At 36.4% G+C, this 72,089-nt stretch overlaps 1 long non-coding RNA gene and 1 other non-coding gene across 2 annotated transcripts; one reads left to right on the top strand and one right to left on the bottom strand.

Moving 5' to 3' along the window:
- The first annotated feature begins 15,968 nt into the window (after positions 1 to 15,968).
- On the top strand, positions 15,969 to 41,339 carry LOC125343947. Its single transcript, XR_007209389.1, has 3 exons — positions 15,969 to 16,015; positions 34,883 to 34,885; positions 41,232 to 41,339. It is a non-coding gene; the product is annotated as an uncharacterized LOC125343947 (long non-coding RNA).
- Positions 41,340 to 59,107: 17,768 nt separating this feature from the next.
- On the bottom strand, positions 59,108 to 59,214 carry LOC125344363. The gene has a single exon (XR_007209498.1). It is a non-coding gene; the product is annotated as a U6 spliceosomal RNA (small nuclear RNA).
- Positions 59,215 to 72,089: the final 12,875 nt, after the last annotated feature.

Genomic DNA, 72,089 nt, shown 5'->3' with positions numbered 1-72,089 from the left:
TTTTGATGTCCCTCTTCCCTTCTCTAGTTGAGATAAATCCATATACAATACCCAGGGTAACACAATAAAACAGTGACAACAGGGGCTAAACAACAGGGAAGAAAACCACAAGAAAAAAGAAGTAATTTCAAATAGTCCATTAAAAATAACAACAAAAATGAAAAAGCACTTCTTTCCATAACTTGGAGTTTATTTCACTTAGCATCATCTTATATGATCATATGTACATAGTAATTGAGATATTCACAACTCTTATATATGTGAATTTTTGCACAAGGTCAGCCACTATTTGCTTTGAGTTGAAACGTGAAGTTTAACATGTGAAAATGCATAATACATGAGCTAGTTTTATTTCTCCAACTCAACTTAGGCTGTCACTTTGTGTTCTAGTATGTTTAATTGCCACTGGTGTTGAGTTTGTCTAAATGAGCCAAATGATTGAAGAGAAGTTCTAAGCTGGACAAATGAAAACAGGACCTCAGATCAAAGTAGCAAAGTTGCTTCACATTCTCAGAAAAATCTTTCATTGTTGATATATTTTGCTTTTAAGTTACAAACTCATAGTAATAATGTTGTAATTATAAACATTTCAAAGACAGTTAAAGAATAGTTCCTAAACTGTGTTTAGCATTTCAGTGTTCTGTTGGATAGGAGGACATTCTATTCCTTAGTCCTTGAAAGTAGTTTCCTATTTTTATACAGAAAAATGTTCTCCACATTATTTCAATAAGGCCCACCTCCCCCCCCCCTTTTTTTTTGCCAGTCCTGGGGCTTGAATTCAGGGCCTCAGCACTGTCCCTGGCTTCTTTTTGCTCAAGGCTAACACTCTACCTCTTGAGCCATAGCTCCACTTCTGGTTTTTATTGTTTATGAAAAGTATCTAATAAACATCAGAAATACTGCTCAGATTTAGTGATGATTTGGAAAATGCATATTAAAACAACAATGAAATATCACTTTTTTGTCTTTGGGCAAATGTTTGGAAAAATAACCTTACTTCTTAATGGTAGTGTGAGTTATTGTCCAAACAGTGTAAATTTATACATATATATTTATATATAAATATCGATTCAACTTACAAATTGGACTCAGTAATCTCACTTTGAATAATCTACCAAAAGAAAACAGGAGCATTAGAACATGAAGGAATACAAAACAGAATGTTTATTGTAGGATTATTTGTGATGACAAGAATGGGAAATCGCTATTTTGAGTCATCACTAGTAGAACTATAAATTCTTGTCTGCTGTTAGCACATTGTGCAACTATTTAAATGAAGGAGACGTACTGCTACTGACCTACAGCAGGGTTTCTCAACCGTGGCACTATTGACATTTGGAGCAGGATAATTCTCTAATGGCTGGAAGAATGGCTGTTCTGTGCATTGTAGGATATTAAATAGCACTGCAAATCTCTACCCATTAAATGACAATACATTCCCCCTCCCCCAGTGTATCCAGACAAAAATATCTCCAGATATTGTGAAATGTGGTAGTGCAAAAATCTCCCAGTTGGCAACCACTAACTTAGGAGGACATTCTGAAATAATTTGGAATGAGATGAAAAAGTTTTGGAGCAATGTATCCATAATAAACATAGTATATAAAATAAATGATTGCAAGTAACTGCTCTCTCTATATATTTGTGATCTGAGGAAGTGAAATCATTGCTAGTTGTTGCTTTTTCGGCAACCATAGTGGGATGAAGTTTGGATAGAGTGAATTAACAACTTATTTATATTTGTTTTCTTTATTCTACTACTTAGAACATGCCAGAATTACATTTGTGAATAAGCACAATTTAAGGGAGAAAAAATAATTTTGTCTTTTAATAACAAAAAAGAACCTGGGGTACTCAAGTGTTACACCAGCTAAAAGAAACTACTTAAGATTTCAAAGCTTAAAATGAATACATTCATAATAATGAGATAATAAAAACACTCATCATAATTGTTATTAGACTTTTATCATTTAATGCTCATGAGAATGCTGTTATTACATTAAACTCAAGTTTCTCATAAGACTCCATTAAAAAGCATATAAAAATAATTTTGGTGAAAATTAACTGGGATGCAAACAAAAATCTAGAGTAAATTATGTAATTAACAAAGCACAGATTAATTGATAAAATGTTGGTTCCTTATTTAGAATACATTCACTTAATCAACAAAATATAGTAATGTAGATGTTTTTGAGAAAAGACACCATCATTACAATGTTGAGAACATATATCTTCACGATTATGTGAGATCACAAGTATAGCTTTTAAATATTAGTGTGGCAGAACAGAAGGGATGTGAGTGCATAGCATGATTTCACAAGTTGTATTGAAAAGAAATCATTTCATATATAGAATTAAGATGGAAGGAATCTCACTAAAATATAGGATGGGATGAATAAAAAGAACAATAGAGGGAGTAATTATGATTAAAATATGACATGTATATGTGAAATGCCATATGAAATCCTTTTGTACAATATATGCTAAAATATTTATGAAAAATCTAAAACTTTGAGAATGAAACAAATTCTGTTGGAGTGTGAGTACCAGCAAGGGTGGAGGGGTGAATATTGTCAAAGTACTCTACATGAACTTATGTAAATGATATGAAAACAATTGGAATTATTTTAAGAAGGGGAGGAGAAGCCAAGCTCAGTAATAGCGAGAATGAAGTTGATGGGTTGCACGGTATGCATGCTTGCTAAGATCTCTAATTCATGCTACTAAAATACCTTAACTTTTTTAAAAATTAAACTTCTTTCTTTATTGTCAAAGTGTGGTACAGAGGGTTTACAGGTTCGTAAGTAAGGCAGTGAGTACATTTCTTGTTCAACTTGTTACTTCCTCCCTCATTCCCCATCCCCCTTACTCTCTTTCCCTGAGTTGTGCAGTTGATTTACACCAAATGGGTTTGTAGGTAATGCTTTTGAAATGGTTTTTTTGTCCTTTGTCTCTCAACTTTTAAAAAAGTCATATGCCAGTAATCCTAGCTATTCAGGAGGCTGCCATCTGAGAATCATGATTCAAACCCAGACTCGGCAGGAAAGTCTATGAAACTCATCTTTAATTTACCACCAAAGAAAGCTTTAAGTGGAGCTCAACAAAAAAGAAAAAAGAGCTAAGAAACAACTTGGGCCCCTTGATATTTAAAACAGAAACTTCAAGTCCTTTATTCTGCACAAAGAAAATGAAACAAATTCTTAGGATTACCAATAATGCTGACAATTGTTAACATTTTAGTTAATAATTAATAATTTAGGGGGCTGGAAATATGGCCTAGTGGTAAAGTGCTCGCCTCGTATTCCTGAAACCGTGGGTTTGATTCTTCAGCACCATATATATAGAAAAAAGCCGGAAGTGGCGCTGTGGCTCAAGAGGTAGAGTCCTGGCCTTGAGCAGAAAGAAGCCAGGGACAGTGCTCAGGCCCTGAGTCCACGCTCCAGGACTGGCAACAAAAACATAACAAATAAACAATTTAGTCAAGTCTCCATCACTACTATTAATACCTGAGGGAACTGACATGAAGTTTGATTTCACCACTCTGGACAGCTGTGTGAATCTTCCTGAAAAAGCTAAACATAGATCTTCCGTTCGGCCCATCCATACCACTCCTGGGCATCTACCCTGGGCATCATGAGCCAGGATATCACAAGGACAATAAAACATCCATGTTCATTGCTGTACTATGCTCAATAGCCAAGTTGAAGAAATAGCCCAGATGCCCTATAATCTATGAGTGGATCCAAAAATGTGGTAACACACACAATGTAATTTTACACAGCTATTAAAAAGAATAATATGCCATTTGCAGGGAACTGGATGGACCTAGAACAAATTATGTTAAGTGAGTTAAGCCAAGCTCAGAGAAACAAACAGAGCATGTTTTCTCTCATATGCAGAAGCTAGATTTAAGATACACTGTAACATAATGAAGTATACACATAGATAGGCATTCATACAAAGTGAGACCAAAGTAACTCTTAAGAGAGGAACAGAAAGGCACAATGCACATGTGCATCTGATCATACAAAATATTACCTATCAAAATGAACTCCAGCAAATGGAAATAACAGGATTTTTTTCTTTTTTGCTTCTTTTCTTTCTGCTTGAAGGCGTAGAAGTGGAGGGACCAAGGGTGACCAAATACAACACTGTTGAAAATGAACTATACATCTTATGGGTAGGGATAGAAGGGGAAAACTGGGAGAGAGGGAGGGAACGTGTGAAACTGTACAAAAAGAAATGTACCCTAAACCCTAAGAAAGGTGGAGGAAGATGGCAGATGAGCAGCTGGGGACTGAGCTCTCCCCAAGAACCCAGCCAGCAAATGTGTTGGATTCATGGATTTAAATGTGCCTTCTCAGCAAAGCCATCTATAGCGTCCACTATCTCACCATGTTTTGTCATATTTTTTACATTTTTTTGCCAGTCCTGGGCCTTGGACTCAGGGCCTGAGCACTGTCCCTGGCTTCTTTTTGCTCACGGCTAGCACTCTACCACTTGAGCCACAGCACCACTTCTGGGTTTTTCTATATATGTGGTGCTGAGGAATCGAACCCAGGGCTTCATGTATGGGGGGGGGGGCAAGCACTTTACCACTAGGCCATATTCCCAGCCCTAGAAGGGTCCATCTTTCAAAAGGACAAAGGAATCTGAGCAGTGAAAGTCAGCTCCACCCAGAAGGTCTCCCAACTCAGGTGGGAGGAACTTCTCCTAGGGCAAGGAGTGTTCATCCTCAGGTAAACAAAGTCAGAGGCAGCCTCACCCCTCTGCAAATCTGCCACATTACCTGTTGCAGCCACTTTACCTGCGGCAGGAGTTTAAAAGAGAAAAACATTAGACCTGAAAAGTGAAGAGTGGCTACAGGCACGTCCAAAAGAATGTCTCAGAAGGTACCCCTCCTGGAAAAGCCAATGGCCTCAGACAGGCCACAACACCATCCACACTCAAGCTCCCTGTCAGTTACTCCAAGCTACCAAAAACAGTCAGCTCCCTTCAGTGAGAAACACAAAGCAGACTTCTCTAGCAATAAATTAGCCTGGTTGGAGCATCACAGAGACCCCACTTCGGTACAACAGACCTTCTTCCTGCCAGTGCAAACAAAATGACTTAAGAAACCAACCAAGCCACAGGAAAACTGACCACTGCAAGGAAATCAGAGGCTCCATCAAAAGACTGGACAATGGACACAGGGGAGATGCAAGAAGACCCAACTAACTTTTTTGAAGACTTATTTTTTCTAATTATAGTTTTTTTCATTATTTATATTTTGTTTCCCTTACTCCCTCCCCTTTTTCTCTTGTCTTTTTTAACCTTTCTTCTTTTTCCACTTCATCCCTAGATGCATATCCAACATCATTTATTAGGCCTCCTCCTTCATTAGGTAGAGACAAAATTCAGACTCCCATTATTAAACCCTCTATTTCTCAAGCTCAGTACTCTCAAATTTGGTATTATTCCTTTATACCTAATATACTTAACTTTTTAAATCTTTTTCCTTTTTTCTCATTTTTCCTTTTTCATTCTTTTTTCTTTCTCTGAATTTAAATTTCAATTATCATCCTTTTGTTACTGTCATTCCCTTCATTTATCTACTCTTACTTTCTCCTCCTAGTTTTCCTTATACCTAATAATTTCTGATCCTGTACTCCTTCTTGCATCTTCATAGCCCATTGATCCTTAGGTGTTGGATATCTACCTAGACTGTAGTTGTATTAATTTTGATTGTGTCAAAGGGGCACTGAGTAATCCTTACAGTCCAGGTTGATTTAAGCCAAAGGAAAAATTTGTTCACTGGTTAAAACTGTATATAATCCAACTCCTGAATCACAGTACCCCTTTCTGAACAAACAAAATCAGAGATAGGGGAATAGCTACCTCACATATTGAACCTGTGAGATGGGTGTAATTACAGGGCTCAGGATTGGTTTTTGTCTTAAAATTGTCTTCTGTGGTGGAATTTGATCTGTTTTTATATCCAAATAAGGAGAGAGTGAACTTACTTATCTATCATTGTGAAACTCTAATGTTTGTGAAACTACAAGGCTCTGGGCTGGGTTGGTTTGTGTCTTTTTAATTAATTAATTAATTTCACTTTTTTTTTTGGCCAGTCCTGGGGCTTGGACTCAGGGCCTGAGCACTGTCCCTGGCTTTCTTTTTGCTCAAGGCTAGCACTCTGCCACTTGAGCCACAGCGCCCCTTCTGGCCGTTTTCTGTACATGTGGTGCTGGGGAATCGAACCTAGGGCTTTATGTATGGGAGGCAAGCTCTCTTGCCACTAGGCCATAACCCCAGCTAATTAATTAATTTATTTATTGTCAAAGTGATGTACTAAATTAATAATATCCATACAAGATCTAAAAGAAAGCTACAGCAGACAGATGGAAGCCATAAAAAATGGCCAATCATAAGGAAGTGAGATTAAAATAAAAGAGATCAGATTAGATGATATAGAGGATCGAATCTCTGGAATTGGAGATAGTCTATGGTTTAGGGAGAAAGAACAACAAATTATTCAAAACTAAGGAATAAAACAACAACACAGATCACTTTAAGAGCTCCAAGATACAAGCAGAAATCCTATTTTAAGGCTAATAGGTATGAAGGAGAACCTAGAGAAGGAAGTTAATGAAATAGGGAATTTGTTTAACCAAATACTAACAGAGAACTTCGCAAATATCCAGAAAGATAGGCCCATCCAAATACTTTAGAACTTAGCTTTGAGAACCCCAAACAGACCAGGCCAGAATGGGACAGCACATTGACACATTATCATCCACCAGAAATCAATACAGACCAAGGAAAGAAAGGAACCTTGAAGCTGCCAGGCAGAAGACAACAATCACTATAAAGGAAAACCAATCAGAATTACTGCCGATTTCTCAGCAGAGACCCTGAAAGCAACAAGAGCCTGGAATGAGGAACGCCACACCCTAATGAAAGTAACTACCAACCAAGGTACTGTACTCAGATAAGCTATCATTCCTAGCCGAGGGTCAAATAAAAACCTTCCACAAGCAAGGAAAAATTGAAGCAATATAATCTCAAACAAACCAGCATTACAGAAAATTCTCAGATGTTCTACACATTGAAAAACATCAAGAATACGATAATGGCAGAAAAAAGGATTCTAAATAGTTTGTAAAAATCAAGACTTCTGTGGCACCAATATTAATTCACTAGAACATGATTGATTTTTAACTACTAGGAGGATATTGATAAACTATCTGGAACTATCATTGTTAAGAGGAGTAAGATTTAAGGGGTAACTTTAAGATGCATTCTACTCACTAACATGTTTAATTGAAATCTCCTTGCATAGTTGCTTAAGGATTATAAAGAAAAGAATTGTTCTAATCATTTAGGAAGTTTTCTATTAACCTTTTCCTGAGGTCATCAGCCCAGGAAGACAGAGGTACCCCGCTCAACCTAGTAAGCAGAATATGGTAATGCATACTTCTGGTCCCAGGTATATTTGAGGTTGTAGGTAGAAGAATCATTGTTTGAGGGTGACGTAAGGCAAAAATATGAAGTCCTATTAAAATATTTTTCCCCAAAAGGCTGGAGACATGACTGAATTGGAAGACAGAGCATCTGCATAGTAAGCATGAGGCCCCAAGTTTAAATAGTAATGCCACCAGAAAATGTATGAAATCAGAACTGACATTTTTCATTCTGAATAGAAGAGTAGATGTTATGAAGACGTTACTTTTCCTGAAATTCACTTATATTTTGTATTCACTGAAATTCTAAAATGATTTATAAAAAGATGGAACACATAAGCCAGATATCCACACTTAAAATTTTACTATGGACTACTTAAAATGTATGTAAAATAGATTTAATAGGTTACCTTCCAATCAACTATGATGACTGGGAATTCAAGGCTAAGCATTTTGTTTTTGAACTATTACTCATTCTTGTCTCTACCAATGGCAAATAAAATCATATTATAGCACATCAAATGTGACATTTTGCTTTCATGGTTTGAGAAATGTTACATTTATCATAAAGATTAAAAGATTTAATTATTGAAGAAATATAACACAATAGAAATAAATAAGGAGCACTGACATGTCCCATTTTAAAAGCATTCTAAGAAGATATATTTTTAAATATAGAATTTGCTTCATTATTTACAGAAGGCCACAGGAATATCATCATAAACCCAATAAATGAAACATTAACACACTAAAAATGAATCTTTATTTCCCAACATGCAACTAGGCACCATTCATGAAAATTAAAGACGGCTATTAATTAGAACATCAAACAAAAGAAATCTATTGACCTATAATAAGTCTGTGAGTGCTACATGACAATAGGAATTTGGAAAATTATCGTAGCAGATGCTATTTCTTTTAATATAGAGTAACATGCAGGAAATAGACCTGGCATAAAATATGTTGTCTGGTAAGTACTTCAGCTGAAAAGCATAAAAAATAAAAAGCATAGATGTTTATATGAATGCTTTTAGCATTCTTCAGAACTATTTAAGGGAGTAGAAATGAAGCATTATGAACAGGATAAATATATGATTATTCAATTTATCCTTTACTTTTTTTGCACTTAAAAGATTAAGAGGAAGGAACATCACTTTTTTTTTTTAACAAAAAAAGCACATTGTAAACCAGAAGTCACACTAAGCCACTATTGGGCTGTACATGTGTGACATCATGAATGACATTTAAGCTATATTAAGGACCTACTTTGATAATCTGAAATAATAAAAATACATGGGTGATTTCTTTGGCAGTACATAGACTAAAAAACATTGGAAGGATACAGACATTAGTATAGCTTCTGCTCAATGACACACAAATTGTTTCAATAGAAACAATAGAAATCAAGTGTTTCAATAGAAAAAGAATACAGCAATAGCAGTAATAGAAACACAACTTTTCCTGAGTGACAACAATATCTGTTGACTTTATGAGCATCCTGTCCTTGAGCAGTCATAAACACACATAGGCTTCAAGCATATCCTAGATTTGTTATAGGCATCAAAGGAGCCAAAACATTTCAAAGTATTTTGGCAAACTGCAATATCAGAGCAATATAGGCCATTTATATGAAAGAACTTTAACTTCATGCTCAACAACATATTTACTCATAATATGCTAATTTCTTGCTTCAATTTTGAAATCTAGTGGCCAATAAAGCAGGAAATAGCATCTTCCAGGAAATTTTGTTCGTTAAGCATAAATTCTAATTTATGATTTCATGAGCAACATTTTTCAGTGAATTTTAGGCAATCTTGAACAAACTGGTCAAAAGTTTTACACTTTATTTTAGACCTCACATCTGAACAAAAAAGATTTCAGAATCCTATTGCCAGCTCTGTAATAGTCAAGACAGGAGCTTCTTCCTCAATATGTAGTTTGGGAATTACCAATAGAGGCATCCTCTGATAATGTGTTTGAAATCTAGAATCTGGGGATCTATCCCAGATCCTCTTAGAATTAGAATTTGTGTTTTAGAAATAAGATCTTCAAATGATTTGCAATTATGTAAGTTTTAGAATCAGAGATGTAGATATGCTAAAATTCTACTATTCTCTTAGAAACATAAGATCATGACATAAACCATGAAAAAACTTTCTCAATACAGAGGTAGGTCAAAATTCAAGGAGAAATTATCAGAGATATAAAATGGAGATGAAGCTGTGGAAAGCAGAACTACTGTTAATTCTTAAGAACACTCTTAGAAGGCAGCGATTGGGAAGATCTAAACTCCTATATCTACAGCTACTCAGGAAGGAGACACAGGAGGACTAGTGTTTGAGATTTGTCTAGGCAAAAGTTAATGGGAGAGACACTTACCAAAGCCACAGGAAGATGGGATATAAAACATGAATAAAATTTTCATTTTTTATTCCTCCCTTCCCCTGGTGGCTAACTAGACTGAAAGAGCATAGATCATGACAAAAACTGCCATCAAAAATTAAAATAAAAACTTATTTCAAAATGAAAAACAGTTAATGGGAGCCTTTCTCAGAAAACAAGTTGGGCTTAATTTCACAATCTTGTGGTCCCAACTTCTTGGGAGCTGGAGCTAGGAAGATCTAGGTTCAATACCTGTTCAGGCAAAGTTACAACTCGATTTCAAAGGTAAGCTAAGAAAGAAAATAAAATTCAGTGGCAGAAAACTTGCATAGCATGCACAAGCTTCGGAGTTAAAACCACACTACTGCTCAAAATTAAATTTAAAGTGTATTTTTTTAAAATCTTTAGTGTCAAACTGATGTACAGAGGTTACAGTTTCATACGTTAGGCATTGGATACATTTCTTCTACTATTTGTTACCTCCTCCTTCATTCGCCCTCCCCCTCCCCCTTCCCCTCTCCCCCCATGAGTTGTTCAGTTGATTTACACCAGTTTTGCAAATATTGCTTTTATAGTCGTTTGTCTTTTTCTCCTGTGTCTCTCGATTTTGATATTCCCTTTCACTTTCCTAGTTCTAGTACCAGTATACACGGTTTTCCAATGTACTCAGATAAGATACAGTGATAGTGCAGGTACAACCACAGGAAGGGGATACAAGAGGATCATCAACAACAGAACTTTCAACGTGCCATATGTAACTGTAGCCTCTATTATTGATGATATTCCTTTATCACCTTCCTGTGGTTGTACCTACACTATCTCTGTATCTTATCTGAGTATATTGGAAACCGTGTATACTGGTAGTAGAACCAGGAAGTTGGAAGGGAATACCAAAATTGAGAGACACAGGGTAAAAAAAGACAAACAACTACAAAAGCAATACTTACAATCTGTTTGGTGAAAATGAACTGAACAACTCATGGGGGGGAGGGGGAAGAGAAATAGGGAGGGGGAAATGAGGGACAAGGTAACAAACAGTACAAGAAATGTATCCAATGCCTAATGTATGAAACTGTAACCTCTCTGTAATTCAGTTTGATAATAAAAATATATATATATATAAAAAGAAGCTACGGTTTCACATGGCATGTTGAAAGTAATTCCATCTCATCGCAGTAAGAATGTCCTATATCAAGAAAACTAACAATAACAAAAGTTGGACGAGTTGTGTCCAAAAGGGAACCCTACTTCACTGTTGGTGGGAATGTAAATTAGTTCAGCCACTCTGGAAAGTGGTATGAAGATTCCTCAGAAGGCTAAACACAGAGCTCCCCTATGACCTAGCAGCCCCACTTTTGGGCATCTACCCAAAAGACCACAAACAAGAACACACTGAACCCAACAGCACAACAATGTTCATCGCAGCACAATTTGTCATAGCTAAAATATGGAACCACCCAGATGCCCCTCAGTAGATGAATGGATCAGGAAAATGTGGTACATATACACAATGGACTTTTATGCCTCTATGAGAAAGAATGACATTGCCCCATTCATAAGGAAATGGAAGGACTTGGAAAAAATTATACTAAGTGACGTGAGCCAGACCCAAAGAAACATGGATTCTATGGTCTCCCTCATGGGGAATAATTAGCACAAGTTTAGGCTAGTCACAGCAGAGGATCACAAGAGCCCAATAGCTGTACTCTTATGAACACATAAGATGATGCTAAGTGAAAAGAGTGTATTTTTTTTCAAAGAAGGACTGGGGGAATAGCTCAAGTGGTAAGGCCCTGAATTTAATAGCTCAAAAAAGAAAAATTGATCTCCCAAAGTCATCCAAATAAACATTTTAATGGTGAAATATTTGTTATTTTGAAAATGAGAAAATAATAAAACACCATACTACATCATAAATAATCAGAGGAATGCAAATGAACACCACAAGGTGAAAGAGTTTACTTTTAATTCATTGGCAATAACATAATAGTATAGGGCAAATGATGCCTCATGTTGCCCAAGTTGCAAATGCCCATATCATCACACACTGCTAGTAGAAGTTGAGCTAACTGGGTTTAGTTCACTGATTTCTTCCATATTACAGCCCCAGGAAAAAACCTCAAAACTACAACAGGAACAAGTGTGGAAAATATTAAGCCTCCTGGGCACAGGTAGAAACTTTTGAGTAAAGATCTAGGAGCACAGCAAATCAAAGAAAGATTTGATAAATGGGACTCCATCAAACTAAAATGTTTCTGCATGGCAAAGGACATAGTCAACAAGATAAAAAGACAGCCTACAGTAGGGGAGAAAAGTTTTTGCCAGCTATACTTCACACAATGGCCTCCTATCTAGAGTATACAGAGAACTTGAAAAATTACCACACAAAAGGCAGAAATCCAATTAATACGTGGGATAACGAGCTAGAGTCATCTCAGAAGAAATAAAAATGGCCAATATACACAGAAATCCTCAGCATCACTGGCCATAAAGAAAATACAAATAAAAACAAGACTGATATTCTACCTCACCTAAGAATAGCTATTACCAATTAAAAAACAATAACATCAATAAGAGATGGTGGCAAGGATGTGGGCAAAGAGGAACTTTAATATGCTATTGGTAGGAATGTAAGCTTGTTCAACCACTCTAGAAAGAAGTACGGATGGACCTCAAAAATCTACCACAGAACTATCATGTGATGCAGCAATTATACTCCTGGACATTTAACCAAAAGATCACAATAAAGTTTTATTTTTAAATGCATCTCAGTATTACATATAGTAAGAAAAAAGTAAGCAAGCAAGTGACCGCTAAACAGGAATCAGGGTGATTACCCCTAGCATAGGGAAGTCAAGGTATGACCTGGCAGAAGCAGCTATATGGACATAAATTTGTGTGTACTTGTGTGCTTATACAAATGCTGTTGTTAACATCTTAGCTTTTATTTTTATTGATAGGCTTCCTTTTGTTTTTTTTGTTATTAAAAACCAATTAGATAAAAGCAAGCTAAGCAGGATAGGGTCCAGACACAATGGATTATACCTTCTATCATGGATACAGGGATAAAGATCAGGAGAGGGCTGGGGGTATGGCCTAGTGGCAAGAGTGCCTGCCTCATATATATGAGGCCCTGGGTTCGATTCCCCAGCACCACATATGCAGAAAATGGCCAGAAGTGGCGCTGTGGCTCAAGTGGCAGAGTGCTAGCCTTGAGCAAAAAGAAGCCAAGGACAGTGCTCAGGCCCTGAGTCCAAGGCCCAGGACTGGCCAAAAAAAAAAAAAAATCAGGAGATTATAGCTCAAAGTTCAAAAACATCTTGGCATAAATTGTGAGGTGTCCATCTCAATCAATAAGATGCCACATTGCATGTACCTGTGATCTCAGCTATGCTGATGAAGTGGGTAGAAGGAATACTATTCAAGGCAAAGCTCAGCAGAAAATTGAGATCCTACCTGAAAAACCACAATCAGAAAAGGACTAGGGATGTGGCTTGAATAGTAGAGCATCTGCCTAACAAGTGTGAGGCCATGAGTTCAAGCTGAAGCACGACTACCAAATTATAAATGCAGGCTAAGTATGGACATAGGTTGAAAGCTTGTCACACACAAGTAATTATAACAAATCTAATTATGTTCAACACAAGAACAAAAAGCCACATTACAGTTTACTATAATAAAGACTATTCACATTAAAAAATGTTTACTTAGATGACAATATAAAGTGTTTTGTGAGGATTACTCAATCCATATAATAAATGTCAGCAATACATCTTAGTTCTAACGATAGAGCTGTAATAAAGATTGCAAAAGCATTTCTGAAATCCCAGCTACATTGAGAACCTGAGGGAAGAGGGTCAGAAACTTTAGCCTGGGCCACTTGTCAAAACTCTGTATCAGGTAGAGCACCCTCCTACCCTCCACAAAGCTGCTTTCATGCCTTGTTCTGTGGGTACCTTGTCTATGCAGTCTTGTCTGTTGGGCCTGAACCTAAACATTGTGTCTGTTAGTGTTAGTACATTTGAGTTCTGTGGATGCCACATCTAAGCATTTGGGGTCTATTGGGTCTGCATCTATGCAGTTGGGGTCTGTGGTTGCTCAGGAGGCAAGGGTGCTGTATCTATGCTGTATCTATTGTGTGTGTGGGTTCAGTAGTGTGGGTGTCTACATGGTTGGGTTCTGTTTCAGTCTCAGAAGAAATCTATCTTGATAATGGAGTTCTGTAATGTAACTACATTGCAGAGTAGGTGACTTTTTCCTCTCTATGTCATTAATGAACACAGAACAACAGTAAATTTTTAAGAAGATTCATCATATGACCCAAGCTGGCCTCAGAGTTACAGTTATGTTTCAGGCTGCCAAGTGCTGGGGTTACAGGCATGTGTCACAACAATTAGCTGAAGTAACTCATTAAACCAGTAACCATTTCCTGGTATTGATCTTGTATCACACTTACATAAGTATTAATAATCAGGGAAATAGGGTGAAATGAGTCTTTGTACTTCAGATTTGTAATAGCAAATTCCTGTAAATCGAAAACCCTATTAGAAACCATTAAACTTAAACTTGTAAATAATAACATTTTCAGAAATGTGAGTGAAAGACTAAACACGGGCCACCAGGAAATAAAGATTTTAGCTCAGCAGATTCCTTATCTCACTCTTGGAAAAGGAATAGTGAAAGATACATTAAGTGGAGGCAAGTATCATCACTCCTCCTTACAACTCTGAGCCCCTATATTACTTAGGGTATTCACTGTATAATATTACAGATTTATTCTCTACTGAGAGTCTGGGTTAGTCAGTAACACTATTGATAAGGAGTTTATGCCTATAAAAAAGAAAGGGGAATGGGCCACATTGAGTGCTTAATAAATGTAATCCCAGCTAGTTGGGAACTGGGGAGTTCTAGGCCCACAAGGGAAAAGAGCAAGCCATGTGTGAAAGTTCACACCTATAATCCCATCCACATAGGAATCAAAGTTAGGAATTTAGCAGTTGGAGTATAAGGTGCAAGAATCTATCTGAAAAAAACTATAAGAAAACAACATAGGGATGTGACCTTAGTGGTAGTGTATTTACATAGTTAGGTACCGGGTCCAAAATGTACACCTCAAACTCCTTACCTACTCAAAAAAGAAATTAAATAAATTTATCATCCTATCTTTCCCTTTCTGGCACTCAGGGTCATATGTAAACTCAGGGTGCTCAGGGTCATATGTAAACAAATCCCCAGTTAGAATACTTTAATTATTAAGATTTCATTCACATTGAGAAATGGTGCTTTAAAATTTGTAGAAAGGGCTATTCAATGGTTGTAACACAGTAATGTTTTTAAAAAATATTTTTAGAGTACATACTCATATAGTTCTTATATATTCACAGCAAGTGTTCAAGAGCTGCTTTTGAAAAAGGAAAAAGGAGGTTCATGGGTGAGATTACTAAGAGAGTGAAAAAAGTGGCCTAACAATATTTCTATAAAACATAATAAAAACAGACATATTTTAAAAGGTTTATGTGCCTTTTTGAACATGAAAAGTATTTTTTTCAGTAATATGGATGAGATGCAGTTTAACAGTGGTTAAAATGAAGTGTGGAGCATTTGTACAAGATTTGAATTTCTCATTACAAAACTATGCTTCACTTCACAGAAAGTCTGAGAAAATATATTTGGGCTAATTTAAAAAGTCAATGGAAAAATAAAATTCCAAGTAATTATTCACTGTATTAGAAAAGTTACATGATTTCTAGTAGTCTCTGTACTGAGACAGCTAACTAGTATGTCCACCACCAATAACACCATTTCTAAAAGTACTGCCAAACTTATGACGTAGACATTAATAATTCCACCTTAACGTAGAGCTCCCCTATGACCCAGCAGCCCCACTTTTGGGCATTTACCGAAAAGATTACAAGCAAGACCACACTAAAGCCACCATCACAATTATGTTCATCACAGCACAATTTGTCATTGCTAAAATATGGAACCAACCCAGAAGCCCCTCAGTAGATGAGTGGATCAAGATCAAGAAAAGGTGGCATATATACACAACGGAATTCTATGCCTCTATCAGAAAGAATAAAATTGCCCCATTCGTAAAGAAATGGAAGGACTTGGAAAGAATCACACTAAGTGAAGTGAACCAGATACAAAGAAACAGACTCTATGGTCTCCTTCATTGGTAATAATTAGTACATGGCCTGGATAGTCCTAGCAGAAGATCACAATAGCTGAATAGCTATGCCCTTATGAACACATAAGATGATGCTAAGCAAAATGAACTTCAAGTTATGGAAACAAGTGGTATATCATTGTTATTATTTTTAACATGCCACGTGAAACTGTACTCTCTTTTTTCCTACTTCTTTTCTGTGGTTTTACCACTGATGTCACTTTAACTGATTTGAGTACCATAGATATTGTATATACATATATTGGAACTAGGGAAGGGAAAGGGAATAAATGCCAAAACCAAGAGACAAAGGACAAAAAGACAAAACAATGCAACAGCAACATTTACAAACTATATGGTGTAAACCAATTGTACAACTCATGGGGGACGAGGGTAATGGGGAGGGGGGAAAAGGGGGGAGGTAACAAGTTGGATAAGAAATGTACTCACTGCATTACATATGAAACTGTAACCCCTCTGTACTTCACTTTGACAATAAAGAAAAACATTGCCAGAAGATGAAAAATGCTAGTCTGAGCCATAAGTACAAGGTCCTTAATTAACAAACTCAAAAAATAAAAACAATAAGGTCAAGACCATTTGAGAGTTAAAAATAAAGAAGGTAGTTTCTTCTCAGAACTAAAAAAAAAAATTATACCATTCTCTTCTCAAGGTGCCTCATTAGAGTCAATTGCTTCAATAATCATCAGTATTTGCCTCCAGTCATTTAGGTAATACATTTCAGTATGGAGTAAAATAACCAGTGTTGGATATTTTATTTAATATTTACAATCCTCTAAAGCAAAAAAATACACTTAATCTCCAATTAGTAAAAAAAATCCTAAGATAGTTCCCGATGATCAGTTCCTGCTTAAAAAACACTGTTCCCCTCTACTTTCCTTCTTCTAACTGGAACAATAATACAATTCTGAGGAACGTCACCACGACAATTAAGATGCAAAAAATGTAGTTTATATTTTATCATCTTGCTTACAAGCTTTGATGAAGAAAGAAAGCTGCCAAACTCGAGAATTCCTAGTGTGAAAGATTTAAGACTGGCCTGTGGGGATGCTGGCTGTATACTAGAGAGGCGGTCCCGGACTGACCCTCCCTCTTCTCGCCCTGGGGCCGCATGGCTGGAAGCCACTCCTACGCCTTCCGGGCTGGGAACCTGAAGTAGTAGTTCTGGCTCAGCCTGCCTCCCGTCTTGATCTTGGGTCCACGTGGATGCCTCCAAGATGGCCGCTGGAGCCCGGGCCGTTCTATTGGTGCATGATGTCAGCCCGTGGGGGAAGTGCTAGGGTGCCACTCTTGCGGAACAGCCCGGCTCAGCCAATCGCTAACCTCCAGCTAGTCGCCCCAAGTCCCTCTCCTTCCCGCCTTCCTCACAATAATAAATTCTTCTGCCCTCCCTCTGGGAGAGTGAGACTGGTGCAACACCCAGAAACTTCTTTTCCTGCATCGGCTCCAGACACGTGAGGGAGGATGGGGGGGAAGGTTTAGGCAACTTTCTCCTCAGCTTAGCAATACAGGAAAATACACTTTATTCCTTCTGCTGGGGGGGGGGGGCAAAGCCAAGTCTCTTTCATAGTTTGGGATTTGGTCATCTCCCCGGGAGAAATGGGGAGAGGGGGTCTAGAACCCCAACACTGGCCTTTAGCCAACAGTAGCTATATAATGAGGCTATCATCTGAGCAGTCCAGAATAAATTGAAATTAGAAATAAATCCTTCCTGAGTCTAGTCTTAAGATTAAATTCCAGCCCTGGCAAACAACTGGATTGCAATTTCAAGAAAGAGTCTGAATCAGAAAATGTAATTAAGTCATATCTGCACTGTTTTCCCATGATAACAATGACAAAATAGAGGGTATTATAGTGGGAAGCTCAGGAGGTTATAGGCATGTGTTATACTCAGGTTATATTTTTTGTAAGTGAGATGAAGCTAAGAGACACTTAAGGATATAACAGAAACAAACACATTCAAATTTGAAAAAAAATTTCCCACACTTTTCAATAGAAATATTCATGGTATAGTTTACTCAGAAATTCTTTACTGTCTTTATTTTCAGCATAATATAATGTTGGTGGGTAGACTACATACCATTAGCACCCATTATGGAATAGAGGGATTCAAATCATGTCACTTTAAAAACAACCACACATGTTGCTAATACAGCAAAAGGTGGTGTTATGCTGTTGAACTTGATGAGAATTCCACACAGTACTGATCTAATAAAACTCCAAATTAATTTCAAAAGGAAAATAAGGAATTTTGTGGAAACAAAGCAGATATCAAAACATATTGTTTCACTTTAATACATACACTTAACACATTATTGAGTTTGTTTTTTTTTTGCCAGTCCTAGGGATTGAAATCAGGGCCTGAGCAATGTCCCTGGCTTTCTTTTTGCTCAAGGCTAGCACTCTAGCACTTGAGCCTCAGCACTACTTCCAGCTTTTTCATTATATGTGGTGATGAGGAATCAAACACAGGGCTTCATGTATACGAGGCGAGCACTTTATCTCTAGGCTATATTCCCAGCCCCCTGAACACATTACTGTAAGGACTGTAAGAATAATATGAAATAAACAGTTAAAATGTACTTTGTAAAACTAAATACTGAGGCTAGACCTTAATCTCATATGTAAAATCTACATCTCCCTAAAAATTCACTTTGGAATGGAAAATAATTTCAAAACCAAGAATGCTAATATCAAATGTTAATGTTTCCTTGTGTGAACATTATGATAACCATTGAGTATAGTCAGAAAGAAGTCTTGTGGAACACAAAGAATAAAAGTGCATTACTTAATTATTCTCCAGATAAAACTCTAAGGAACGGAATTTCCCGTCCTTCTTCCTAAACAGGACTAAAGAAAATTACAGTAAATGCAACTGGGCAAGTGGCACAGTGGTAGAGGACATACTTAACATGTGTCAGGTACTAGCTTCCATTTGAAATATCTGACAAAGTTACATAATTAATAAAATGTAGCTATCGCTTAGGAACAGATGACAATGGCTCCCACCTTGGTGATCACATCAAAATTCCGAGTAGTCTTCCTCCTTTATCAGCTAGATTGCCCACAATGCTGTAGTGAGGTATCCTGTTCATATAATTATCACAACTACACTTCTTCTTAGAGCATAGCATGCATTATAGTGAATACAGGTGTTCAGTATATCTAGTTTCATCATTTCCTGAAGACATAAAGATTTCTCACAACACTCTGTAGACATACACATACACACACGCACGGGTGTAAGAAGTAACATCTTAGCTCAGTGGATTGTAGTAACAGATGACAAGGACTCCTACACCTTAGTGGTCAATTCAAAAGTCCCATAATTCTTCCTCCATTATCAGCTGGATTGCTCACAATGCTGTACTTCTCGAGAATTGCATCAGTGAGGTGTCAGTTATACCTAATTCTCTCAACTACATCTCCCCAAATTAGGGAACTACATATATCATCATGGATATGGCTGAGTTGTGTATCCTGTTCGATTGTTCTCTGAATATTTCAAGCCTTCTCATAGCATTGTACACACACACACACACACACACGCAGAATTTATAAATAGTAACATTCTTGGTTCAAAGGATGTAGTAAAAGCTGACAAGGATTCCTACTTTACTGGCAATATACTTTGTGAGTCTTGTGAGAGTCAATGAGTTGCCAGTTATGTATAGTTCTTGCAACGATACCTCCGCCAACTAGGGCACTACACAATCATAGTGAATAAAGATGTGCTATATATCATGTTCCATTGTTCTCTGAACACATCAAATCTTCTAGAGCAATCTACCCCACCACCCCACATTTCTAAGTAGTAACGTCCTTACCTCAATAGATTTAGTAATAAATGACTTGTACCTCACTGGTTATTTCAATGGAACCAGCAGTCTTCTACCACTACCAGTTGGACTTCCCACAATGCTGTACTTTGTGAGTCTTGTGCAATTCAGTGAATTGTCCACTACATTTATTTCTTGCAAATACACCCTGCTAACCAGGAAGCTTCACACATCATAGGGAATAGACATGTGCTGTGTATCCCTTTCTATAGTTATCTGACTTCAAGCCTTCTAAAAGGATTCTACACACACACACACACACACACACACACACACACACTTTTCTAAATAGTAACCTCCCTAGGAAAATGGACTTAGTGATAGCTGTACAGGACTCTTACCTTGGTGGTCATGTCAATGGTCTCAGCAGTCATTCACTATTACCAATTGGATTGTCTACAAATCTGTACATTGTGAGTCTTGTGACAGTCCATGAGATGTAAGGCAAATATAATTCTTACAAACAGACTTCCACTTGCTAAGGCACAAGGCAGAGAATATGTATGTGCTGTGCAGTTTTATCTTTCTCTGAACACTTCAAGTCCACTCCAAGCATTCTGTAGAAAGACAGGCAGAGAGAGACGGACAGGCAGACACTCTCTCACACACACACACACACACACCACAAAGACACACATGTACACACACAAAGACAGGCATTTCTAAGTAGTGACATCTTTTGCTCAATTGGTTTAGTATTCTCAGACACAAATTCTTACACTGATGGTCATGTAAAAGGTCTCAGCAGTTTTCCACCACTGCCACCCTGATGAACCCCAATCAGAAACACTTCCAGTCTTGTGCTAGTCAGGAAGGTACCATTAAATATAATTCTTCTAACTACACTTCTGCTGCCTTAGGACACCACACACAACACAGTGAATATAGATGTGCTATATATCCAATTCTATCACTCTCTTAACACTTTAAATCTTCTCACAGCTTTTTGTATAGAGAAACATAAACATACACACATCTTAATGAATTTGGTAATCGATGACAAGGACTCTTCCCTGTTTGGTCATTTCTAAGGTCCCAGTAGTCATCCACCACTACCTGTTGGAAAGCCCACAATGCTGCACTTGTGAGTCTTTTGCTTGTCAGTAAGGTGTCGTTACATATATTTCTCGCAACTACACCTTGCTAATTAGGGCACTTCACACATATAGATGTGATGTGCAGCCTGTTCCACAGTTCTCTGAAGAGTTCAAGCCTTCTCACAGGATTCATACCCATAAACACACACACAAACACACACACACACACACACACACACACACACACAAATTGCTAAGTAGCAACCTTCATAGCTCAATGGATTTTGTAATACCTGTACAGGATTCTTGCCCTGTAAGTCAGGTCCAAGGTCTCAGAAGTATTACACCATTACAATTGATTGTCCAAAATGCTGTAAATTGAGAATCTTACTAAAGATAATCTGGTGCCTGTTACATATAATTATCACATCTATATGCTTAATAAGTACAGCATAACACAACATAATGAATATAGATGTGCTATGTATCCAGTACTATCTTTCAAGTCTTCTCCAACCATTCTGGAGATAAACAGACAGACAGACACACACACATTTTTGTGTAGTAACATTCCTAACTCGATTTAGTAATTTCTGGCAACTATTTTCATGTCAAAGGTACCAGAAACCTTGAAAACTGCCAACTGAATTACCTTCAATGCTGTATTTGAGCCTTGTACTAGTAAGAGGTGCCAGTTACATATAGTTCTTACACCTACAGTTCCTCTTTATTATTTATTGTCAAAGTGATGTACAAAGAGGTTGGTTTCATACGTAAGGCAGTGAGTACATTTTTTAATCAAACTTGTTACATCCTCCTTCACTTTTTTCCCACCTTACCCCCCTCCCAATTCCCTCCTGTCCCCCAAGTTGTATAGTTGGTTTACACCATATAGTTTTGTAAAAATTGCTGTTGCACTGTTTCCCCTTTACCCTTTGTCTCTCGATTTTTGATGTTTCCTTCCCTTCCCTAGTTCCAATGAATGTATACTCAGGGTACCAAAATAAGTTACAGTGACATCATGGGTAAAACCCTGTAGAAGAAAGACAAAAGAAAAAAGCATGGGTTCACATGGCACATTGAAAATAACGATAAGCAATTATATCCACAACTTGGGAGTTCATTTTGCCTAACATCTTATGTGTTCATATATACTAGCTATTGTGATTTTCTGCTAGGACTATCCTAGACATGTAATAATTATTACCAGTGAGGTAAACCATAGAGTCTATGTTTCCTTGAGTCTTGTTAACTTCAGTTAATGTGGTTTTCCCCAAGTATTTACATTTCTTATGAAGGGAGCAATGTCATTCTTTCTGAAGGAAGCATAGAATTCCACTGTGTACATGTACCACTTTTTCTTTATCCATTCATTTACTGAGGGGCATCTAGGCTGGTCCCATATTTTAGTGATTACACCTCGTCTTAACTCGGCCAATACACATATAATAGTGAATACTGACGTGCTGTTTATCCAGTTACATCATTCTTTGAATACTTCAAGTCTTCTCAAAGAATTCTGTAGACACAACCACAAAAAACACGTGCACATACACACATAGAAACACACACGACTAAGTAGTAAAATACTTACCTAAATAAATTTAGTAATAGATGACAAGGCCTCCTACATTGGTGGTTATTTCAAAGGTCCAAGCAGTCTCCCACCATTGTCAGATGCAATGTCCACAATGCTTTACTTTGTGAGAGTACTGGGCTAGTGACTGAGGTGAAAAGTTGCATATAATTCTCACATCTACAATTCCCTAAGACACTATACACATTATGGTGATATTAGAGGTGCTGTATATCCAGTTTCATTATTCTCTGAAAATGTCAAGCCTTTTTCTCACAACTTCTGTACACACACACACACACACACATTTCTAAACAATAGCATCCTGAGCTCAATGGATTTAGTAACACCTGTATATGACTCCTACCTTGATGGTCACATTAATGTTCACAGCAGTCTTCCACAATTACCAGCTGGACTGCACATAGTAATTTACATTGTGAGACTTGCAATAGCTGGTGAGTTGTCAATTACATAAAATACTTGCAACTACTCCTACACTAATTATTTCACTACACATGATAGTGAATACAGAATATCCAGTTCCAGAGATGACTGAAAACTGCAAGACTTCTTACAGTGTTCTGTAGACACCTCCCCCCCCAAAAAAAATTCTAAGTAATAAAATCATTAGTAAAATCGATTTAGTGTGATCTGACAAGTATTCTTACCTTGGTGGACATATCAAAGGTCCCAGCAATCTTCCAATATTTCCATTAGTATTGCCAAAAATGCTGAAGTTTGTAATATTTGCACAAGTGAGGTGTTAGCTACATATACTTTTCACAATATTGCTAACTAGGGCACTACACACATCATAGTGAATGCAGTTTTGCTATATACAAACTTAAATTGTTTTCTGAAGATTTCAAGTTTTCTCACTGCATTTTGTACACACACACACACACACACATTTCTTAGCTCAGTGGATTTCATAAGAGCTACAGATTCTGAACTTTGGGGTCATGTCAAAGGTGGCAGTAGTCTTCCAACATTACCAGCTGGAATGACCATAATTCAGTACATTGGATGATTTGGACCCGTCAGTGAAGTCCCAATTATATATAATTATTGTAGGTTAACCTCCCTGAACTAGGATATTATATACAACATAGGGAAGATAAACAGATGTGCTATGTATCCATGTTCCTCATTATCTGAAGTCTCCAAGATTTTTCACAGAATTTTTAGATACAGAGACAAACACATAAACACACATTTCTAAGTAGTAACATCCATAACTCCACGGATTAATAGATAACAAAAAAGCCTACTGAGGTGATCATGTTCAAAGTAATAGTGGTCTTCCATGCTTACCATATGGATTACCACAGAGTTGCCCCTGTACTTTATGAATCTTGTGCTAGTCAGGGAGGTGCCAGTTACATATAGTTCTTGCAGATTCACCTCCTCTAATTAGGCAAATAAATGTATCATAGTGAATATAGATGTGCTATTTATCTAGTTCTGTCATTCTCGGAACACTTCAGGTCTTCTCACAGCCTTCCATAGATACAAACACACAAACACACCCCCCCCTCATTTTTAACAAGTGAAATCCTTACCTTAATCAATTTAGTAATAGATGACAAGGACTCCATCCTTGGTGGTTATTTCAAAGGTCCCAGGAGTCTTCCTCCATGAGCAGTGGAATTGCCGACAATGCTGTACTTTGTGAGTCTTGTGCTAGTCAGTGAGGTGTCTGCTACGTATATTTCTTGCAACCACACCTCCCTAACTAGGACACTTCACACATCAGTGAATATAAATGTCCTTTGTCTCATGTTCCATTGTTGTCTGAAAACTTCATGTTGTTCTCATAATTTTACAACCACACACACAGCCACACAAATGCACGCTTCTATGTATTAACATCCTAAGCTCAGTGGATTAATTAATAGATGACAAAGAAGCCTACTGTGGTGATCATGTTCAATGTACTAGCAGTCTTCCACCATTACCTTCTGGATTTTCCACAATGCTATACTTTGTGAGTCTTGGTCTAGTCAGGGAGGTAAAGTTACATATACCTCTCACATCTGTACTTATCCTAACCAAGGCACTACACATATCATAGTGGATATAGAGGTACTTTATACCCAGGTCCATTGTGCTCTTAAGACATCAGCACTTCCAAAGAATCGTGTAGAAAATTTCACACACATGCACACACATTTGTTTGTAGTAATATCCTTAGCTCAATGAATTTCATAATAGATGTCAAGAACTCCTACCTGTTTGGTCATTTCCAAGATCCCAGGAGTTAGCCACCATGACCTGTTGGATAGCCCACAATGCTGCACTTGTGAGTCTTACCCCAGTCAGTGAGGTGTCGCTACATATATTTCTCGTAACGACACCTCGCTAACTAGGGCATTTCCCACATCAGAGTGAATATAAATGTGCTGTGCAGCCTGCTCCATACTTTTCTGAAGACTTCAAGCCTTTTATAGGATTCTGTAGACACAAATACACATAACACACACAAATTGCTAAGTAGCAACCTTCATAGCTCAATGGATTTAGTAATACATGTAGAGGACTCCAATCTTGCTGGTCATATCTAAGGTCTCAGCAGTACTACACCATCACAATTGATTGTGAAAAATGCTTTAAATTCAGAGTCTTGCTAAAGACAGTCTGGTGCCTGTTACATACAATTATTGCAACTACAACACTAACTGCAGCATAACGAATATAGATGACCTGTGTATCTGATACTATCTTTCTCAGAACACTTCAAGTCTTCTACAACCATTCTGAAGATAGACAAACTTAAAGACACCCAAACACACACACATAAAAAAAACCACACATTTTTAAGTAGCATAGCATCTTTGTCTCAAATGATTTTGTATTCCCTGATAAGTACTCTCACTTTGGTGGTCATGTCCAAGTTCCCAGCTGTATTCCACCATTACCAGCTGGATTGCATGGAATGCTCTAGTTTGTGAGTCTTGGCCGTAGTCAACTAGGGCACATTACACATCATAGTGTATATAAATTATGTGTATCTAGTTCCATAGTTCTCTGAAGTCCTCAAGACTTCTCATAGGATTTTGTAAACACACACACACACACACAGATTTCTAAGTAGTAACCTTCATTGATCAATGGATTTAGTAATACATGTACAAGACTCCTACTTTGGTGATCATGACAAAGGTGCAAGCAGTCTTCCACCATTAAACTTGGAATGTTCATGGAATTCTATGCTACTATCATAAAGAATGACTGCCTCATTTGTGAAGAATGGAAGGACTTGGAAAAAATCTTACTAAGTGAAGTGAGCCAGACACAAAGAAACACAGACTCTATGATCTGCCTCATTGGGAATAATCAGTAAATTTCTAGTATAAACCTAGTAAAAGATGAAAGTAGCTCAATAGCTATGTCCTTAGGAACACATAAAATGTTACTGAGTGAAATGAACACAAAGTTATGGAAACAAATGGTTTATCAGGTGAACTGCCCTAAATCCTGTAGTAGTTTTTGAGTCTTGTGGTAGTCAGAAGGCTACCAGTTATGTATAGTTTTTGAAGCTACACCTCTCCTAATTAGGCCAAAACACACATCACAATGAATATAAATGTGCTGTGTATCCAGTTCCATCATTCTCTGAACACTTCAAGTTTTCTCACAACATTCTGTAGACACAAAAACATTTCTAAGTAGTAAAATCCTTAGCTCAGTGAATTTAGTAATAGATGACATGTACTCCTACCTGAGTAATTAGTTCAAAGGTCCCAGTAGTCTTTCACCAATACCAGTGGAAATGCACACAGTGGTGTACTTTTTGAGTCTTGTGCTAGTCAATGAGGTGCTGGCTACATTTATTTCTTGAAAGTATACCTCACTAACTATGGCACTTCACACATAATAATATAAATTTGCTGTTTATTCTGATCCATTGTTCCCTGAAGATTTCAAGCCTTGCCACAGGATTCTGTAGACAAACATGCACACATACACACACATTTTTAAGTAACGTCCATAGCTCAATGGATTTAATAATACCTGTGCATGACGCCTACATTTCTGATCATATGAAAGGCCCCATCAATCTTACACCATTAAAACTGGATTGTCCACAATGCCATACTTTGAGAGTCTTGTGATAGACAGGCAATCATTACATATTATTTTCACAACTACACTTCCACTAAATATGGCTCTACACACTGTAATGAATATAGATGTGTTGTGTATCTTGTGTCATCTTTCTCTGAACACTTCAAGTGTCCTCTCAGCATTCTGTAGACAGACACACATACACACACGTTTCTAAGTGGTAATATACTATTGCAATTGTTTTAGTATTCTATGGCAAGTTTTCTATGTTGGTGCTCATGTAAAAGGTCTTAGCACTTTTCCAACATTACCAGCCTGATTGCCTATAATCATGTATGCCATGAGTCTTGTGTTAGACAGGTACATATAGTTCATTCCACTACACCTCTCCTAACTAGGGCACTACACACATTATAATAATATAGACGTGCGATATATACAGTTCAATGTGTCTCTGAACACTTCAAATCTTCTCACAGCATTCTGTAGATACAAACTCATACACAGACAGACACATATTTCTAGTAGTAAAATCCTTACCTCAATGAATTCAGTAACAGAAGATAGGGACTATTACCTCAGCCATTATTTCAAAGGTCCCAGCAGTCTTCCACCATCACATGGATTGCCCACAATGCTGTACTTTGTGAGTCTTGTGCTACTAAGTGAAATATCTGTTCCATATAATTCTTGTGACTATGCCTTGCTATAGCTAGGGTACTTCACACATCCAAGTGAATATAGTTGCATTGTATATCCAGTCCCATGATGACTTGATGACTTCAACCCTTTATACAGCATTCTGTACACAAACACACATACACACTTCTAAGATTAGCATCCTTAGATCAATGGGTTTAGTAATAACTGACAAGGACTCCTACATTTGTGGTCATGTTAAAGGTCCTAGTAGTCTTCCACTAGCACAGGCTGGGTTACCCACAAATTTCTAGTTTATGGGAGTTACTCTCCTCAATAATGTGCCATTTACATATAATTTTTCAATTACACCTCCTCTAAGTAGGGTAATACACACATCATTGTGAATATGGGTGCACTGTATGTCCAGGTTCATAGTTCTCTGAATCCTTCATCTCACAACATTCTGTACACACACACACACACACACACACACTTCTAAGTTGTAACATTGTTAGCTCAATAGATTTAGCAGTAAATGACAAAGACTTCTAACTTGGTGGCATGTCAACGCAGTCTTTCACCATTGCCAGCTAGATTTCCCACAGTGCTTTACTACATGGGTCTTGCACAAGTCAATGAGGTACATATAAAAATATGTAATTCTCACAACTAGACCTTCCCTAACTAGTGCATGACACACATCAAACTCAATATAAATGTACTGTTGAGTTCCATCATTCTCTGAACACTTCACATCTTCTCACAATATTCTATGGACATAAATACAGATTCATCCACAAACACATTTCTAAGTTGTTACATCCTTAGGTCAATCGATTTAGTAATAGCTGACAAGGATTCGTAACTGGTTGGTCATGTCAAGTGTCCCAGCATTATTCCAAAATTGTCAGCTGGATTTCCCACACTGCTTTACATTTTGATTCTTATGCTAATCAGTGATTTTCCACTTACATATAAATTTTAAAAGTAGACCTCCCTCAACTAGGGCACTATATATCATTACCTGAATACTTGATCAAGACTTTTCATAGCACTCTGGATATGGACACACAGACACATTTCTAAATAGTAGTATCCTTAAGTCGTTGGATTTAGTAATAGATGACGATTTCTCCTTGAGTGGTTCTCAGGTCACAACAGTCTTCCCCCACACTAGCTGGACTACAAACAATGCTATGCTTTGAGCCTTGAATTAGTCAGTGAGGTGCAGGTTATATATAATTCTTGCAACTATACTTCCCCTAACTAGGGCGCTATGTACATCAACGTGAATATAGATGTGCTGCATATCCATTCCCATCCTTCTCTGTAGACTTCAAGACTTCTGTAGACACAAGCACGCACGCACGCACACACACACACAAACATGAATTTATAAGTACAACATACTTAGCTCAGTGGATTTAGTATAGGTGAGAAAGGACACCTTCCATGGTGGTCGTATCAAAGGTCCCTGCTGTCTTCCAACATTTCCAGCTGGATTGCCAGCAATGCTGTGCATCATGAGTCTTGCCCTAGTCAGTGAGGAAACTGTTACATGTAATTCTCCCAACTACACATCACTAACCAGGGCACTACACACATTACAATGAATGTTGTTTTCCTCGGTATCTTGTTCCATTGTTCTGATAAAGTCTTCTCACAGATTTCTGAAGACACACACACAGGCACACACAGATATTTCTAAGTAATAACATTCTAAACCCAAAGTATTTACTAACACCTGAAGAGGACTCCTACCTTGGTTGTTATGTGTAAAGTCCAAGCAGTCTTGTCTTCCACTATTACCAGCTGGTTTTCCCACAAGGCTGTACCTTGTGAGTATTGTGATGCTCAGCGAGGTGTCTGTTACATGTAATTCTCATAACTACACTTCCCCTAACTAGGGCACTAAACACATCATCATGAATATAGAGGTGCTGTATTTGATGTTCCATCATTCTTCATTCTCTGAAGAAATCGAGACTTCTCATGGTACACACACATGCAAACACACACACACACAAACATTTCCTTGTATTGAAAGGTGGTATATAGAGGGGCTGTAGTTACATAAGTCAGATACATTTCTTTTTTAACAGTGTCATGTCTTCTCATTTTTCTCCCAGTTTTTTTCTCCAGACCCCAATCCCCACAAGTTGTATAGTTCATTTTAAACATAGTGTCTAGTGAGTATCATTGCTGCAATAGTTCATCCTTTGTCCCACTATTTCTGAGCTTCTTTTTACCCTGTCAAAATTGGATAAATTCACATACAAGATTAAAGGTACAGAAATAGAAAACAGTGACAAAGGAGGAAAAATCAAAAAGAAAGAAAAAAAATCACAAAAAGTAAAATAAAAACCTTTGTTTCCATTTCCTGGAGTTAATTTCAAAATGCATTCTACATGATCATACACACATAGCTATTGATGCTTTATGATCCTGAGAATATATCTTTCAGTCTCATGGGTGAATGTTTACAATGCTGTTTAACTTATCCTGCCTAAGTGTAACTTTTTTTTAAAACTATGCACCGTGTTTACCAGATTTGTAGGCACATTCTAACTACTACAAATGAGGGAAATGATGCAACCTATTTTTCTCTGGGTCTGGTTTACTTCACTAAACAATTTTTCTAAGTCTTTCAATTTCCTTATGAATACTGCAATCATTAGCATTCTTTCTGACGATAGCATAGAATCCCATTATGTACATACAACAAGTTTTCTTAATCACACTCATATTTCTAAGTAGTAACATACAAAACGCAATGGATTCAGTAGTAATAGACAAGGACTTGTACCTTAACAGTTTTGACAAAGTTCCAGCATCATTCCATCATTACCAGCTGCAATGCCTACAATGCTATACTTTGTGTAGCAAGTCAGGCAGGTGTCCATTATTCATAATTCTTGCAAATATACCTCCCCTTAGTATGCACTACACATATCAGTGAATATAGATGTGCTGCATATTCAGTTCCATTGTTCTCTGAAGATTTCAAGCTTTCTCACAGCATTCTATACATACACAGGCAGATGTGCACGCACACACACACACACACACATTTATCAGTACCAATATCCTTAGCTCAATGGATTTAGTAATACCTGACAAAGATTATTACATTGGTCTTCATGCCAAGCTCCCAGAAGTCTTCCAAGATTATCAGCTGGATTTCCCTCAACGTTGTTCTTTGGTTTTAGGTCATCAGTGAGATGTCTGTTACATATAATTCTCAAACTACATGCCCTAACTGGGGCACTACACACATAGTGAATAGACGTGCTGTGTATCTCATTTCATCATTCTCTGAAGACTTCAAGACTTCTCACAGCATTCTTGACAATCAGACCCACAAACACACTTTTTAAAGTAGTAATATTGTTTCAATGCTCAAAGTTTCCTACATTGGTCATGTTAAAGTTTGAGCAGTCTCCCACCATTATCAACTAGACTGCTCACAATGCTGTATTTTTGAGTCTTCTGCTAATCTGTAGGTACCAGTTACATTTAATTCTTGCCACTACACCTGAATACCTAGGGCATTACACACACCATGGTGAATAGAGATGTGCTGTGTAACCTGTTCCATCATTCTCTCAAGGCTTCATTCAAGCCTTCCACAGGATTCTGTAGACGCACAAACACAAACAAGCACACACACTTTTCAAAGTAGCAACATCCTTAGTTCAAAGGAATTAGTAACACCCCTAAATGCACTTCTACCTTGGAGGTCAGGTCAAAGGTCCCAGAAGTCTTCCACCATTCCTGGCTAGATTGGCCAAAATGCTATACTTTGGGAATACTGCACTTGTCAGTAAGGTGCCCGTTACATATAATTCTTGAAACTACACCTCCCTTACTCGGGCACTACTTGTATTATATTGAATATAGAAGTGCTCTGTATCAGTTCTATCATTCTCTGAAGACTTCAACTCTTCTCACAGCTTTACACACACACACACACACACACACACACACACACACACACACACACACACCTAAGTTTAACAACATTAGCTCAATGGATAGTTGACAAGGATTCCTATACTGGTGGTCAAAGTTCCCAACAGTATTCAACTATTACCAGGTGGATTGTCCACAATGTTAGAGTTGTTCTAGACAGTGATGTGATATGTTATATATAATTCTTGCAAGTGTATCTCTCCTAAGTAGGGTACTACACAGTGAATATAGATGTTTCATATCTAGTTTCATCTTTGTTTGAAGACTTCAAGTCTTCTTACAGCATTCTGTTGACATAGAAAAACAAATTCACACATTTCTAATTAGTAACTTTATTAGCTTAATGTATTTAGCAATGGATGACAAGGACTCCCACCTTGGTGGTCATGTCTAATGTCCCAGCATTTTCCCAATATTGTCAGCTGTATTTCTCACAGTGCTGTACTTTGAGTCCTGCACTAGTCAATGAGGTGCCAGTTACATACAATTATGGCAAATAAACCTCTTTCTTTTTTTGGTTAGTTGTGGGGCTTGAGCTCTGTGCCTGGGTGCTCTCCCTGAGCTCTTCAGCTCAAGGCTAGTGCTCTACTACATTGAGCCACAGTGTCATTTCCTGTTTTCTGGCTGTTAATTGGAGATAGGAGTCTCATGGACTTTCCAGAAATGGCTGATTTTGAACTGTGATCCTCAGATGTCTCAGGTATTAGCCTAATGAGTAGCTAGGATTACAGGCGTGAGTTACCAGCACCCAATGATAAGATGTTTTGTCTTTTTTTGTCAGTTATGGGGATGAACTTAGGGCCTGGGTACTGCCCTTGAGCCTCACTGAGCTCAAGGCTAGTGTTCTACCACTTGAGCCAAAACGCCACTTCCTCTCTTCAAGTAGGCACTACATACATCATAGTGAATAATGATGTGCTGTATATTCTATTCCATTGTTCTTTGAAGATTTCAAGCCTTCGCACATACACAATCATATTTCTAAGTACTAACATCCTTAAAACAATTTTTAGTAATACCTGAGAACGTTTCCTACTTTGATGTTCATGTAAAAAATCTCAGCACTCTCCTATTATTACCAGCTGGATTGCCCATGTTGCTATTATTTGTGTCTTGAACTAGTCAGAAGTGTCTGTTACATATAAATCTTACAACTACACCTCCCCTAACTATGGCACTACATAGACCAGAGTGAATATACAAGTGCTCTATATCAAGTTTCATGGTTCTTCTCAGAAGAATTCAAGTCTCTGCTTAGCACTCTATAGACACAAACACAGACACACACATCTAAGTACTAACACCTTTAGCTCTATACATTTAACAGTAGACAACAAGTATGGCTACCTTGGTGGTTATTTCAAAGGTCCCAGCAGTCTTCCATCATTACCAGTTGGACTGTCCACATTGTTGTACATTTTGGGACTTGTGCTTATCAGTCAGCTTTGGGTTACATATAAGTCTCCCAACTACACCTCCTCTAGGGCACTACATACATCATTGTGAATATATATGTTCTCCACATACATTTCCATTATTCTCTAAAACCTTCAAGCCCTCTAACAGCATTCTGTAGCCACACAAATACACATAAAAATAACACATTTCTAGGTAATAACATCTTTATCTCAGTGGATTTTGTAATAGCTGAGAAGGTCTCTTAGTTTGGGAGTCATGTCCAAGTTCCTAGAAGTAGTCCACCGTTGCCAGCTGGAGTGCCCATAATGCTGTACTTTGTGAGTCTTGCACAAGTCAGAAAGGTGCCAGTTACATATAATTCTAGCAACTACACCTTGCTGACTAGGGCACTACACACAGCATAGTGAATTATAGATGTGCAGTATATCCAGGTCCATCATTAACTGCAGGCTGCAAGACTTCTCACAGCATTATGTAGGCATACACATATACTGAAACACACATAGACATGTTTAAGTAGCAATGTTCTTAGGTACATGAATTCAGTAATAACTGACAAAGACTCCTACATTGGTGGTCATGTCAAAGGTTCTAGAAGTCTTCCAGTATTACCAGATGGATTTCCCACAACGCTGTATTTTGTGAGAGTTGCTCTAGTCAGCGAAGTGCCAGTCACATATAATTCTTGCAACCACACCTCCCATAAGTAGGGTACTACTACATGCATCATAGTAAATATAGTTCGTAGCATATCCAGTTCCATATTTTTCTGAAGACTTTTAAGGCTTCTTATAGCACTCTGTAGACAGACACAGACTCGCACACACATGCATACACACACACAAAAGAAAACAACAACTACTCTTATTTGGTTATGTTAAAGTTGCCAGCAGTCTTCCATCATCATCAGCTGGTTTGCCCACAATGCTGTATTTTGTGACTCTTCTGCTAGTCAGTGAGGTAGTTACATATAATTCTCCCAACTACACGTCCCTTAAGACACTATACATATCATAGTAAATACAGAAGTGCTATCTCTATCCTGCTCTATCCTTCTCTGAAGAATTCAAGACTTCTCAAGGCATTCTATAGACATACACAGACACACACACACACACACACACACACGCATGTTAAAAAAATCTTACTTCAATTGATTTAGTAATAGCTCAAAGAACTCCTACCTTGGTGATCACGTCAAAGGTCCCAGATGCTTTCCATCATTTCCAGTTGGATTGGCCACACTGTTGTTCTGGTGAGTCTTGAACTAGTCATTGAAGTGTCTGTTACATATAATTCTCCCAACTACACTTCCCCTAACTAGTGCACTACACAGATGATATTGAGTATGTATGTATTGTATATCCTATGCCTTCATTCTGTGCATATTGAGACTTCTCACTGCATTCTATAGACACAAATGATTCTAACTAGCAATACGCTTACTTCAAAGAAGAATTCACACCAATACTCCTCAAACTCTTCAATGAAATTTAAAGTGAAAGTTCGATACCAAACATATTCTACGATGCCAGTATAACCCTTATCACAAAACCAGACAGGGAATCATCAAAGAAAGAACTATAGACCAATTTCTTTCATGAAGATCAATGAAAAACTTCTCAACAAAATTCGGGCCAATTGACTTCAACAACTCCTCAAAAAATTATACACTATGATCAAACCAAGCTTCATTGCAGGGATACAAAGCTGGCTCAATCTATGCAAGTCAATTAATGTAGTTCACCACATCAGTAGAAGCAAGGTCAAGGAGGACATGATTATTTCTACACACATGGAAAAAAAACATTACACACAATCCAGCACCCATTTATGATGAAACCTTTGCAGAAACAAGATTCCAGGGAAAGGCTGTGTATAATAAATCTACCGCTATCATGCTTAGTGGTGAAAAGTTAAAGCCATTTCCTTTAAAATCAGGAGCAAAACAAGATTGTCCAATCTCTCTCCACTCTTCAGAACAGTACTAGAATTCCTAGCCAGAGCAATAAGGCAAGAGGCGAATATAAAGGGGAAACAAATAGAGAAAGATGAAGTTTAACTTTCTCTTTCTTTGCAGATGGCATGATCCTGTATTTAAAGAACCCCATAGACTTCTACTCCCAAGTTACTTAAGCTGATCCAAAACTTCAGTAAAGTAGCAGGATATAAAATAAATCCTCAAAAATCAACAGCTTTTCTGAATGAGAGTGTTGCAGAGTGAGGCTGAAATCAGGAAAGCAACTCCTTTTACAAGACCCTCAAAAACATAAAAATACTTAGAAATAACAATAACCAAAGAAGTGAAGGAAGTCTATGATGAAAACTTTAAAAACATGAAAAAGGAAATTAAAGCAAAACTAAGGAAATGGTATAAACAAAAAACAAAAATCTCCCATGCTCCTGGATTGGGAGGATTAACATCTTGAAAATGGCAACAATATCAAAGATTATCTACAAATTCAATGTAATGCCCATCAATATCCCAACACCATTCTTTAAAGAAATAGAGGAAGGGGCTGGGGATATGGCCTAGTGGCAAGAGTGCTCGCCTCATTTACCATGAAGCCCTGGGTTAGATTCCCCAGCACCAAATATACAGAAAATGGCCAGAAGTGGAGCCGTGGCTTAAGTGGCAGAGTGCTAGCCTTGAGCAAAAGGAAGCCAGGGACAGTGCTCAGCCCGAGTCCAAGTCCCAGGACTGGCAAAAAAAAAAAAAAATAGAGGAAGCAATCCAAAAATTCCTATGGAATAATAAAAGGCCCAGAGTAGCAAAACCAATGTGAAGCAGGAAGAACACTGCTGGAGGATTATCAATACCAAGATTCAAACTCTATTACAAAGCAATAGTAATAAAACCAGCTTCGTACTGGCACAAGAACAGGCCTGAAAACCAATGGAATACACCTGAAAACACAGAAATGAACCCGCACACTTATGGCTACTTAATCATGTATAACGATGCTAAAAATAGGACGAAAGAAAGACAGCATCTTCCACAAAAGCTACTGCCAAAATTGGTTAAACACCTGTAACAAACTAAACCTAGATCTTTATATATCATCCTAAACCAGAACCGATTACAAATGGATCAAAGACCACTAGGCAAAATCATATACCCTGAAAACATTGCAGTAAGGAATAGGAGAAACACTTGGGCTCCTTGGCACGGTAAGAATTTTTTTTTTTTTTTTTGCCAGTCCTGGGCCTTGGACTCAGGGCCGGAGCACTGCCCCTGGCTTCTTTTTTGCTCAAGGCTAGCACTCTGCCACTTGAGCCACAGCGCCACTTCTGGCCATTTTCTATATATGTGGTGCTGAGGAATGGAACCCAGGGCTTCATGTATACAAGGCAAGCACTCTTGCCACTAGGCCATATTCCCGGCCCCAAAACTTTATTAATAAAGACCCAGAAACACAACAAACAAGAAGGGTTGGACAAATGGGATTGCATTAAACTGCAGAGTTTTTGCATGGCAAAGGACATAGCTTGCATAAATAGAAATCCCACAGATTGGGAGATCTTCACTGTCCATACAACAGACAATAGCCTCGTATGTAAAATATAAGTAGAACTCAAAAATTATATTCCCAAAAACAAATCCTCGAAGAACCAACTGCCCCCTTGATAAATGGGCTAAAGACCTAAAAAGAGACTTCTCTATAAAGGAAATGAGAATGGCCAAGAGGCACATGAAGTGCTCAACATCACCGGCCATGAAAGAAATGCCAACATTTTATCCCAAGAAGAATATCCATTATGAAGAAAACTAGTAACAACAGATTCTGGTGGGGATGTGGCCAAAAGGGAACCCTACTACACTTTTGGTGAGAGTGTCAACTTTTTCAACAACTCTGGAAAGCAGTGAGGGTCCTCAAAAGGCTAAACAGAACTCCCCTATGACCCAGCAGCCCTGCTTTTGGACATCTACCCGAAAGATTACAAGAAAGACCACACTAAGCCACCAGCACAACTATGTTCATTGCAATAGCTAAAATATGGATCCAACCAAGATGCACCTCAGTAGGTGGATCAAGAAAATGTGGTACATATACACAATGGAATTCTATCCCTCTATCAGAAAGAATTACATGGCCCCGTGCTTTATGAATCTGTTAGTTTCCTAACTGACTGTATGCTATTCAGATCTAAGAGGAGAACCATGCTTACTTTGCCCTTAGTAAGGAGAATAAGAACTCAAGAGGTTCACATTAACTTGGCTTTTTTGCTTAGCTGTCACATTACAACTTGAGCCACATCTCCACTCCTTTTTGGTAGTTCTTTAAATATATGTACATATAAATATGTATAATGCACATAAATGTATATAATATGTAAATATAAATTATATATGCACATGTATCATACATTGTGTATATATAAATTACATATTTATATATTGCATTCATTTATGTATTTATACATCTAAGTACTTACATATACTAATGCATATATAAATATATGTTGTTATTGAGTGATGTTCGGAAAGATTAAAGAAGTCAGGCGAAGAACACATTTCTTTGTAAAGTGTTACCCCTTCCCTCACTACCTCCCAGTTTGTCATTACCAACTCCACCCATAAGTTTTATATTTCATTTTCAACATGGTGTTTGGTATCACTGCTGACCTTACCCATCGAAAGAAAAATTTACAAACAAAAGGTACAGAAAATAAAAACATCAACAAAGGAAAAAATAAGTTCATTTCCTTTTCTTGGCATTGATTTAATAAATATCATCTTATATAATCATATAATTGTAGCTATCAAGCCTTTGTAATTCTAAGACTATCCTCCTTGTGTTTCAACATGTGAATGCCTTACAGACCTGCATAATTTATCATATCCCGGTGAATTTTTTCTTTTACCATCCAGTGTTTACTTGTAGATTTACAGGCACGTTGTACTTACCACAAATGGGGGAAAATATGCAGCCCGTGTTCCTTTGGGTCGGGTTTATGTCACTGAATATATATTTTCCAAATTTATCCATTTCTTTATGAAAAGTACAGTAGCATTCCTTCTAATGGAAGCATAGTATTCCTTTGTGCATACATATTTTCTTGTTGTATTCATCCACTGAGGGGAATTTGGGTTGACTTCATGTCTTGGCTATGGTAAACAATGCTGCAATGAACATGCTGTATTCGTAACTTTAGTGTGGCTTTGTTTGTGATATACTGGATACATGCCCAGGAATAGAATTGCTAGGACATAATCTGTTTAGTTTTTTGAGGAATTTCCATAATTCTTTCCAGAGTAGTTGAACAACTTTACATTACTACTAACAGGGTAATAGAGTTCACTTTTGGCCTGTTGGTGGGGAACAACATCTGTTACTGTTCTTTTTTAATGACCATTCTAACTGGGGTGAGGAAGAATCTCCATATTGCTTTGATTTGAATTTCGTTTATGGCCAAAGGTGTTAAGCATTTCTTCATGGCCCTTCTTACTTCTTCTGAAAAGTCTCTCTTTAATCCTTTTATTAGTTTGATTATTTCTCTTATGGTTTATTGGGGAGGTTGATTTTATGAGTTCTCAGTACATTTTAGACATGAGTCCCTTGTCTGATTAATAGCTGGTAAAATCTCCAATTCTGTGGGCTATTTACCCTGTTAAGTCTGTCCTTTCCCATGTAGAAACTCTTCAGTTTGATGCAATCTCATTACTATAGTCTTTCCTTGATTTGTTGTAATTCTGGATCTTTAGCTAGTTTCAACCCATAGCTAGGATCCCTACTGTTTCCACTACCCTTTTCTGAACTGTTTCTGTGCTAGCTGGCCTTACATTGTGGTCTCTGACCTGTATGGAATGGATTCTGGTGCAGGATGATATATATTAGGGTATAACTTCTGTTTTCGGCATGTGTATACTTTCGCCAGCACAATTTGTTGAAGAGGCTGTAGTTGTTACATTGTTTTTTCTCCATTATAAAAAATTAGGTGGATATACGTCTTTGGGTTCATTTCTGCGTTTTCTGTTCCATTGATCCTCAGGCTTATTCTTGTGCCAATATCATGCTGTTTTTATTACTATGAGTTTGTAATAGAGATCACAGTTTGATATTGATATTCCTCCAACGTTTTTCGTACTAAAGATTATTTTTGCTATTTGGGTCTTTTATTATTCCATATGAATTTTTGGATTGCTTTCTCTATATCATTGAAGGATGTTGTTGGCATTTTGATGGGTATTTTATTAAATTTGTAAATTGCTTTGGGCAGTATTGTCATTTTCATGATGTTAATCTTGCCAATCCAGGAGCATTGACGGATTTCCATTTCCTTATGTTTGCTTAAATTTTTTTTTTCAGATTTTTAAAGTTTTTAGAAGTCTCAGGTCTTTGGTTAATTCCTAGTATTTTCTCGAGGCTATTACAAACAGCCTTCCTTTCCTGATTTCAGTCTCAATTTTGTCATTGGCAGCATACAGAAAAGCTACTGATCTTTGTGGGTTGATTTTATACCACGATACTTTGCCAAAGTTTTGGAACAGAGCAATTAATTTAGAGAAATTTATAGGGCTCTTTAAAGGCAGAATGACCTCATTTGCAAACAGGGGCAGTTTTTCTTATTTCCCTATTTGGATCCCCTTTATGTTCTTCTCCTGCCTTATTGCTCCTTCTAGGATATCCTTGTCTTTTTCTGGATTTTAGAGGAAACGGTTTTGTTTTCACCGTTAATTATAATACTTGCTGTCGTTTTGTTATATACAGCCGTTAGTTTATTGAATAATGTCCCATGCATTCCTAGCTTCTCTGGAGCTTTTATCCTAAGTCTTGTAAATATGTGTTTTGTGCATCTACTGAAATGGTCATGAGGTTTGTCGATCTTGTTCTGTTGATATGCTGAATTACATTTATTAACATGCATATATTGAATCAGCTTTGCATCTGTGGAATGAATCATAATTGATCAGTGTCCAATTGTTTTGGTTAGTTGTTGAATTTGGTTGGCAAGAATTTTAGGGAGAAGTTTTCTATTCATGTTCATCAAAAAGATGAGTCTACAGCTCTCTTTATTTGATGAATCCTTATTCAGTTTTGGGATGAGTGTATGCTGGCTTCATGGAATAAGTTTGGCACTAATTTTTGCCTTTCTATTTCATTGAGACAAAGAAGGACATTACATATTAATAAAGGGAACTGTGTTATGGGGGGATATAACAATTCTAAATATGCACCAAGCACTGGAACATCCAACGTCTTCAAACAAATACTGCTTGACCTAAAGACATCAAAGATCCAAACACATTGATTGTTGGTGACTTCATCACTATTATCTTTGAGGACTGGAAAGGTCTATATAATTAAATCTACAAAGACAAAAGTAATCTATAATAACTTTAATATGAAAACACACAAGATATCTATCTTATGTTCATGGATATGTTCAGGTAATAAATTGCTATTATGCCAAAATATTTCCAACAACTTCACTGCAATTCCCAAATTCCAAAGTCATTCTTCAGTGAAATTAAAAGTCAATCTTAAAATGGAAGAATAAAATACACCAAATAGCCAAAACAATTGTGAGAAATAAACCAGTGATGGATCAAAATACTGGAGATTAAACTATTGTATGGAGAAATAGTAACAAAAACAAAAATGTACCAATAAACATACAGAAAGACAAATTGGATAAAAGACGCAAAAATAAATTCATGAAAGTATAATCTTGTACTTTTATCAATTCAAAGATAGGAATCTTAATATAATACTAGAAATGAGTACAGAAAAGAGTACGGAAAACACTAGAACATACTGCTACAGTCATTAAATTCCTGAATAAAACTCAGCAAATAGGAGCAAGAATTGAAAAATGGAACTCAATCAAACTAAAGTATTCATAGGGTTTGGGGAAACTAAATCAACTTGAAGTGAAGAGTCTTCAAAATACCTACAGTACACCTCCATCACCAGAAAGCATACATAACCAAACAAGACACTGTTAGTGTTACTCTGTTTGAAAGAGAACCAGTCTTGTTTAATACAAATGATTTCCTACTTTCCAAATAGTGCATAGCACATGGCATGTATTCAGAATTAAGACCACAGCAGGCCCCATGACTCTATGCATTTTTAAATACTGCTTCAAGTAATTCATGATACATGAATCCTAACATATTTAAGTTGTACAGAATTCTCAACCCACTGTATTACCTGCATCTGTCCTGAACTGATGATCTTCTCATTTACTACTTACATGGAAACAGGTCACAATGTGAAAGAAAAAGTCGATTGTATTTCATTTCTTCTATCAGAAGGAACAGAATCTACTCCATGATCACACCCACTAATGTGAAAGAAAATATGCTGTAAAATACAAAAACTGAAAACATGTTAAAATACTATTATATGATTGTTCTGGTGGCTTTAACATAGCCTGGATTGTGGTAATTTGGATAAATGCACAGCCATGTTCCTTGCAGCACTGTTTACCATAGCCAAGATGTGGAATCAACCCAGATGCCCCTCAGTGGGCGAATGTATCAAGAAAAATCTGGTATATATACAAAATAGAGCCCCATGGTTCCTTCAGAAAGAATGACATTGCCTCATATATAAGAAAATTGAAAGACTTGGAAACAATTATATTAAGGAAAGTAAGCCAGATCCAAAGAAACATAGGCTGCATGGTTCCGCCCAATTGTAATTAGAGTGTGCCCATAAATCGACAAGTAAATCCAATGGATAGCAAAACACAAACAATTACACTTCAACATGACTAATGAAACAGCAGTCTAAACATTCACACAGTGAGACCGAACGAAGAGGATATTTTTTTTTTAATTTAAACTTTTTTCCTTATTGTCAAAGTGTGGTACAGAGGGGTTACAGATTCATATGTAAGGCAGGGAGTACATTTCTTGTTCAACTTGTTACTTTAAAAGAGGATTAAGAGGATTACAAGGGCTCAATTACTATGTACATATGATCATTCAAAATGGTGTTTATCGAAATGAACGCCAAAACGCCAAGAAATATAAACAAGAGGTTTTTTATTGCACTGTTTTTTTCTTCTTTCCTTTTTTCATTGGTTAAATTCCCTTCTGTCACGTCTCTGATTTCTATACCCTTTGTCTTGCATATAAATGAAATATATAATTTGGGGGTCAGGGATGGGAAGGGGAAAAACAGAAAATGAGAGGGACACCATTCAAAAAGAAATGTATTCATTTTCGGACCTGTAACCCTACATCACCTTTGTAATGAAACTTAAAAATAGAAACCACGAACTTTCTGTGTAAAACATATCAAGCTGATATCCTGTACAGCTTTAATCACCCCACAATACTTACATATATTGAGTTATCATGTTGTGCCCATAAACACACAAAATTTTTATTTTATCAATACTAAACTAAAACTTTGACAGAAGGGTGGCTCAAATGATAAAGCCTCATTAAGTACTTTTTCCCCAGCAAGTAAAATGACCGAAGTTCAAAATTTCAGCATGTCAAAAAATTAAAATAAAAAAATACTATTACTGACATTCCAAACATACATAACAATGAAAAATATAACCTTCACTTTAGATACATGATACCAATGTCACCATCCAGAGCACACAAGAGAGATGAAAGTTCCCTACAAGTTGACTCAGTCATATATAATTCAATGAGGAGCAACATTCAAATTGGGGCAAAACACACACCATGTTGAATTTCTGAGAATTTGCCTAGGAGTTAATATTAACGCCACAGCAATATGGATCCTTATCATCTTGATCCGAAGCAATGAATTCATTAATGACTTAAAATGCCATTTATAATGTCCATCATGTGGGATTGTTTCCACCAAATAGAACCACCTCTGACTTGCTGTTTGGATGGGTGATGGTAGTGAATAATGATGTTTGTATTGAATTATCTTCTCTGAGGAAGGCAAGCAGATTGTTCCACATTAGTGGCAGCATATACAAGCCAACTGTAAATGTTTATGTGGACAAAGTCTGTGAAGGATTCATGGAGCTTTATTCCAACCAGTGATTTACCTAATTCAACTAATTTTTACAGGGTAAACAATGTGAATTCTGCCTCTCTGCACATGTGACTGATATTGAAAGTGCTGTCCTTATACCACTCAACATCCTTTGAATATTCTAGCATAACCCATCCAAGCATGATGTCTTAACTGCAAAATGATTTGTTCAAAATTCGAAACTCATTTTATGTATCAGGATTGATCTTCTCTAGTCTACATCATCACAATATTATTCTATTTACCTGAAAGTTACCATCAAGTTTATTTCCTTTTCATTTCTAAGGTAATATCCCGATGGGTTCTCTCTAACCAGGAGGTATTTGTTAAAGTTGTACTGCTGATGTATTAGTGATCCAAAGTAACTTTTAGTTGGTTTCCATGTGATCCAGCTGGATATATATCAAGGGTATATTTTATAATTCCACCATTGTCTTCTACATGCCACTACATTGTGAGAATTTGTGAGCTTTATTCTACCCTAAGACGCCATGAATAGAAGTTATATCACATAGTCATGACATCTTGGGATAGTACAATGCCCACACATGGTCAATTATGGTACTGTTGCTTACTTCTCTCAGTTCCATCATCCTCTGTTTTTAGGAGGTCCAGTATGCTGTGAAACCTGGATTCAAAATCTTACTTACTGAAAGATCCAGAGTAGTCTCTATTCAATCTCAATTTAACTTACCTCCTTCTTGCCATATAACTTTCTGTCCCTTGGTTTACCCAAGGATTGCAATCAACAAAGAGCCTCCAGATAAAACTCATAGCCATAAATGGTCTGCAAAAAAACTGTGAACTTGACTGCACCTAGAGAGATACTGGTGAAATATAGAAGTGACTCTGTATTTATAAAAATGCAATACATGTAGACTTTTGAGATGAAAGGTAATGTTCTAGCAATCATCACCATCCTTTGTAGCATTCATCATTGCTACCCTATTTCAGGACAGCTGAATATAAAATTTTTATTCATGAGGCCTTTTAAATGCTATTCTTCATATTGAATCCCTCACACAAGATGGATGCTCTTACCTGATGTCCATGTGGCTTAAAGAATGACAAAAAATAAGCAGGTTTCAGGTTAATCATTTTAAGAGAAAATGAAAAGACTCAATATGTTCCATTCTTATGTATTATATATTATATATATTATAATCTTCTGTCCTAATATTATGTATTATTAGAATATTATGCATTACTTAGGTCTTAGAAGCATGCAATACGTAAGTTAATGCCTGCACACACCACTAACATAAAAAAAGAGGAAGGTACAAATGAATGTATTTGTTATCAATCCTCCAGCAACACAGAAAGCTTGACTATGTAAATTTTTATACTCCTTGGCACTGGGGAATTTCTCATCTACTTTCCTGGATGACTTTTAGGGCCAATGATGAAATATGATTCCTATAACTGAAATGAATGTATTCAAATGTCTTATATACTTTTTAGGGCCAATGATGAAATATGACTCTTATAACTGAAATGAATGTATTCAAATGTCTTATATAGTAACTCACTGTCTTTTATCATTCAAACTGCCCAGTGCACATGGTATCATCTGTACTCACTTTATTTGAATATTGGTATCATCACTATCAAAGGAATAACTTTGTGCTCTTTCTTCTATTTCATTACAAGAATAGAATTTTTTCCATATCCTTTTGTAACCTACTCAGAAGGTATACTTCTTGAGAATTTACTGGAGATGATGCCTGAGCCTATCTGAATTAAAGGTTATTGAAAGCACTCTTGAATCATGCTTGGTCTCAATGTTCTTGTTAATCTCCCAGCATTTTCTAGAATCTAAGAAATCCATGTGTTCTATTAGCCTTGCACTACTCAGTGAGGTACAGTCTTCTGCAAGATAGGAAGCTCTCCAAGTAGGGCACTAAAAACAACGTGGTGAATGTAAAGGTGCTAAAATACGCAGTTACATAATTTCCTGCAGCTTTCAGGGAGTACTCATTTTATTCTGTGATCTTGAACCCTGAAATTATTTGTTGATACTCTGACATTAAAATAATCCAACACCCTTTACCTTGCATCCTTCCTGAGTGGTGGAAAATCAGTTCGGTAGTTTATTGAACCAGTATTAAGAAAACAAAAGAAAATCACTTACTCTCAAATGGACCATCCATCATACACCGATCCCAATGAATGAAGAATACATGTGCTTTACTCTATGCAGATTGGCATTGGTCACATGCAGTAGAAATGACCAGCACTTGTCTGCAAAGTGCACTGCAAACTGCATCATCAATATATGGACAAAACAAAGGTGGCCATTGAAATTCCTTCCTCTGATCGTTAGTACCATCATTACTAAGTATATCAGAAGAATAAACAATTTATACATTCGTTTCATGGGATACTACTTCCTTATGTCCTTCATTTTGAAGTACTCCTTCCATTTGGATTCTGGGACTTGCAGTTTACCTGATGATTGCTCAGAACAAAAGGATAAAATGGATCTTAGATTTAACTTTTGTATTAGGAAATGAAAGCGTGATCAATGGCCTTTCTTTAGAATCTCTAAATACCAAGTGTTCACTGCTGAAGAATAAAAAAGCTATGTACAATTAAATTTTTAAAATTTTTAAATTTTTAAATTTTTAAAATTTTAAAAAAACATTAAAAAAGAGGAAAGATCTCACAATCAGGCAAAATTAGCAATAAATTTTAAAATTTTTAAAATTTTAAAAAAAATTAAAAAAGAGGAAAGATCTCACAATCAGGCAAAAATAGTGTCGCGAAAATGGCAATACTGCCAAAAGTATTCTACAGTGCCAATGTAATACCCATTCAAATCAAATGCCATTCATCATAGAAAGGAAAAATTCTAAAACTTTTATGAAAGCAAAAATGCCACAGAATAGACAAAGCAATCTTCAAAAAAGCGGAAATGCCTGAAGTGTCAAAATCAATTCTAAATTAGGTGCTCAAATTTAGTATATATACCTACTTTAAAAAACATCATAGTACTGCCAAAAATACAAAATAGATTAATGTTTTGGATTAGGAGACCCAAGAATGAATCCACATTGGTATAATGATCTGACTTTTAAAAGGGAACCTGTAATGTACAATACAGAGAAGTTAGCCTCTTTCTCAATGATGCTATTAGAGCAGGATAATCGCATGCAGCTTTCACTTTGTACTGCAATCTATTCAAAGTTAGATTAAAGATTTCAATATAATGCATTAAATTTTGAAAACACTATATTGGCATAGGCAGTACCTTCCTGATTAGAACTCGAAGATCTCTGAGAATAGAATCAAAAATTGAGGTAAAGAATCCAATCAACCTGTTTCTGCACCACAAATTCAAAATCACCTAAATATTCCTGTATTTGAGAGGGATCTAAATCAATCTAAGTCAAGAGAAAGATCTTCTAAATGTCTTGAGACACCGTTCCCAGTCAACAAGAAATTGGTAACATCTATTCAGACTGGAACCAATCATATACAATACAACTAACTTTCCAAGTTGTTCATGGCACACTGCTTGCTGAATTTGGAGTTAATGACACATAGACCCCATGACTCCATGAATTTTTCACCCTTGCTTAGTACTCCACCATACCTGAACCCAACTTATGTACTCTTAAAAGCCATAGAGTGCTTATGTCACTGTGGTATTTAACTTGAATCTCTCCAGCCTTGTGGATCTTCTCATTTCTTAGCTGGATGCTGGCCACAACATAAAGGAAGAACTTGATTCTATTTCATTTCTTCCTTTAGGAAGAAATAGCCCCTCCTCCATGTTTACACCATCTCAAATATAAGTACTCATGCTGTCAACTCAAAAATTGAAAATACCTTAACAAAAAGGTACTACAGAAAGTTAAAGCATACAAAAGACTGAAGAAGAACCTTAAATTTTAGTTGCCTAATACTAGTATCACCATCTAGGAAAAAGAAGAGCGATGGCATTGCTGTTCCTTAATATAAGGGTGTCAAATATATGATTCAAACCAGAGGCACCATTAAAATTAAGGCACAGCAGAAACCAAGTTGAATTTCTGAGAGAGAGCCAAAGAATTTCTATTAACTCCACTATAATAAAGGTTTTTTCCATCTGACTTAGAATCATAATAAATATCAGGGAGTACCACTTATACTATCCTCCACCTAAAAGAGTTTCCTTCAGACAGATTCTCTTACATCCTGTTTAGGTACATGATGGTGATGAGAAAGGATAATTATTCTCTATAATGAAGGCACTAAAACTCCTTCAAGTAAATGGCACTGAATGAACATCTGTAAATACTTATGTGAAAACCCAAAATTTAAACTGTCTTAAGTAATGTTAGACCACAATGACATTCATTTTATATTTGAGGCATAAGAAAGTTGCTGACCTCACCTTACAACATTATCAATACGTAAAGTCTACAATGTAGGAAGCCTTTGTTAAAACTTATTCCATTATTCTGTTTCACTTTGTTATGCTATGAGAAAGAACCTTAATTACTGAAAACATCCTTGGAAAATGCTTTTGCTCTGGCTCACCTTGCATCTGTCCAAACATTTTCATTCTTGATATATTCGTAAGTTGCTTAATCAAATTGCATTTCCTATGTAACACTACTTAAGAGACAATAAAATATTCTCTAACTAGACACTATGTTGGAAATGAACTGTACAACTTGGGGGGAAGGGAAATGGAATGGGAAAAACAGACAATGAGGGAGGTGACACTGTTCAAAAGGAAATGTACTCATTACTTGGCTTAGGTAACTATAACCCTTATTCGCATCAACTTTACAATAATTTTTTTAAAAGAATTTTAAAATCCTCCATCTTGTTTTTTTAAGCTAAATAATTTCATTGTAAACTTGGAAAACATCTAAAGTAGTGGTGTAAGATTTTTTCCTAGAAGTAAAACAAAATGTCTATATATCATGAAAAAAATCTTCCATATCATTCTCTCTACCTAGAAAGTACTTATATTATAACGTTCCTCCAATATATTATTGGCACAATGTGAATTCACATAGGCTACCAAACTACATGGGTGGGCATCTTACTTTTATGCTATCTTCTAGGTTCTACTTTATCAAATTTGTGGATCAGGAAACTGAATAGAGAGGTGGCAATTAATTGTTGTTCACTGAATTGGGAGTCCTCTGAGTAGGACACTGTTCATAGCATGGTGAAAGCTGTATTGTTAAATCACCAATTCCCTCATTCACTGCTGCTTTCAAGAGAACTGGTAGTGTTCTGACATACCTAAAACTCCAAACTTATTTATTCAGAAGCCCAGGAAAGAACAACTGATCTACGTTTATGTTGCCTTTTTCCTGTCATTTTTTTGTGCTGGTCCTGGTTGAACTCAGGGCCTGGGTGCTGGCTCCGAGCTTCTATTGTTTTGCTCAAGGCTAGTATTCTACCACTTGAGCCATTACAGCACATCCACCATTTCCTGAGTAGTTTATGGGACATGAGAGTTTCATGGACTTTTGTACCTGTGCTGGCTTCAAACCATAATTCTCAGATCTGTTTCCTGAGTAACAAGGATTACAGGTTTGAGTCACTAGTGTCTGGCTCTTTCCCACCATTTAAATCCTCTGCAGTGAAGTTTACCTGATGATTGTGATGAACACAGAGATACCTAGTAGTTACAACTACAATACAATAAATGCTTTCATGTGCTTTGCTCCACCTAGACAGGTACTGGTCATATACAGTGCAGATGACCCTCATTCTGTAAATAGTATACTGAGACAGACTCTTGAGACCACAGTTCATAATCCAGCAATGATCACCATGAGCTCCAGCACTCATTAATAATACAGTTTGTCACGATAACTGAACAGTGAATTTCTGATTCATTAATACTTTGGTATGCACATGCAACACAGTCTTTCACATTCCATTCCTCCTTCCATATGGATGCTCTGAAATACTCTTCTTATGGATGCTTTTCAGAAAAGAAATGATTAGCTGGCTCTAAAGGTAATTATTTCTATCAAGAAATGTTCTTAGAAGTATAAGTCCTTACTGTTGAAAAAATAAACGCTAGCAATAATCTCAATGAATCCTTAGGGGCAAGGTGCTGGTGGCTCATCCCTCTAAATCTAGCTACTCAGGAGGCTTGTATCTGAGAATTGTAGTTCTAAGCTGGGCTGGGCAAGAATGTCTATGAGATTCTTACCTCTAACACCAAAAGCTAGAAGTGGACCTCAGGCTCAAGTGGTAGAGTATTAGCCTTGAGCAAAAAAGCACAGGGAACAATATCCAGGCCCTGTGTTCAAACCCCATACACACACAAAGAAAGAATCCTGAGGACTGACTTACAAATATCCAATGCATACATGAGGCAAGGAAGTATCCTCAGGATACCTGTGTGACACCACTGCCATTATAAGGAAGATTGAAGAAATGCACATATTGCTTAGCCTTACTCTATCTATAAGACAGGAAGCTATTTTTATGGGATCACAGTTACATAAGTAAGGTAATGAGTACATTTTTAAAGAATTATTACTCCCTCCCTGATATTCTCCTGCTTACCCCTACCCAATGATACATTTTCAAGTAAAGAAGATTATGGACTAATGCTAAACTTGGGTGTGCTCTACTAATATAATTCATTTTCCCTAGTACTGTTCAGCATTCTCCCAATTATTCTATAACAACAGTATTTACTTACTTTTAAGTCCAAGACATTGCCCAACATTTTAAATCGTTATTTTTGTTTTCTCTTACATTGGACTTTTTTCATCTGCTATTCATCTGGATGATTGTTTGGATGAACGCTAAAGCTGGATTGCTTTTTACTTATTATTTGGAAAGAACAAACTCATTTATCTTCTAGCCTTGTATCCTGTAAGTGGCCATATCCAACCTAAAACAAAAAAATAGTGAATAGTTAATGATTGGCTACAGACCAGAGATATTTATGGCACATCAGAGATAAAGAAAGTAAACAAATACTTCATTCTTTAGAGTAAATTCCCCATTATAGAGGAATAATTCAGGGTTACTTCAATGACTACATCCATTCAAGGAGGGAGAAAAGATAGCAGGTCGTTCTCCATTATCCTCAGTGATCTTAGAAGCTCCTATTACCCTGGTGGTTTTCTGGAAAAAAGAAAACAAAAAGGATGTCAGGTGAGTCTTTTCTATTACTAAAGGAAGAAACTTAATACATTCCATGCTTCTACCTTTTGAAATATATATGCCTATTGTTTAAAATGAGTAGAACAAATTTTAGTAAGTATAGGTATTAGATAATCCAAGGTACAAATTAAATGTAGATAGAATTATTTGAATACTGTACTATTCCACTATAACCACATAGAAATCACAACAATGAAGATAATCATTAGTACTCCTCTATCCTCAGAAGAACCCGAAGGACATGACATACATAATTCTGAAACTGGATGTGCATATACCATCATCCCGGAAACTAAATATCAGGGCTCCAAGTTCATTGTGATCTCTGAATCATAAACACTTAACTTTACACATAACTGCTACCAAATTATACTTCAATGTGCTTTACACTCAATATCGGACGACTTGTGAAACTTATCTTTTCTTATATATCTGGATGCTGGTTACAATATGAAAGAGTAACTTGGTTGCATTCCATTTCTCCTGTTGGAAAGAACAGATTGTCCATCATGTTCACCAAAAAGTGAAAAATATTTTAAGAAATCCTAGACACGATAGCCATCCAAACCCTCCCTAACATTGCAAGATATTAATGTTAACACCCAGAGAAAAGAATAATGAGACTGGTGATCTTTACAGTGACTTGAACCAGTCATATATGACTCCAATGCATGGAATGATTCTCTTAGGGCAAAGAACAAACCCTACTGAATTTGTGCGATATAGCCCAGAAGTTTCTATCATCCCCACTGCAATAAGAATACTTAACATTTTGACTCCAAATGGACTCACCCATAAATATCTGAAAAAAGTCATCTATTCTAACCTTCGCTGTGGATTGTTCCCTCTGAACAGAACTTCCGACTTGAAATTTATATGGAAAACTGTGATGACAATAGGATATGATATTCACACTGAATTATGCTCTCTGAAAATAAACAAAAACTCCTCTACATTCATAGTTTCAAATGTAGTCTGTGAATGTTTCCATAAAATACTCATTTTACATCCATACAAAAGAAGGCTTCAGGGATGGGTTACACTACAATACAATCAACAGCCACCTGGCAGTGTATCAAAGTTTTGATGAGCCTTACTCTACATAGTTGTGTAATTTCTTCCTATATATCTTTTAAGTTTTGTTATTTTGTATGGCAGGCTGAAATTGAAGGTTCTGTCCTCATAGTATCCAGCCATCATCCCATGCACATCACAGAACAGTTCATTGGAGATGGTGTCCGCAATCCAAACGTATTTGTTCAGACATTTGATATAGTAAGAAAATCGTTCTACCACAGGATGGATCATCCCCAATGCACATCATCATCCTAGAAATCTATTTACTTGAATAACCTTTCCATGATGAAACCAAACATTCCATTTCTTTTTTCTATTAGGATGAATCTTGATGTCTTATGTATCTTTCTCTCCAGCCAATTAACATATATGTTAAGGATGAACTGTTACTCTATTGAGACATGTGATTTAATAATGACCTCCAAGCTCCTTGAGTGGGCATATCAACATTTCAATAGCCCATGCTATACTTCCACCATCATTTTCTAGATTCCACCACAACCCAGAGTTGTGAACATTCTGAACATTTTTACTCACATCCCCCAAAAAGAATATTTCAACCGTTCTTTTCTTTGTCTATTTCCTTTCTTCATAGTTTACTCAATGGTGGTGAGAAAAAGAAAGAAAATCATAAGCTCCAAATCTGTAGTGATCCACGGGCTAAAAAAGAAAACAAACTTTATTCCATCTACAGATGTACTGTTCACATGAAACACAAGTAGTCCACGCATTTCTAAATAGTTTACTGTGCACAGCACCATGAGATCATGGGTTGTGCTCCATCAAATATAACCATCCTTTTCAGCCTCTATCACTATTAGTGTTTCAGGATACCAGAATATTGAAAGGTTTATTCATGAGTGCTTTGAACTGTCTACCTCTGTCTACCCTCCACAGTACTTTATTTCCAATACCCCTCTCCATGTAGATGCTCTGACCTACTGTTTATATGTATGTTTGCTGGACAGAAAGATAAACTTCCTCTGAGGTTTATAATTAATATTAGGAAATAAGAGAACTTAATAAGCCCATTTCCTATTTCCTGAACTATGAAATCCTCATTGAGGAAAAAATGAATGTAAGATGGGGAGGGAGGGAAATGAGGGAGGAGGTAACAAATTGTACAAAAAAAGTACCCACTGCCTTATGTATGAAACTGTAACCCCTCTCTCCATCACTTTGACAATAAATATTCAGAAAAAAGAATCTTTAGGTCAGAAAAGCATCCAATGCATACATGAAACAAGGAAAAGACCCTCACTATCACTACTTTCACAGGATCAAATGAAGAACATTGGTTTGCCTTATTTTACCAAGACATTAAATAAACCTATATAATTCTTAATTTCTTTGGCAATCACAAATGTCTTGTCTCCTATTTGCTGGATATTTCTTAGGAACAACAGTGAAGTATGACTCCTACAATTTAAATGCATTTATTCAGATGACTTAGCCAATTAGTCATTGTCCTTCATCATGCAGGTCTCTCCCAGTGCAAACATTATAATTTCTACTCTACTTGAATGATTATCTCTATCAAAAGGACCATCTATTTCCTTTTTCCATTCGAAGAATCTTAACTTATTCTATAATCCTTCTTTACCAACAAGGTATACATGTTGAGAATTAGCTACTCTTGCCATCCAGAGCCCAACCCTGACTTAAAGGTAGCACTGAATTATTGTTACCATGGAATTTCAAGGGTTTCTGTCCTTATTCTATCATCATTTAGACTCCAGAACACCGATGTACTTTCAGACATAAATTACCCAAAGACATACCATTTACATATTATCAATATAACTGTCAATTCTGAGTATGACACACTGGGAAAGCATGGTGAGAGTGGAGGTTTCTTGAGTATCACATTTAATCATCTCCTGGAACTTTCAGGAATGTTCATATTATTCGGTGACACTTAAGTTCTGATTTATTTGTCCCCATGCTTGAGGAAATTAATTTTACTGCCATTTTTATTACACTTGCCATACTTGGTGAATACTCTGTTCTGTATTTTACCAGGTTAAGTGTCATAAATAAATTGACGAGCATAATGAAATCAACGTCTACTCATGTTGTCCAGGAGCTACAAAAGCATGCATCACACCATGGCCTCAATGAAGAATTTCACATGATTTACTCCACATAGAGAAGCATTGGTCACATATAGTACAAATGACCAAACATGTTAATACATAGAGTACTACAGACAGCATCCTGAATGGGTGGTTGATTCCCTGATGGCCATCAAAATTCCATTATTTCATCACTTCTACCACAAATATTTCATTTATTAGTCTCAGATAATACCTCTACACTCTCACTTTGAGATAATAATCCAGGTAGATTATCTGTCTAGCAGTTAACTTGGATGCTTGATAGGGCCAAATTTATCAGTTTATTCTCAGGATAAATAAACTTTCTGTTACGAAAGTAAGAATATTTAGGTTTGAGGAAAATCCAAATTAACTTACTCAATGTACAAGTCTTCAAAATACCGAAGGCTCACCTATAACTGACTAAAGATTTGGGATTTCTATTTTCCCCAGTGCAGAACTATATCTTTCCAAGTAGCATAACTCACACAGTTTCTGAGTTGAGTTGCTGTTCAAACTTATCTTCATAGCCCTATACCTATTTTGCACTGCACTAACTACTCTACAAAGAGAAGTACTATGTACATGAAGTGCTAGTCTAATAACTCTCTCGATGGAATAGACACTGTACTAGGTTCAATATGGAGCGTTTTATCAAGTTTATTTCTTTATCAAAGCTTTCAGAACTGCTGCTAGCATTGTGGTGTAACTGGGACTTATTGAATAGGTGATGCTGAATGCCTAACAATTTTCATCCTTCACCTCCTCCCTCCATGTCAATATTGTGAAATCATGGCGTATTTGGGCAAGGGAGGGCTTCTGTGATAACTTGACCGACAATACTATCAGCATCCTCAGGCAACATGGCTACAACAATCAAATCTTGAGTGAACCTTAATCTACCCAGTGATGTACCTATGCCATGTATTTTCTTGACAATAAACAATCTGTATTCTGTCACTTTGCAATGTACACTCAATTTTAACGTGTTATCTTGATGATAGCACATGTCTTGTTTCCACATATCAGTATACCTCTTGAAAATGATTTGTTCAAAATTATGAAGTAAAAAGGAAGCCATTTCACACAGTTCACATAATCACATTTATATTGTTTAAATGATTGGCATTCATATATTTTTTCCTACCCAGAAGGTATTCACGATAGATACACTACTGTTGTATTTTGACTAACAATATACTTAATGCTGGCCCCAAGCTACCTGAGTGAGCATGTCGATGGTAAGGTGTTACAGTCTCAAAATCATCTTCTAGATAGCACCGTATTGGCGAACATTATCAGCAATGATCTACACAAAGAAGTTGGAATTAAACTCTATCCACATAATCACAACCTCTTTGAGTAGAACACTGCCCACTGTATGGTCGATATGATGCTGCTGTATAATCCAGTTCAATCAGCTCCTGAAGTTTTCAGCTGCATTCAAATTTTGTTATGCATGAACTCTGAAATCATGCATTCATAGGCAAATGGAAGAAGAACTCAAGTATCCTTTATCTTGCCTTGTTCGTGCCATTTGACGCCTTTCTTCTGTGGTTTATGCAATGGTTGTGATCAATTCAAAGATATTTTGTATACACATTGCAGTCCATATCCACTGGCCATAAAGAAGAATTTAAAACTTTATTCCACCTGGGGGGAGATTAGTCACACATAATACAAGTGAGTCAAGTATTTCTAAATAGTATACTGCACATAGCCTCCTAAGAGGACAGGAGAGGCTTCTGCAATGGTCACCATCACTTGCAGCATGAATAGTTACTACTGTATTCTATGATACTTGAAAACTAAACTTTTATTCTATCCTAAGTCCTCTGAAATTTTTGTACTCCAAAGTCACAGATATGTAATGTAATCCCTTTCTCTGTTGGGATGAAGTAACTTTCTCTGAAAGGATAAATTTATTTTCATATGATCTGAATTATAAGTCATCATTGATAAGCTAAGATTATTAAAAATAATCCAAAGAATCTGCAGTATTTAGAAGCATCCAATGTATACATGACATAGAGAAAAAATACTCAGAATGCTTATACTAAACCACTTCCGAAACTAACAACAAAAAATGTCAGAACAAATGAAGACACTGACTATATGTAATTTCACTCAAGGTGACATTTTCAAATAGGGAAGAGCACAAACCAATGCTTTATTTTTTATTGTTTAATGCTAAATTTGGGTGTGCTCTACTAACAACGCCTAATACCTCTAGTAGCTTTCAGAATTTTCATGATTATTTCATAATATGTGAAGCCTCAAAGTATACCTCACAATTTGATGAAAATAACCAATACAATTTTTTCTTCATTATCTTTTTTTCCCCTTATTGCTAGCATAGGGAAATTTCCCATCTTTTATTTACCTAGAAGTTTGCTAGAATCAACATCAAAGTGTGACTACAACAACTCCCATGAATTTATTAAAATAGTCTAGGCAACATTTTACTGTCCATAAGCATGCAGTTGCCCAGTGTACAAATCTGACATTACTACTGAGAACATAACCTACTTCCTTTACTTTTTTCCAGTAGAACAACCTTAACACCTTGCATATTCTCCTGTATACAAAAGGTATACTTGTTGAAAAGTTACTGTTTTTTATGTCCTAAGACCATTTGAATTAAAGATGAGACCTGAACAGCCAAATAAACTGGCTTAGTCTCTCAAAAGTACCCAGCAATATTTGACCAGCATATAGAATCTGGAATATCTGTGTACTTTGTAAAGCTTACTTGTCACTAAAGCACCTTTTACGTATCTTCTAGGTGGTAGAAACCTCAGTAGGGCAAATAGCATGGTGAATGTGGAGGTGCTCAGCCACTTAACTTCATCACCACCTATAACAGTTGCATAAGCTCACACCGTTCTATGATTCTGAACACTGAACTTATTTGTTCATTCTCTAGAAGAAATAAGTTGCCCTTTACTTTGCACATTTTCTAACAGAAGCATATTCTGTTATATTTTCTTACCTGAGAAAGCATAAAAAATCAAGATACAAGTTTACTTTTGACTGAATCCAGAGCTGTATAATACTGTCCATCATATACTGGTCTCAAAGAATCCAGACTTTTATATGCTTTGCATCACATACAGTTTACAGTGATCCCTCACCTATCATGGAAGTTATATTCCAGAGTCCCTTTTAATAGGTGAAAAATCCACAAAGTAGCAATAAGTGAACCACAATATAGTGAGTGACGACTATTAATACAAATGACTACCACAGCACTATACTGCACACAGCATTATAAATGGGCAGTTGATACTAAAATGGCTTTCAGTATTTCTTTAGTTTTCCATTACTATCATCAATGCTCAGTGGAGCTCAATACTGCAAAATTTACAGGCGTCCCCTGAAATATGACTTACCCATAGGTCTTTCACTTTGAAGTACTTCCTATATGAGAATCTTTTCTTTCTTTACATTTAATTTTATTGCCCAGGTGATGTAGAGAGGTTATACTTACATATGTAACATAGTGAGTACATTTCTTGTCATACTTGTTACCCCTCTTGCATTTTTCTCCCATGTTTCCTCCCTCTAACTTGTCCCTCTTCCTGACTTGTAGTTAATTTCCAACATATTGTCGTTTATCTGAAAGGCAGGGGAACATTAAAATGGTGAAACAAAAGATTAAGGGTGAGCAATAGCAATACTCACAAGACAAATTATATGAGATTTCTTACATATTTTTAATGGTGGCATCTTTTTTATTGCGAAGGTGATGAACAGAAGGGTTACAGCTCTGTCAGTAAGGTAGTGAGCACATTTCTTTTGGAACACTTATCCCTGCCCTCACTTTTTCCTACTTCCATCCCCCATATTCATCTCTTTACCAAGTTGTAAAGTTCATTTCCAACATAGTGTCTAGTATCACTGTTGCATTGGTTCACCCAACTTCTCACATTTTACCTAAATGCTTGCAAAAGGAAAACCATTTTTTCTTTCAAACTAGGAAAAGTACGTAATGTTCTCCACCTTTATGTTCTTTAACCAGTAAGTGCTAGTTACTGAAAAATGGAAAGTCTCTACAATCTGAAAAACCTCAAGAAAGATATTTAAAAATGTATTAGAAGATGGAAAACTGCCCAGGCATATTGATAGACAGAAAAAAATATGTCAATAATACAAAATGTTTCAGTGCGATACTCATTAAGCTCCGAAGTCATTCACCACAGAAATGGAAAAGTGAATTCTAAAATTCAAATGGAATTACAAAAGACACCAAATAAAAAAATAAACGAGAAAATTGTGATGCTTAAGGTAACAAAATACAGGGTTCAACTTATAGCAGAGACCTAGTAAAAATAACAGCATGATGCTGCTAGAAAAAGATGTATAAGACCAATCTTATGGATTACAAGTCCTGGAATAAAATTACATACCTAAAATAAACTAACGTTTGACCAATGCCTAACACAGAAGAACACATTAGCACAGGCAGGTATTTCCTAGTAAAATTCTAGTAGCTCGGCAAATAGAAGCAAGGACTGAGAAGTGAAATCATGCAAACTAATAATTTATGCACCACAAATATAATAGAATTATTTACTATATCAAGACTAAGGGGTTCAGAATCCACCTGAGTCAAAGAATGGATATAGAAAACACCTGCAGGATACTTCAATTACCAAAGAGCAAGACATTGGTGAGTCTTATTCTGTCCAATATGGAAAACAATCATAAATACTACAACTAGGGATTTGAGATTTTCAAGGATGTCAGAGGATGGAAACAAGCCAGAACACGGTCTTTAGATATTAGTCAGTTACGATCTTCACTATCCTTTATGTGGTACTACTTTATAGTTATATGACTAACTTTGGAGACATAAAGTAATTTTGAAAACTTCAATCTTCTGGATTAACACTAACAACTGAACTAAATGTATATGTATAGGACTATGTATGATTAAATTTTAAAGTATACAAGGAAATGTCATACTAGATACATTAAAACTATAGAAATTATTATAATTTTCACATTCTAAGCATTCTCTTCCTTGAAATCTATGATATTTACTATGAGAAGACAAGTAAAAAATTGTAAAATGACTCATTTCTGAATTATACTCAAGACTCATCTTCTGAGCTTTCCACTCAACATGCCTTCTTCAGGAAAGCTATCTACTTTTATGACAAGTCCCCATTTTCATACTTGGAGTGTATTTTCAGTTCAAAGAAATATTATTGGATAAGTGGTGTGCATAAGAGAGCTCTAAGAAAATAAACTTCCACTTTATGTTAAAAAATAAATAAAAAACATTACAACTGATTTTTACCTTTACAAGTATTGCATGGCTTGCAGCAAGCTGACTTTATAGTTAAAGGCTCAGAAGATCCCAATATCCTATGTGTTTTAAATACCACATAAGTACTGTATGATACCGGAATTCTAACTTATTTACTCTTAATACAGACTACCCACATCACTATGGTGTTACCTTGAACTTCTCCTGAACTGTGGGTCTTCTCATCTCTTATTCACCTGGATGCAGTTTACAACATAAAGCAGGAAGTAGATTGTACTACGATTCTTGTATTAGGAAGAAGAGCATCTCACCCCCAGGATCATATACTTGATAACTTAAGTATATGGGCTCTGAAAACAAAAATTTAAAATATCTTAATAAATCCTAGGTGCTATAGATATTCAAAACATAGCTTTCTAATTGTTTTTCTTATTTTTAAATAGTGGTACCAAGGAGGTACCATATAACAAGGAATTTATGAATACAATACATTTTGGTGATTGTCACTCCTTCAAACTTCTCACTCCCCTTCTCTCAATTTTGTGGTAAATACAATGAATTCTTGACTACATACTCCACCACTTTTCCCCTTCATTCTTCTACCCTTTTCCCCTTAGCTTAATCCTCCTTCTTACACACACCCATTTCCTAGTGTTGGTTTGTTGATCTTTCTAGAAGATTATACTATTTGATGAGCTCTCCATAGGTTGATTATACTTCATTTAATTCATTTGGAACCACTTACATACCTCTCAACATATTTACTTACAGACTTACTGTTAAATTCTACATACCACTAGTAAAGGAAACCATTCAACTTTTGTTTCTCTGGGTCTGGCTTACTTCATTTAATGTTTTCCCCAAGACTTAATCTATTCTTTTACAAATGGTATATCATTCTTTCCAATACACAAGTACAATTGATACACACACACACACATATATATATACAAGTACAACATACACAGCATTTTCTTTTTATCTTTCATGAATTTACATGACATCCTTGAACAGGGATTATGCTAATCTTCTCTGTATCATTCCAATGCCAATATATGTGTTGACAAAATGAGCACTACAACATTTTCTGGATCCATTTATCTAGGGCATCTAGGGCATCTAGGCTATTTCCATTATCTTGGCTATAAAGAAAAGGAATGTATGTGATTGTTGTGATGGCTTTAGTATACCCTTGTTTGTGTTATACTTGATAAATTCCCAAAGATAAAATCTAGAAACACAATAAATCAAAGAAAGATTTGATAAATGGGATTGTATCAAATCCATGTAATTCTTTATTTTCTCTGGCATTAGACAATTTCTCATCTCCTATTTTCTGGGGTGATTGTTAGGTGTAGTGGTGAAGCATGACTCATATAACATAAAACAATTCAAATGTCTTAGGAAATTAGTCACTGTCTTTCAGCAGGCAGTTAACTCAATGCAATTGGTCTCTTTTGTACTGTTCATACTTAGTGGATTATCATTATGAAGAGAACAACCTATATCTTTTGTTTTTTTTTTCATGTCCTTGTCTACCAAGATGGTATACTAGTTGATGATTTACTACTCATGACAGCCTGAGCCCATCTGAAAGCACAACTGTTACTGGAGTCCCTTCTAATTTTCCATCATCTAGAGTTTAGTTCTTCCATGTACTTGGTGAGGCTTACAATAGTCAGATGGGTACTACTTACATGAAGCCAACATGAGTGTATCATCTTGGAGTATGACATAGCATAACTCCAGCAAATGTTGAAGTGTTAAGCCTCACCAACTCCATCATCGCCTGCAGCTTTCAGGAGTGTTCATACTATTATGCGATCCTAAACTCTGACTTACTTGTTCATACAGTTGAGGGATGGAGAAATTAATTGGCACTATCTTGTACTATTACAACCTGATCTATCTCCTTTTCTGTGGTTTACCCAGTAAGGATTAAAAACTAATTGATGGGCTTAAAAAGGACAGCATACTGTCAAGTGGTTCTAGAGCTACAAATACTATCTGCCCTACAGTGCTCTCAATGAAGAGTATCATGTGTTTTACTCCGTATAGAGAGGCACTGGTCAAACACAGTACAAATGACCAGTACAGCTCTATACAGAATACTGCACACAGCATTAGGGTGGTCCTGGAGGTTTTCAACATTTCTTTCATCACTACCATCTATACTAACTGTACCTGAAAACAGAAAATTTAAATTCTTAATTCCACGGAATAATCCTTCCCTCTATTTTTCACTTGAGGCAGTTCTTCCACGTGCATTTTCTGACTAGCAATTGGTGTGCATCCGTGTCAGAACTAAATGACAATGTGGTTAGCAGGTTAATCTCTATACTAGGAAAGGAAGAACTTAAAAACCTCTACGTTATTGCTCTCCAATCTTTAAGTGCCCATTAATAACGAATGGAAGGATCTCGATAATTAAACCTTCATACTCTTGAAGAAAAGACACCAGAAGATGAAATATCTCCCATGCTCATGGAGAGGCAGAAATTATATGGAGGAAAAGGAGCTTATGCCAAAAGCAACCTATAACTATGATGCAGTACCCACTCATACTGAATTCATGCTTCATAGAATTAAAAAATCAATATTAAAATTCATATGGAAGCACAAATGAGATGAAATACCCAATGTAATCTTGCTAGGAAAATAAAAGAAATGATGCAGGTATCCCTATAGGGGATATTGCCAAACCAGCATGCCACTACCACATAAACATACAAAAAGATCAATACAATAAGTTAAGACTACCCTGGGATGAATCCACATAGGTAAATGATCCAAATTTTGAAAAACACCTCAAATATACATTAGTAAAAAAGATAGAGCCTTCAATAAGGATGTTGCTAAAGACAGAATAATCACATGAAGTTCTCATCTGTGCTACTGTATTGTGAATTCTCATTTGTATACTATCTGCACCATAAATTCAATGTGCACCACGGATCTTAATACCTGAACATTTGAAACAACCAAATAATAAGAAAAAGATATTAGAATATATCAGGACCAGCCAGTTAATTATATATGTCAAAGTTAAAAAGTTAGAAGGTAAACCTTGGAACTGTGAAAAACACTTAGGGATATCTAAATCCAAAGCGCGAAAGGGAGTCCAAAACAAATAAGGGAATTCCTGGCCTTTCTGTGTCTAGCAAGTATCTGTCACATGCATATCCACTCACAAGCTATTATCACTGAGAGCACACTGGGTAAGACATCCTTCATGAGCAACTGTTCTATCAGCTTCCCTCATCACATAGTGTAGCTCTCATCATGCTAATCATATGTATGGTTGAGAATGTTGAAAGGGGTGACCAATCATTCATAAACTTCTTTGTTTAAAAAAACAAGCTACCCATGTGACTTTTCTATAGAATTTTATCAGAGGAGTACCTCAAATGTTAGATAACCCTAAGTGATAAGTTACAAGAAATAAATCGGGCTCTCTTCACCATTCTTGACACAAACGTTATATCATCCCTCTCTACTCACTTATTGTGATCTTCATGTGAAGAATGTTCCACACAAGTTTTCTTTAAGATCCTGATGAGGTAATGGCCATGTAGGTAAAATTTGGTTCAGGAAAGACAACTCTTGAATAGTATGTTTCTATTATATCATCAACATCCAGATGCTACCACAACTACTATATAAGATGAGGTTTGTTCCACACAAGCTGGTCTTTTTCAAATGGAGTACTTCAAATCAGCAACTCTGTAAGTAGAGAACAGAACACAGTGTGGCAAATAGAAAAGGTTGCCTGAGCAATATCCATTGTCCACACCTTTCAGAACTTCTACAAATAGTATTTTGTTATATAGTATTTATTATATATTACATGAGTATGTATTAAAGTAGGCAAACAATGTTTTTTTAACCTTCACATCCTCCCTCTTTTTTGGTCCTAGCCAAAAAGCCAGAATGATGTTCAAGAAAATTTTAAGAAGTAGGCAATTAAGGAAGGTACTTAGAAACCTTCAGGTTTATGGTTTCAGCATTGTTATTGCTCATTCTAAGGGCCTGGAAACCTGAAATCATCTAAAGGAAGCCTAGGCACTGGAGGCATCTAACACACATTTAAATCAGGACAAAGAACCTTGGTTAAGGGGCTGGGGACATGGCCTAGTGGCAAGAGAGCTTGCCTCTTATGCATGAGGCCCTGGGTTCGATTCCCCAGCACCACATATACAGAAAACGGCCAGAAGTGGCGCTGTGGTTCAAGTGGCAGAGTGCTAGCCTTGAGCAAAAGGAAGCCAAGGACAGTGCTCAGGCCCTGAGTCCAAGGCCCAGGACTGGCCCAAAAACAAAACAAAACAAAACAAAAAGAACCTTGGTTAATCCTTACCACCACCACCACCACCACACAGAGGCCACCAACAATGAAAATACTGCTGAGTCTTATTACACAGAAAGGAACCAGCAAAATCTACTTCAATTAAAGAGAAACTTTTCAACTAGGATTCAGAAAATACTAGTGTTTAACCATAAAGTTATAGTCCCAAAGACCCCATCACATCCTATGCTATCTAAAGCTTGCTCTCTTTCACTCGTAAGTCCTACAGAGTATGTCTTAACTGATGTTTTACCTTCATTCAATTCTCTCTGCCTGGATTCCAGTCATGAACAAAATAGAAGCTGGTACCCATTTATGTTCTTGTGCTAGAAAAAAAAGAACACTATGGTATCTTTATGTCTTAAAAGCTGAGAGTTGACCTTTTTTCAAAACCTAACAATCGTAAACATCTGAATAAATGTCTAGGCAGCATTGGAAACATCAAAGGCATATCTGAGACAAGGTAATGCAATTTTCATTGCCAGTATTAAACTCCAATAATCACACAGTGACCACAACAAAGGAAGAAATTGTTGACACTTACCATTCCCAGGGAAGAATTGTTCTTATGTTGTCCAGCAGCTTTCCAAGAGGGCCACTCTGCACTTCGTAATTAATTTGTAGGTAGGTGCTTGTATAGGATGATCCATTACCCAATTGTTACAAACCACCATAGCTGGAAGCATAATTAATTTATTTGGCAATCCTAGCAAGTACAAATAAGCTCCTGCTTAACCTCATAATTATACATTTGGTCTGATTTGCCAGATAACTAGTTGATGAAAATTTAAAAGGATAAGGATGTTCTCACTGTGTCATTTAGACTCCTCCACATTCATGGTCATTAACTTGTAAATGTTCACTGTTAACAAATATTAAAATTACAATTATCTTCAGAAAGCCTAAATCTTAATATCATCCAAGGCACATACAAGGTAAAGTAAACATTCAGAGAATGCTTGCACTATTCCATGATCTCTATTCAGAGGACACAACATATACAGGCCTTCATTAGCCACACTACACGCATATATATCTGTCACATACACTTTGTTGACAATCAACATGGTTACTTTACTAAGCATGGAGAACTTTAGTATGTTTACTCAGAAGCACTAGTAATCACTGCACATCACACCACACACAGTACACAAATCATGATGCTCATATCCTCAACTGATTTCAAAGTACATGCAATAAAGAAGACTCTGAATTTAGTCATGCATTTTTTTTTGCCACTCCTGAGGCTTGAAATCAAGTCCTGAGAACTATCTCTGGCTTCTTTTAGCTCAAGACTAGAAGTCTACCACTTGAGCCACACCACCACTTCTGGCTTTTTCTATATATGTGGTGCTAACGGAACCCAGGGCTTCATGCATACAAGGCAAGCACTTTGTCACTAGGCCATATGCCCAGCCCTAGCCATGCATTTTGACCAGTGCACACTATCACCATTTGGATTCAATTTCCTTATATGACTGTTGCTTCTTTCCATTTATTCTCTATTTTTCCTTCTATATGTGAGTATTATACTATTGGGTAACATCACAAAGCAATCTGAATTTCAATTAATGATGGTTACTGGGTATTCCTGCTAGCTTAATGAAACCTGATAGCCTTATGCCACTTGTATCATCAATACGTAGATTTCAACAAAACAATGAATTTAGAAAACCTTGCTCTAACAAAGAGATGTTTAGGTAACAACTTCAATATGTCTGAAACCTTCCATAAGTGGGGCACTGCATACAGCATGGTGAATATATAGCATGCAACACCACACAGTCCCATTATGTTCCATAGTTTTTACAATATCTCATAGTATTTTGTGATGACTGAACCACAAACTTATTTATTCATATTCATAGGGGAGAATTCAGTTTCACTTTACCTTGTGTCTTTCCTGCAATGTAGAAACACTATCCTGTGGTTTACCTAATGACTGTCATGAGAAGGGAATATACAACTTCGAAAGGGGGACCTCAAGCAACATACAACAACATCAGCATCTACTGACTCAATGAAGAATTTCATTATTGGTACTCTACTCCACTTGGAGAAGCACTGTTGACACAAATTACAAGACACTTGCACTTGTCTGAGTCAGATACTGCACACATCATCCTGAGACTGAAGTGCAAGCATACGATGTCTTTCATTGTAACTTTCCACACTACTATCGTATTGCTTGAGACCTGAATACTGCAACTTCATTCATGAATCCTAGGAAACACGGATGCTCCAATTTACTTCATATTCCACCCATACTCCATGAAGATGGCTCTTACCTGCTGTTTGCCTAGAAGTTTGTCAGGCAGAGAAGACAGGCTGCTTCTTAGGTCAACTTTATCATTATTTCTAGAAAGAGTAAATATGTACCATGTTCATACCTTCAGAATTTTAAGTGCCAACATAACCAAAAAGAGAATAAAACAATGGTGATACTTACTATCCAGAGTGATGAAGCAGTTGTTTGTATATCCAATGAGTGGCATCATATTAAGTAAAACACACCAAAAATAACACTGAATTTGTGGAAGCTAGCCCAGCAATTTCTATGATTCCCCACTTCAGAAAGGATCAATATTGCATTAACCCTGAATCAACTCATTTATAAGTACTGTTACTATCACTCATATAAGATTGCTTAGAGTAGACCCTATGACATTCTATTTTAATGATGGTGAGTAAAAGTGATCATGGTGTTCAAATTAAATTATCTTCTCTGAGGAAGACACAAAGACACCTCCACATTTATGTCCCCAAATATAAATCTGTATGTTTATGGAAAACTAAAATATTTGAAATTGTCATGAGAAATCCAAGATCCTAGTAACATGCATGGCATACCTGAGGCAATGGAAAGCTTCTGAGATCACTTGCACTGAAATACTACCTACATCCACAAACAAAGCAATATGAAGGCTTTTGTGGGAATTATTCTAATCAGTGATGTAGTTACTTTAACCTTTTGTATACAGTAACCAATGTGAAGCTAGTAATACCAATCATACTTGCCACATACGAGTAAACCCAATCAAAGCATGATAACATCACACTAAATTTATTTGTTCAAAATTCCAAAATAACAAGAAACTCATTTTTACATCATGATGGATCTTCGCAGTGCAAATCATCACAGTAATAGTTTACTGGGATGGGTATGTGAAGGGTTCATGTTGCAGTTCCACCATCTTGTAGGTTCCACATTGTTGTAATTTGTGAGCAGTAACCTTCTCAAAGGAGCACCGGTTAATATTATATACATAATCGGAGCATCTCTGAGAAGGACACTGCCCACAGCATGATGAATGTTGTGCTGTTGAATCACCAATTTCCATAATACCCTGATTTTTCATGAGTAATAATAGTATTCTGTCCTACCTGAATTCTGACCTCATTTACCAGCACACAGAAGAATCATTCATCTATCCTTATGTTGCTCCTTTCATGCTATTTAAGTCCTCTGTGCAGTGATTTACATAATGGTTGTGATTAACATAGTATGTACCTGGAGTTAAAACTCAAAAATAATTAAAAATTGCATTGCGTCAATCCAACTACTGGTAGTGTAAAGTGTCAAGTAAGCCAAATTTTGTCATTAATGTACGGCATTGACTCTTGATCACACAGTTGATATTTCAGCATTCGTTACCACCTTTTGTAGGGTTCATCACTAATATAAAGTATTTCGTGGTAACAAAACAATGAATTTTTCAGTCAAGAGAATTTTGATATGTCCACACTTCACAGTCCCTCACATTCTATTGTCTTTCTTCATGTGTATGTTCTAGCATAATCTTCTTTTGTATGCTTTTTAAGACAGAAATGCTGAGGTAATTCTCAGATTAATCATTTGTATCAGGAAATGAAACAATGTCTTCCTTACTCATACTCTATGAAATCTAACTCCTCAGTGTTGAACTAGGAATAGTAAAGAACATGTTAGAGAATCTTAAAGTTTAAGAAACATACAATGCAGGCATCAAATTATCTTCAAGGTTTACTACCCCTCCCCCTGCAACAATTTCATCACCTTTTGACCTACCTCATCCCCTTACATTTCTCAGTTTTGTAGTATATACCATTAATTTTTTACTGCATTCCTGCCTTCCTTGTCTACTCGTCTCCTTGGCTCCACCCCTTGCAAGTACACATTTCTTGGTGCTTATTTTGTTGCACTTTAATTTGGACTTGCTAAACTTACAGATTTGTAGGCAAATTGTGTCTACCACTAATGAGTGAAACCACACAAACTTTGTTTCTCTGGACCTAGCTTACTTCACTTACTACAATTCTTTCTGGTCTTTCCATTTCCTTACTAATGATACAATACTATTCCTTCCAAAGGATGAATAAAATTCCATTGTATAAATATACATTTTCTTAACCTATTTCTTCACTGGGCTGATTCCATATTTTGACTATGGTGAAGCTGCTGCAACGAACATGGTTGTGCTAGAGATTTTACTATAGCCTTGTTTATGTGTTCTATTCCATGGATGCCCAGGAATGGAATGGCTGCATCACAGGACAGCTCTATGTTTAGTTTTTTAAGAAATCTCCATGCTCCTTTTAAGGGCCTAGTATCCAAAATACACTTAGAACTCAAAAATTTAGACCCTCAAAGAAACAACAAACCAATTAATAAATGGGCTAAGGACTTCAAGAGAGATTTCTCAGATGAAGTAAAAATGACCAACAGACACATGAAGAAATGTTCAACATCTCTGGCTGTATAGGAAACTCAAATCAAAACTACACTGAGGTCTAGTGGCAAGAGTGCCTGCCTCATATACATGAGGCCCTGGGTTCGATTCCCCAGCACCACATATACAGAAAACGGCCAGAAGTGGCGCTGTGGCTCAAGTGGCAGAGTGCTAGCCTTGAGCAAAAAGAAGCCAGGGACAGTGCTCAGGCCCTGAGTCCAAGCGCCAGGACTGGCCAAAAAAAAAAAAAAAATCTACACTGAGATTCCATCTCTGCACAATTAGAATGGCCATTATGAAGAAAACAAACAGTAACAAATGCTGGCAAGGATGGAGCCAAAAGAAATCTCTATTTCACCATTCTTAGAACAGTGAATGTACAGTTGACCCCTTACTACACAGCATGTCAATCTGTTACATATTATTCAGCCCCAAGGAATTATTCAAATTAGAACAAAGTGGAAACCACGGTGAATTTCCTAGAGGTACTAAGTAAGTTTCTGGTAACCTCACTAGAATATGGTTCTTTTCATCTTGATTCAGTAGAAAATTATTTCTAAATACCAGGGAATGCCATTTTTGCTATCTTTCACCTGGGATTGTTCCTCGATGAAGATGTTTTTACTTTGGTTTGAGTGGATGATGGTCATAACAAAGGTTAATTTTTTTCTATACTGAAGATATCTTAACCCTTATGGTACTGAATTAATTCCTGTGAATGTTTATGTAGAAAACTCAGAATTGAAATTGTCTTTATGAAACCTAGATCATAGTACCATCCCTGGCTTATATAGGCAATAAAAGTTTTCTGAGATCACCTGAAGACCACAACATAGAAAGACTACAATGAGCCTTACATCAAAGTGGTGACCACCTCATATATTTGCTTGACAATAAATTATTTGCCTTATGTCCCTCTGAACAATGCTCTGAATTAGTAGGTATTTTCTTGATAGTACCTATCTCCCCTTGTACATATCAGAACAGCACACCAAAGTTTATTCTCTTTTCCTTTCTTTCATTACAAAGAACTTCAATCTCCTGAAAGGTGATCTCTCTGCCTCGAATGTATTTATATTTGGGTGTGTTACAATGTATTATTGGGGCAATATGACTTCATGATGGTTCCCAAACTACATGGGAGAGCATGGAAAGGGTGCATGTGGCACTTCAACCATCTTATTGTAGGTTCCATATTGTCGGAAATGTGAGCAATAACCTACTCACAAAAGTGCCAATTGAATGTTAATATAGTTGGCACTTCTGTAAGTAGAGCACAGCCCACAGAATGGTGAATGCACATGGGAGATCATGGAAAGGGTGCATGTGACACTTCAGCCATCTTATTCTAGGTTCCATATTGTCGGAAATGTGAGGAATAACCTACTCACAGAAGTGCCAATTAAATGTTAATATAGTTGGCACTTCTGTGAGTAGAGCATAGCCCACAAAATGGTGAATGCAGTCCTGCTGAATCACCTAATTCCATAATTCCCTGCTGTTTTCAATGTACTGGTAGTATTTTTTTCATACTGCGATTCTGAGCTCATTTATTTAGAAGCCTAAGGAATTAAAAATTACTTACCTGTATGATGTACCCTTCTTGCCACTTAAAATTCTTAAAGAAACAACTCAATTAGTAACCTCTCTGTATATCAGTTTGACAATAAAAATTTTTTAAAAAATAATTGAGATAACAATTTAAGAAACTTCTCAGAAGAATGGCCAATAGACACATTAAGAATAGTCCACATCTCTGTCGGTAAATGAAATGCAAATCAAAACAATATTCCGATTCTACAACAACCAGGGTTAGAATGGCCAATATTAAAAAATAACTAACAAGAACAAAAGCTAGCATGGATGTGGCCAAGATGTAACACTATTACACTGTTGGTGGGAATGTGAAATTGTTCAACTACTCTGGAAAGCACTATGGCGATTCCTCGAGACTAAAAAAGACCTAACCTATGACCCAGCAATTCCACTCCTGAGCAATTTATCCAATAGACCACAAACAAGGCCACACTACAGATACCAGCACAGCCATGTTCAATGCATCACTGTTTACCATAGCCAAGATACAGAATCAGCCCCGACACCCCTAAATAAATGAGTGGATCAAGAAAATGTGTTATATATATATACAGTGGAATTCTACCCACTGAATGATATTGTACCACTCACAAGAAAATGAAGTCTTGGGAAAACTTGTAATAAGCAAAGCAAGCCACACCCAGTGAGACATTGGTATCATAAAGAGCATTGAAATTAAGTATTCACACAATTCAAGCAATCAAAATCAATCTGAGTCATAGGAAAGATTTTCAAAATATCTAAGTACACCCCTATCAACTGAAAGCATCTACAACTAACAATGACATTGGAGATTCTTACTTTATTCAGACTGGAACTGGCCTTATATATTATATTTGAGTTGTATGTTTCTAAATACTATACAATCAAGAGTATATAAAATTCTGACTTATTTCTTAACACTCCTCATCAACACTTGCAATTTCTCATACCTAATCCATGATAACTGAACTCCAACGTATTTACATTTTAATGTTAGAGAATGTCCATTGCACTGTTGTGTTACCTTGAATCTCTTCTTCATTGCGAATTTCTACTATTTTCCAGAAGCTGGAGACCAGAGGAAAAAAAATCTTGTATTCATTTTGTATTAGAAAAAAAATAATTTCCTTTGTTATCTTACACTCTATGTAAACATGCAATCAAATTCAAAGGTTTAAAATATCAGTAAAATTCCTGGGTACTGTTGACCTTAAAAGCATTTTCAAAAATAGGAAGGACGTTCAATTTTGATCTTACTAATTTTACCATCATGGAAAGAACTCAGAACATCTTTGCTTATCCTTACACTTTTGAAAAGAGGCACTAGTCATTTGTATGTCCAAAGAATGGTAACATTTTAAGAATGGAATAGCAAACACTATGCTGAATATGTGGGAGATAGCACAATAATGTCTATAATCCCCACTTTAGTAAGGATATTTTTTCATGTTAACCAAGAATTAACTTATTCACAAGTACCTAAGAATGCAAAGTAATATCCTTTCCCTTAGATTTTTCTCTTTATGTAGACTTTTGTTTAGATGTATGATGGTGATGACAAAAAAATAACAGTACTGTCAATGAATTACTTCATCTGAAAAAGGTATAGTGATTTTTGACATTCATGGCTTCATATGTAAACTCATAAATGTTTATGTGGAAAATTCAGAAACTGAAGCAGTCTTGAAGCATAGAATCTAATAGACGTCTACATCCTATATATGGCATAAATGAGGTAAGATATGGCTTCTGAGATCTTGCAAAACAACACCATAAATATCCAGAGCAAGCCTATGAAGTATTTGGTGAGCATTAATTCCAGCCATTAATTTATCAGTATCACCTGTTTTGCAGACAATAACTATCACTCAGTTCTATCAGTTTGTATAGGCAGATGACACTGAAGATCCTGGCCAAGCACCCATTATACCCAACAAATTCATACCTGACACTACATAAAAATGATGTCTTCACGACTCACTGATTTCTTCAAAATTCTGAAATAAGAAAGAACTCATTTTAATTTAGGGTCAATCAAACCAGAGCATAGCATCACAGTCATACTCTATTTATCAGAATATTTTGTTACAACCAAGAAACCAAGCTTATTCTCTTTTCTTTTTTCTGTTACAAAGAAGCTTAATGTCCTCTCTAACCAAAAGGTATTTGTGTTAAAGATGTGTTCCTGATATATCAGTAATCCAACGTGACTTATAGTTCAGGTACAAGTGATCTGGCTTGGCATGTCAAGGGTGAATGTTATACTTCTACCATAATCGTCTATGTTCTACCACAACATTGGAATTTGTGAGCATTACTCTACCCAGAGAAGTGTTGATTAAATGTTATGCACATAATCAGAAACTTTCTGAGTAAGATACTGCCCACAGCATGACAAATGTGTGGTATTTGGGTTCAGTCATTTCCATTATCATCAGGTAGTACTTGTAGTAATTGTTGTAATCGGTGATAACTAAACTCTGAACATATTTACAGACAAAGGAAAGAAATACTCAACTCCTTTATATTTTCTCCGTCCTGCCATGATAATCCACTGTCCTGTCATTTGCAAAATGATTGTAGTGAACAAGGAAGTAAGCTGCTACTAAAATGCCATCATCATCATGAACTCACAAAAATCATTTTATGAGCTTTACTCCATCTACAGAGGTACTGACCCTGTTTAGTAAAAGTTACCCAAGTATTTCTAAATGGTGTACTTCATGCAGTTGGAGACCATAGCTGATGCTACAACAACTAGCACCTTCTTTATCAGCATGTATTACTGCTATTAAAATACATTATACATGAACTCTGAAATTTTTATTGACCTGTTCTTTGATATGCTCACCCTAAATGATTGTTTACACTCAATTCATCTCACCAGATAAGTTTCTCTGAGCTACTGGTTCTGTTGTTGATGGCATAAAAGAAAGTATAAACTGGTTCTTGTATTAATCATTTCTAATAAAAACTGAAAATAACAAGATATTTTCCATTCCCATACTCCAAACTATATACCTTTATTGACAAAAAATATTAGAAATCATCTTTTAAAATCTCAGGTTTTAGACACATTTAATGCATAGATGAGACAAGAAAAGATTATCACAATACCTGCACTACAGCCACATATAAGCCATATAAATAAAGGTATTTGTTAGATTTACACTTCCAAAATACAAAGCTAAGTTAAGTAATTCTTCATTTACTCTGGAATTTGAAAAATTCTCATATCTTATATTTTCATATTTAATTGTTAGGTCAAATAGTGAAGCACGCATTTTATAACCTAAATAAATTCATTAACATATTATAAGAC

Source organism: Perognathus longimembris, chromosome 28 (assembly GCF_023159225.1).
Source record: "Perognathus longimembris pacificus isolate PPM17 chromosome 28, ASM2315922v1, whole genome shotgun sequence".
Classification (NCBI taxonomy): Eukaryota; Metazoa; Chordata; class Mammalia; order Rodentia; family Heteromyidae; genus Perognathus; species Perognathus longimembris.
Note: the sequence above shows the minus strand (reverse complement) of the source record. Positions and strands in the feature narration are given on the sequence as shown.